The sequence below is a fragment of the Oncorhynchus masou genome, unplaced genomic scaffold, assembly GCF_036934945.1.
Source record: "Oncorhynchus masou masou isolate Uvic2021 unplaced genomic scaffold, UVic_Omas_1.1 unplaced_scaffold_518, whole genome shotgun sequence".
Classification (NCBI taxonomy): domain Eukaryota; kingdom Metazoa; phylum Chordata; class Actinopteri; order Salmoniformes; family Salmonidae; genus Oncorhynchus; species Oncorhynchus masou.
In genome coordinates this window covers 202,543-274,631 of record NW_027011585.1, presented here as the reverse complement: position 1 = coordinate 274,631, position 72,089 = coordinate 202,543, and the positions used below count along the sequence as shown (strand labels likewise).

General features: G+C 42.1%; 1 protein-coding gene and 1 long non-coding RNA gene across 2 annotated transcripts; one reads left to right on the top strand and one right to left on the bottom strand.

The window, feature by feature from the left end:
* Window positions 1-27,940: 27,940 nt before the first annotated feature.
* On the bottom strand, window positions 27,941-30,089 carry LOC135535803 (uncharacterized). Its single transcript, XR_010454889.1, has 3 exons — window positions 29,667-30,089; window positions 28,681-28,776; window positions 27,941-28,268 (listed from the first exon to the last, which is right to left on the bottom strand). It is a non-coding gene; the product is annotated as an uncharacterized LOC135535803 (long non-coding RNA).
* Window positions 30,090-35,632: 5,543 nt separating this feature from the next.
* On the top strand, window positions 35,633-42,246 carry LOC135535813 (CD209 antigen-like protein E). The gene is made up of 6 exons (XM_064962242.1): window positions 35,633-35,774; window positions 38,999-39,100; window positions 39,205-39,375; window positions 39,488-39,630; window positions 39,819-39,922; window positions 42,010-42,246. The coding sequence occupies exons 1-6, from the start codon at window positions 35,633-35,635 to the stop codon at window positions 42,164-42,166; spliced, it is 819 nt and encodes a 272-aa protein (XP_064818314.1). The 3' UTR covers window positions 42,167-42,246.
* The last annotated feature ends 29,843 nt before the right edge of the window (window positions 42,247-72,089 follow it).

Sequence of the window (72,089 nt, the reverse complement as noted above, 5' to 3'; positions counted from 1 at the left end):
CAGATGGGCCTGGACATGCGCAGGCTTGAGCAGAGGGACCTTGCGTGCGCTGCAGGATTTTAATCCATGACGGCGTAGTGTGTTACTACTGGTTTTCTTTGAGACTGTGGTCCCAGCTCTCTTCAGGTCATTGACCAGGTCCTGCCGTGTAGATCTGGGCTGAACCTCACTTTCCTCATGATCATTGATGCCCCACAAGGTGAGATCTTGCATGGAGCCCCAGACCGAGGGTGATTGCCCGTCATCTTGAACTTCTTCCATTTTCTAATAATTGTGCCAAAAGTTGTTGCCTTCTCACCAAGCTGCTTGCCTATTGTCCTGTAGCCCATCCCAGCCTTGTGCAGGTCTACAATTTTATCCCTGAGGTCCTTACACAGCTCTCTCGTCTTGGCCATTGTGGAGAGGTCAGAGTCTGTTTGATTAAGTGTGTGGACAGGTGTCTTTTATACAGGTAACGAGTTCAAACAGGTGCAGTTAATAAAGGTAATGAGTGGAGAACAGGGGGGCTTCTTAAAGAAAAACTAACAGGTCTGTGAGAGCCGGAATTCTTACTGGTTGGTAGGTGATCAAATACTTATGTCATGCAATAAAATGCAAATTAATTACATACAATGTGATTTTCTGGATTTTTGTTTTAGATTCCGTCTCTCACAGTTGAAGTGTACCTATGATATAAATTACAGATCTCTACATGTGTATCAAATACTTGTTCTCCCCACTGTATGTGCACAAAGTCATGCAGACCTTCATGTCTTAACATCAGTGGTGGCTGGTGGGAGGAGAAATAGGAGGATGGGCTCATTGTAATGGTTGGAATGGAATTCATGGAACGGAGTCAAACATGTGGTTTCCATATGTTTGTGTTTGATACCAATACCGTAGCTATTAAGTGAAAAGTGTAAGAATACCATGCTATTGTCTGAGGACAATGCACAATCTGCAATTGTTTTTATGTAAGTATAGTTTTCTTCCACTTTGTCCCTTGATCAGTTCAATTTAGAAAAGGTCAATGGCAAAAATATATCCTAAAATTATTGCACAATTTTATGTTTGTCAACCTGCCTCAAAGACAAACCACATAGGCCGTGTCTGACATTTGTCTTGCTACTACTTACTAAAACTATGGTGTTCTAATCATACTACTTACTAATGTTTTATTTGGTCTATAACACCATGGGCCAAATAGGTGACTAATTGGCATTGTTGTATTATGCAAGACACCACTCCACTCCACAAAATAAAATGAATTATTTTAACCTGACAGCGAATCAGACAATGTAGGCTACCCCTCTGCCTATTGACTTATTTACATATTCAAACCTGTCTTAAAATTCACCATCGTCCCTTTAATTAAGACGTAAGCTTTTTTACCTGACTGGTTTTTCAAAGACAGTTTGAAATGTAGCTTACACGTTGTGTGCTCTTGTAGGAAGCAGTAACTCCCATATCTGACATACACTAATGTATAACTGTAATGGACACGAGGGGAGACAGAGAGCTGGTTTCAAGCGCAGGGTGTAGCAGGTGTTTATTGCAAAGGACCACAGGAGGAGGCAGGTAGCTGGGTCCAGGGGCAGGCCGGAGGTCATACACAGGGGGTTCAAAACAGCAACAGTACAGGCAGGGAAAAGGCTAGTAATGTAGTTTTGGGAGATCAGGCAATAGGTAGATAACAGGAAATCCGATAGGCTAAAGTATGGGCAGGGAATAGGCAAAAACGATCATACACGGGAGGAGCAACTCATGGGAAAACCAGCACACCGAAATAAGTGTCACAAAATAAACAACACCTCACAGTGATGGGGAGCAAAGAACTGAACTAAATAGTGTGTGAATATGACATACAGGTGTATGAACAGGTGATCAGAATTCAGGGGATTGGGATCTGGAGAGTGAACTGTGTTCAGGGGATCTAAGTGTTTGACAGTGTGAGCTGGAAAGGGGGCTGGAAAGTGAGCTGCACTCAGGGGATCTATGTGTTTGAAGGTGTGAGTTGGAAGGAGACCTTACAATAACTGGGCTAATAACTCATCAACTAACAAAGAATATCAAGAAATGTGCACACTAGCAACTCTGCGCTCTGTTCTAATGTGAAATGCATTTGCTCTGATCTGAACTGATGTGAAATGTGCATTCACTTCCGGTGATCGTGGTACTGTATAACCAGCCAGGATATGTTACTGTATAACCAGCCAGGACATGTTACTGTATAACCAGCCAGGACATGTTACTGTATAACCAGCCAGGATATGTTACTGTATAACCACACAGGACATGTTACTGTACAACCAGACAGGACATGGTACTGTATAACCAGCCAGGATATGTTACTGTATAACCAGCCAGGATATGTTACTGTATAACCAGCCAGGATATGTTACTGTATAACCAGCCAGGACATGTTACTGTATAACTAGCCAGGACATGTTACTGTATAACTAGCCAGGATATGTTACTGTATAACCAGCCAGGACATGTTACTGTATAACTAGCCAGGACATGTTACTGTATAACCAGCCAGGATATGTTACTGTATAACCAGCCAGGATATGTTACTGTACAACCAGACAGGACATGGTCCTGTATAACCAGCCAGGATATGTTACTGTATAACCAGACAGGACATGTTACTGTACAACCAGCCAGGATATGTTACTGTATAACCACACGAGACATGTTACTGTACAACCAGACAGGACATGGTACTGTATAACCAGCCAGGATATGTTACTGTATAACCACACAGGACATGTTACTGTACAACCAGACAGGACATGGTACTGTATAACCAGCCAGGACATGTTACTGTATACCTAGCCAGGATATGTTACTGTATAACCACACAGGACATGTTACTGTACAACCAGACAGGACATGGTACTGTATAACCAGCCAGGATATGTTACTGTATAACCAGCCAGGATATGTTACTGTATAACCAGCCAGGATATGTTACTGTACAACCAGACAGGATATGTTACTGTATAACCAGCCAGGATATGTTACTGTATAACCAGCCAGGATATGTTACTGTATAACCAGCCAGGATATGTTACTGTATAACCAGCCAGGATATGTTACTGTATAACCAGCCAGGACATGTTACTGTATAACCAGACAGGACATGATACTGTATAACCAGCCAGGACATGTTACTGTATAACCAGACAGGACATGGTACTGTATAACCAGCCAGGATATGTTACTGTACAACCAGACAGGATATGTTACTGTATAACCAGCCAGGACATGTTACTGTATAACCAGCCAGGACATGTTACTGTATAACCAGCCAGGACATGTTACTGTATAACCAGCCAGGACATGTTACTGTATAACCAGCCATGTTACATAACCAGCCAGGATATGTTACTGTATAACCAGCCAGGATATGTTACTGTATAACCAGCCAGGATATGTTACTGTATAACCAGCCAGGATATGTTACTGTACAACCAGACAGGACATGTTACTGTATAACCAGCCAGGATATGTTACTGTATAACCAGCCAGGATATGTTACTGTATAACCAGCCAGGATATGTTACTGTATAACCAGCCAGGATATGTTACTGTATAACCAGCCAGGATATGTTACTGTATACTGTTACTGTATAACCAGCCAGGATATGTTACTGTATAACCAGCCAGGATATGTTACTGTATAACCAGCCAGGATATGTTACTGTATAACCAGCCAGGATATGTTACTGTATAACCAGCCAGGATATGTTACTGTATAACCAGCCAGGATATGTTACTGTATAACCAGCCAGGACATGTTACTGTATAACCAGACAGGACATGTTACTGTATACATGTATAACCAGCCAGGATATGTTACTGTATAACCAGACAGGACATGATACTGTATAACCAGCCAGGATATGTTACTGTATAACCAGCCAGGATATGTTACTGTATAACCAGCCAGGACATGTTACTGTATAACCAGACAGGACATGATACTGTATAACCAGCCAGGATATGTTACTGTATAACCAGACAGGACATGATACTGTATAACCAGCCAGGATATGTTACTGTATAACCAGCCAGGATATGTTACTGTATAACCAGCCAGGACATGTTACTGTATAACCAGACAGGACATGGTACTGTATAACCAGCCAGGATATGTTACTGTACAACCAGACAGGATATGTTACTGTATAACCAGCCAGGACATGTTACTGTATAACCAGCCAGGACATGTTACTGTATAACCAGCCAGGACATGTTACTGTATAACCAGCCAGGATATGTTACTGTATAACCAGCCAGGATATGTTACTGTATAACCAGCCAGGATATGTTACTGTATAACCAGCCAGGATATGTTACTGTACAACCAGACAGGACATGGTACTGTATAACCAGCCAGGATATGTTACTGTATAACCAGCCAGGATATGTTACTGTATAACCAGCCAGGATATGTTACTGTATAACCAGCCAGGATATGTTACTGTATAACCAGCCAGGATATGTTACTGTACAACCAGACAGGACATGGTACTGTATAACCAGCCAGGATATGTTACTGTATAACCAGACAGGACATGTTACTGTACAATCAGCCAGGATATGTTACTGTATAACCACACAAGACATGTTACAGTACAACCAGACAGGACATGGTACTGTATAACCAGCCAGGATATGTTACTGTATAACCACACAGGACATGTTACTGTACAACCAGACAGGACATGGTACTGTATAACCAGCCAGGACATGTTACTGTATACCTAGCCAGGATATGTTACTGTATAACCACACAGGACATGTTACTGTACAACCAGACAGGACATGGTACTGTATAACCAGCCAGGACATGTTACTGTATAACCAGCCAGGATATGTTACTCTATAACCAGCCAGGATATGTTACTGTACAACCAGACAGGATATGTTACTGTATAACCAGCCAGGACATGTTACTGTATAACCAGACAGGACATGATACTGTATAACCAGCCAGGACATGTTACTGTATAACCAGACAGGACATGGTACTGTATAACCAGCCAGGATATGTTACTGTACAACCAGACAGGATATGTTACTGTATAACCAGCCAGGACATGTTACTGTATAACCAGCCAGGACATGGTACTGTATAACCAGCCAGGACATGTTACTGTATAACCAGCCAGGACATGTTACTGTATAACCAGACAGGACATGATACTGTATAACCAGCCAGGACATGTTACTGTATAAACAGCCAGGACATGTTACTGTACAACCAGACAGGACATGGTACTGTATAACCAGCCAGGACATGGTACTGTATAACCAGCCAGGACATGTTACTGTACAACCAGACAGGACATGGTACTGTATAACCAGCCAGGACATGTTACTGTATAACCAGCCAGGACATGTTACTGTACAACCAGACAGGACATGGTACTGTATAACCAGCCAGGACATGTTACTGTACAACCAGACAGGACATGGTACTGTATAACCAGCCAGGACATGTTACTGTATAACCAGCAGGACATGTTACTGTATAACCAGACAGGACATGATACTGTATAACCAGCCAGGACATGTTACTGTATAACCAGCCAGGACATGTTACTGTATAACCAGCCAGGACATGTTACTTTATAACCAGCCAGGAAATTTTACTGTATAACCAGCCAGGACATGTTACTGTATAACCAGCCAGGAAATGTTACTGTATAGCCAGCCAGGACATGTTACTGTATAACCAGCCAGGACATGTTAATGTATAACCAGCTTTGGACTCTCGGTACTGGGGGCCTCCTCTGGGTGAACGTTTGTTTTTTTACCCCAGAACTACACAGCTGATTCTAATCATCAAAGCTTGATGATGAGTTGGTTATTTGATTCAGCTGTGTAGTTCTAGGGCAACAACCAAAACGTTCGCCAAGGGGGGCACCAGGACCGAGTTTGAGAAACTCTGCTTTAAGGCACTGTAGCTAGAATAAGAAAAAAATTGTTTAAAATGTGTGAGTCCATCTATACCAATCCAGATATGACCAATAAGGTTTGACAGAAGTGAGATGGAGGAGAGGATTGTGGATATCTACAACAGTGCAGACACACTGGGGGGAACAGTGAGATCAGCACCATGACACATCTGCAGAAAGGCCAGCTACAAGCCAGTTAAAAACACCTTTACAGAGGAAAGAGACCAACTACAGACAAGCTAGAACAACCTGACTGAAGTGAGAGATTAGCCATAGACCAGTTACATCAACCTGCCTGAGGGGAGAGACCAGCTACAGACCAGTTACAACAACTTAACTGAAGAGTGATACAAGCTACAGATAAGTTATAACACCATGACTAATGAAAGAGACCACCTACAGACAAGCTACAACAAGTTGACTAAAGAGAGGCCAGCTACAGAGGAAGAGAGATGGTTTTGAAAGTTTTCTTACTGCAGTTTAACGGAGGCTCGGCCCAGAAAGACAATTTTCCAAACACGGCCACATTGAGAATCCAAATGAGAAAATTCCAAATAAGACACTGAAGTCATCACATTTGTGCACAAAACATCCATTGAATTATTGAAATATTTGTTGTTGAGGCTGATTTTTAAAAAACATGTTATATTCATCCAATGTCTGGCATGTTTTTGGATGACTTAATGACAATGTTGCTGCTAACACTATTCCCTGTGCACTTAGTGTTACTGCACATGTGATGTTGGCTGTGTAAACCGGATGCACCTGGGATATAGACGTCCATGAATCTGATTATGCGAACATGATTACCTTGATAACTACGGGCGGACATCTTGGATGCAGTCTCCAGCTGTTATTGTACCTCAGTGGTCTCCTCCGACATACCATTAGCATGGAGCTCCTCAAACTTGCAGCTCTCTGCCAACCTAACCGAAGATGTCAAAGCGACGCGCATCGTTTTAGTCACCCTATGCCAGGGCAACGGGGCCCTCAACACTTCTACAGAGGTGGGCCCCAGGGCCAAGAATGTGACCCGGGTGGTCTACAGTGCCACCTGCGGTTCAAAGAAGGCAGAGCCGGTGGTAGTGGACAGTGCAGACAACGTGGGAGTGGTTGTGAGCTCTACATCCCAGGGCCGGTTTCCCAAAAGCATCTTAAGTCGAAGTCCATCATTATTACCACAGGATCCTATTGTAGTTAGGACTACATCCATCCAGGTCTCTGTCACCAACACTACAGCTGTACCTGTAGTTAGTACTACATCCACCCAGGTCTCTGTCACCAACACTACAGCTGTACCTGTAGTTAGTACTACATCACCCAGGTCTCTGTCACCAACACTACAGCTGTACCTGTAGTTAGTACTACATCCACCCAGGTCTCTGTCACCAACACTACAGCTGTACCTGTAGTTAGTACTACATCCCCCCAGGTCTCTGTCACCAACACTACATCTGTACCTGTAGTTAGTACTACATCCACCCAGGTCTCTGTCACCAACACGACAGCTGTACCTGTAGTTAGTACTACATCACCCAGGTCTCTGTCACCAACACTACAGCTGTACCTGTAGTTAGTACTACATCCACCCAGGTCTCTGTCACCAACACTACAGCTGTACCTGTAGTTAGTACTACATCCACCCAGGTCTCTGTCACCAACACTACAGCTGTACCTGTAGTTAGTACTACATCCACCCAGGTCTCTGTCACCAACACTACAGCTGTACCTGTAGTTATTACTACATCCACCCAGGTCTCTGTCACCAACACTTCAGCTGTACCTGTTGTTAGTACTACATCCACCCAGGTCTCTGTCACCAACACTACAGCTGTACCTGTAGTTAGTACTACATCCACCCAGGTCTCTGTCACCAACACTACAGTTGTACCTGTAGTTAGTAGTTGTACCTGTAGTTAGTAGACATCCACCCAGGTCTCTGTCACCAACACTACAGCTGTACCTGTAGTTAATACTACATCCACCCAGGTCTCTGTCACCAACACTACAGCTGTACCTGTAGTTAGTACGACATCCACCCAGGTCTCTGTCACCAACACTACAGCTGTACCTGTAGTTAATACTACATCCACCCAGGTTTCTGTCACCAACACTACAGCTGTACCTGTAGTTAGTACGACATCCACCCAGGTCTCTGTCACCAACACTACAGCTGTACCTGTTGTTAGTACTACATCCACCCAGGTCTCTGTCACCAACACTACAGCTGTACCTGTAGTTAGTACTTCATCCACCCAGGTCTCTGTCACCAACACTTCAGCTGTACCTGTAGTTAGTACTACATACACCAGAGGGCCACCTTTGACTGTCCCTGTATCTAATGGTCTGTGTGATGTTCTCTCCTCCTGTGGAATAGAGCAGAGCTGTAGAGTTGTATAATAGTTCATGTTGGTAGATGTCATGTGGAACAGTGGAATCAGTGCAGAGAGAGTTGTGCCATTAGATGTAACCAGTATGTATATGTTATGTTGTACTGAAAGACAGGGTGGAGATATGAACTTCTTGTCATAAAACATGTGAAGTGTTTTCATTCTTCTTTCTATTCTATTAAGTCTGTCAAACTGAATCTATGGAGATATTGTCAGAACTTCTATTTTTCATTCTGATTAAATCTTCACAGTCAACATAGATAGGACAAAGACCCTGATATGATCATTGTTGCCATTCACACTCCTTGGCAGATCTAGGATCAGGATCACACAGATCTAGGATCAGCTTTCCTTCCCCCAAACCTAACCTTAACCATTTGTGGTGGAAATGCAAAACCGACCTAAGATCAGCGTCTAGGGACAACTTCCCCCTACACCACCGTTCACAGTGTGAAAGCCATAGTCTCCATGGTCTCCATTTGAAGGCTGGTTGTGCTGTAAACTCAGGATATTTGTAGTTTATATGCCAATTAACAGGATCCCCATTTATTTGAGCAGATCCAATATTGGGTCCCTGTCAATTCACACATAATGTGTGTTTTTCACTGATTAGAAACTAAAGCTGGAACAAGTCACATGGTGGCCAATGTTGTGTGGATTTCCCCTTCACTGTGGTTGACAGTTAAAAAAATAGTGACACTACCATTAGTTACACATACGCAGGACAGTGCAGGGACAAGACACAGAGTTGAGGTTAGAAGTAGAAGTTACTGTGTTTCACCACAAGTGTTTAATTATGTCAGAGGGGGTCTATAAATCCCAGATGGATTTAATGACGATGAGCCTGATGCAATGAAGAACACAGACATTGATGGAAAATTATATGCCAACGTAAGAGCCTTCAAGTCCAGTACAAGAGATGGAGTTGTTGCTTCAGGTAAGATTCCATATGCAAACGCACACGCACACACTTACTTTAATAATTTGTGATTCAGCACATGTTCAGTGGTGGAAAAGACCCTCTGGAGTTGCTGCAGTGTGTCTGGGGCTGCTGTGTGTTCTCCTACTGGCTGGGATCATAGGCCTGTCTGTCTACTGTAAGTTTACTGTGTTTTTACTTAGCCTACTAAATTATACTTACTCATTAATGGTGTTTTACATGTTTGATGAACTTTTCCCTTTTACAGATGGAGTCACTGATCATCACAACTCAGCACAGATAGACCAGCTTCAGACCAGTTACAACACCCTGACTAAAGAGAGAGACCAGCTTCAGACCAGTTACAACAGCCTGACTAAAGAGAGAGACCAGCTACAGACCAGTTACAACACCCTGACTAAAGAGAGAGACCAGCTACAGACCAGTTACAACACCCTGACTAAAGAGAGAGACCAGCTTCAGACCAGTTACAACACCCTGACTAAAGAGAGAAACCAGCTTCAGACCAGTTACAACACCCTGACTAAAGAGAGAGACCAGCTTCAGACCAGTTACAACACCCTGACTAAAGAGAGAGACCAGCTACATTCTGACAGAGTTTTTCTTAGCGGGAGGCTTACCAATCTCAGTGAGTAAACCTACAGTAATAAATTATTATTATTATCATGTGTCTGTATTTTTTCATTAAGTGTACATCGTGATAAGTTGAAGGAAATTCATGTTTTCATCTTGAAAAACAAACCTGTCCTGAAGGCTGGCAGAAGTTTGAATCCAGTTGGTACTTCCTGTCTACTGAGACTAAAACCTGGAATGAGAGCAGAAAGGACTGTCTGGAGAGAGGAGCAGACCTGGTGATCATAAACAGTGACAAGGAACAGGTGTGTGTGAGAGAGAGAGAGAGAGAGAGAGAGAGAGAGAGAGAGAGAGAGAGAGAGAGAGAGAGGATATGGGTGGTCAGTGGGTAGATATGATCAAATATATGTATCTTTCTCAACAACAGGAGTTTCTCTTCAACCTCAACAAGGGAGTCTGGATTGGTCTGACTGACTCTGTTACTGAGGGGACCTGGAGATGGGTGGACAGCTCCCCACTGACCACCCCAAGGTAATACACTACTGCTGTAATAACACTGACCACCCCAAGGTAATATACTACTGCTATAATAACACTGACCAACCCACGGTAATATACTACTGCTCTAATAACACTGACCAACCCAAGGTAATATACAACTACTATAATAACACTGACCAACCCAAGGTAATATATTACTGCTATAATAACACTGACCAACCCAAGGTAATACACTACTGCTATAATAACACTGACCAACCCAAGGTAATACACTACTGCTCTAATAACACTGACCAACCCAAGGTAATATACTACTGTTATAATAACACTGACCAACCCAAGGTAATATGCTACTGCTCTAATAACACTGACCAACCCAAGGTAATATACTACTGTTATAATAACACTGACCAACCCAAGGTAATATACTACTGTTATAATAACACTGACCAACCCAAGGTAATATACTACTGCTCTAATAACACTGACCAACCCAAGGTAATATACTACTGCTATAATAACACTGACCACCCCAAGGTAATATATTACTACTATAATAACACTGACCAACCCAAGGTAATACACTACTGCTATAATAACACTGACCAACCCAAGGTAATACACTACTGCTATAATAACACTGACCAACCCAAGGTAATATACTACTGTTATAATAACACTGACCAACCCAAGGTAATATATTACTACTATAATAATACTGACCAACCCAAGGTAATATATTACTGCTATAATAACACTGACCAACCCAAGATAATATATTACTGCTCTAATAACACTGACCAACCCAAGGTAATATACTACTGCTATAATAACACTGACCAACCCAAGGTAATATATTACTACTATAATAATACTGACCAACCCAAGGTAATATATTACTGCTATAATAACACTGACCAACCCAAGATAATATATTACTGCTCTAATAACACTGACCAACCCAAGGTAATACACTACTGCTCTAATAACGGCAGGGTAGCCTAGTGGTTAGAGCGTTGGACTAGTAACCGAAAGGTTGCAAGTTCGAATCCCTGAGCTGACAAGGTACAAATCTGTCGTTCTGCCCCCGAACAGGCAGTTAACTCACTGTTCCTAGGCTGTCATTGAAAATAAGAATTTGTTCTGAACTGACTTGCCTAGTAAAATGAAGGTAAAATTAAAAAAATTAACACTGACCACAGTGATATCTGACTGTTGTTAACCCTGTAGGTACTGGTATTAACCATGATATCTGACTGTTGTTAACCCTGTAGGTACTGGTATTAACCATGATATCTGACTGTTATTAACCCTGTAGGTACTGGTATTAACCATGATATCTGACTGTTGTTAACCCTGTAGGTACTGGTATTAACCATGATATCTGACTGTTGTTAACCCTGTAGGTACTGGCATAAACCACAGCCTGATAATGGTGCTGGCAGACGAGACTATGGTGAGGAGGACTGTGTTGAGATACGTAAAGATCAGCGTCCTCTGGAGGCATGGAATGACTTGTCATGTGACAGAAAAATCTACTGGGTTTGTGAGAAAGTTGTTTAACATCACCATGACAACATACAGCAGCACAAAGTGCACAAAACTTCCTCCTTCATTCTCTTGCTCTCTCTGTGTGTCTCTCTCTCTCTGTCTCTCTCTCACAGACATTCTCTCTCTGTCTCAAACCCACACACTGCGTGCACACATGCATGCAAACTTATCTATTGTTGTGTTTATTTGCAGTATTATATTAATACAAGGCCTACTTATTTCCTGTTTGTAACTTCCTGTGTTTTATACCTCATCAGGTTCAACATGAAGTCAGTACATTTGACTTTTCCATACACATAATTTCTAATTAAAATATATTCTACAGATATTTACATGCTCCAATTTAGGCCTGGTGATAAAGTTCTCAACACCATTACATACACTGTATAGGAGTTGACTGTATCACCAATCAATGAGTGTAGTAGAGATATCAAAGAATGTTACTTAATAATATTTAACAGTCAGTCTTTGTTGTCAATTTACATATAAGCGCAATATCAAATGCTCATATTTGACTATTGTTCTCCTATATGGGTCCCAAAAGATGGAAGTGTAGTGGATATTTTCAGTGGTTCAACTAGCTGTCACTCAAAAACTCCTCAACCAATCAGGTTCATTAAGACAAAGGGCGGAAGGTAGCCTAGCGGTTAAGATCGTTGGGCCAGGAACCAAAAGGTGGTTGGTTCAAATTCCTGAGACGACTATTTGAGAAATCTGTTGATGTGCCCTTGAGCAAGGCACTTAACTCTAATTGCTCCTGTAAGTCACTCTGGATAAGAGTGTCTGCTAAATTACTAAACTGTAAATGCAGAGGAGAGACATGGGGGTTACTGTTGCCATCTCATCCTCACTGGTTAAAACTACCCACACTCAATATCCACTAGGAGCAGTTTGTAGTGTCCCATCTATTGTCTGGACATTATAATGACCCATGTTTGTAGTCCTGGACCTCCTGAACATGTTGATGTATATTTGGGAGTAAACAGAGGGTCCAAATCAGCAGAAAGGTGAAAGGAAAGAGGAGTTCTGGAAACTCCCTGAATTATCTTGGGGCTGTTACATATGATATTTAATATATGTTAACAGCTAGTCTTTGTTCTCCACTTCCACTCTATGATCTACATCTTCCTGGTATGATAGTGTCCTGTCCATCATCACAAATAGCAAGTCAGGTTCCCTGGGCAGGAGGACTGTGTTGAGATATACTCTGTACAAGCTGACCATGTAGAGACATGGAATGATTTATATTGTGCTGCAGAAAATGGTTTAACAATAACCACTGTAACAATCTCACACACACACACAAACACTGTTTACTCCCAAATATACATCAACATGTTCAGGAGGTCCAGGACTACAAACATGATAATGATAATGATAACTACAATCATTATAATGTCCAGACAATAGATGTGACACTACAGTATGCATACAAGTAAGTAAACTTGTTCTATGTTTTGTATTAGCATAGCCACAACTACCATTTCATCATTTTGATACTTCGCTAGAGTTAACACCTTCAACAGTCACACAGACAGAGACACACAGATGACTCAGAGACAGACATGTCACCAGAAGCAGAGACTTAACGTATAGAGGTCTTGCAGTTGACGTACGACGCCTCCTGGTGGCCATGTTGGAAGTCCACCACATTAATTCTAGAAGCAGAGACTTAATGTATAATAGACCTACATAGAAAGAAAGACCCAGATATTGTTAAAGATGTGTCATAACTGTCCTGTTCGGGTCAGGTACCGTGGACCACACTCCTACAGAGACATCTCTCACACCCGCCAGAGGGGGAGAGATGGAGAGGTATGGAGGTGGGGGATTTTATGAAACCTCACGCCCTTTGTAAATCTTAAGGCAGCAGAGAAAATCCCTTTGTCCTCTTACTGCGGAGGAATGGAATGTATGTTGGGCCTATGGAGAACCTACCTCAGAACAGTAACATGCAATAAAGGGACTTTGGGACAATATGTTTTGTCAGACAAAATGGTGGTAATGACGATAGATGGAATATGAAAATCAATATCGTTTTTGTTATGTTATTAAAAGTGAAATGATGACGTTATAACGAAAACATTGCAACTTGAAGAGTTTCCACAATATGTACCTGAAGTTTGCACACTGTACGTTGTGTGGAAAATGTCCAGATCAAATAGAATGTTTCTGAAAAGATTAAATGTGACATAGTTGTCTAAATAGGATATGTGTAAAATCCAGACTTTGCCTCGTAACTAGTTACGCCCAGAGAACTTGCCAAAAAGACGGAAACACCTCTTTCTGACCTGAGGGTATAAAACATGTGAGTTAAGCATTAACATAACAGACTACGTGACCATGTGCTGCAGCCAATGTTCTATTTGTTGTAACCCCACAACGCAACACGAGGTTGAAGAAGACAAAGGAACCTTTTAACAAATCTATGCTACGGATGAGTAGCTGTGTCTTGAATTCAAGCAAGACCACCCGGTTACCACACTCCAAGGAATCGTGTGTCAACACTGCTTTCATTCCTACGCTACACGGCTGACCATACTCAGAAGACCCCCGTTTAGAACAAGGCGAGGAAACAGGCCACTATGAGAAAGGACCCTGACATCGTGTGGACAATCAGAGAGTTACACCCGGTAACCAAAGAAGTGCTGCCATCAGAGAAGGAGGAACTCGGTCCACAAGGAGATGCCAAATCGGAGACCTTTGACACGTAATTACATCATTATATTCTGACCCATGAGAGCGGCAGTTCGAGGCAAAGTTAGGGCTAAACTCAGCATAGTTTACAAATGTACCCAGGTGTGCTTTTCACTTGTGCTCTCTCACTTTCTCACTCTTTTCTAAATCCCCATTTTGTATAACATGTGTCATATTGTGTTGGCCAGCTAGAGACATGTTTCTTTAAACTACATTCTAATCAATAGACTGTGTGTTTGTGTATGTGTATCTTATATTATCATTTTAGCTTGTTAGTAAATAAATATTCAACTAAATTGGTGTGGCACGGATTATTTTGGGGGACTGGGGTTTGTGCAGATTCCCGGATTATGCAACGTTCAGGATGAGATTGTCGAGGAAATTAATTAATTAGCAACGGTTGTAAAATCAATATTCAGATATTCTTTGAGTTAATCTGGGAAAAAGCAACTCAATAAAACCAAACTTTTCCATGGTGCCCCATGTTGCTGAGGTAATAATTACCTGATTCATTTAATCATTATAAACAGTTAATATTTGAAATTCTTTTTTTATTCTCTTAAATCTGTCAAACTGAAAATATTTTCAGAACTTCTGCCTTTTCATTCTGAGTAACTCTTCACAGACAACACACTCCGGGGGAAGTTTCCCTAGGTACAGATCTAGGATCAGGTCTTTCTCCCCCAATCCTAACCTTAACCATTTGTGGTGGAACTGCAAATCCGACCAAAGAATAATGGTCACGTTGCACAATCCAGGTGTGGAAAGCTCCCAGAGATTTACCAGGAAATACTCACAGCTGTAATCGCTGCCAAATGTGCTCCTACAAAGTATTGACTTAGGGGTGTGAATACTTATGTAAAAACTATATTATATTTCATTTTCAATACAAACATTTCTAAAAATATGGGGTATTTTGTGTAGTTGAGTGAGAGAAAAATATATTATATTTTTATATATATTATATTTACTGCATTTTAAATTCAGTCTGTAATACAACAAAATGTGGAAAAGTCGAGGGGTGTGAATTATTTCTGGAGGCACTGTATGTTAAGATGAATGCTCTAATTGTATGTCTGCTAAATGACTAAAATGGAAATGTAATAGTAATTAATGGTAAATAATGTATTGTGTAACTTTGGAGACATTTTAATTGTAAATAAGAATAGAATACTATGATTAAAGATAATAGCACTAATGGTGAGAGGTTAGCATGTCTTGGGGGTATGATATAAAATGCTAACCCCTATTATTGGTAATGGTGAGAGGTTAGCATGTCTTGGGGGTATGATATAAAATGCTAACCTCCCCTATTATTGGTAATGGTGAGAGGTTAGCATGTCTTGGGGGTATGATATAAAATGCTAACCTTCCCTATTATTGGTAATGGTAATAGGTTAGCATTTTTTTTATTTTACCAGGAAAGTCAGTTAATAAGAACAAATTCTTATTTTCAATCGGTCTAGGAACAGTGAGTTAACTGCCTGTTCAGGGGCAGAACGACAGATTTGTACCTTGTCAGCTTGGGGGTTTGAACTTGCAACCTTTCGGTTACTAGTCCAACGCTCTAACCACTAGGCTTCCCTGCCGCCCCGAGGGCATGTCTGGGGTTATGATATAAAATGCTAAACTCCCCTATTATTGGTAATGGTGAGAGGTTAGCATGTCTTGGGTGTATGATATAAAATGCTAACCTCCCCTACTATTGGTAATGGTGAGAGGTTAGCATGTCTTGGGGGTATGATATAAAATGCTAACCTCCCCTATTATTGGTAATGGTGAGAGGTTAGCATGTCTTGGGGGTATGATATAAAATGCTAACCTCCCCTATTATTGGTAATGGTGAGAGGTTAGCATGTCTTGGGGTATGATATAAAATGCTAACCTTCCCTATTATTGGTAATGGTGAGAGGTTAGCATGTCTTGGGGGTATGATATAAAATGCTAACCTTCCCTATTATTGGTAATGGTGAGAGGTTAGCATGTCTTGGGGGTATGATATAAAATGCTAAACTCGCCTATTATTGGTAATGGTGAGAGGTTAGCATGTCTTGGGGGTATGATATAAAATGCTAAACTCCCCTATTATTGGTAATGGTGAGAGGTTAGTATGTCTTGGGGGTATGATATAAAATGCTAACCTTCCCTATTATTGGTAATGGTGAGAGGTTAGCATGTCTTGGGGGTATGATATAAAATGCTAACCTTCCCTATTATTGGTAATGGTGAGAGGTTAGCATGTCTTGGGGGTATGATATAAAATGCTAACCTCCCCTATTATTGGTAATGGTGAGAGGTTAGCATGACTTGGGGGTATGATATAAAATGCTAAACTCCCCTATTATTGGTAATGGTGAGAGGTTAGCATGACTTGGGGGTATGATATAAAATGCTAAACTCCCCTATTATTGGTAATGGTGAGAGGTTAGTATGTCTTGGGGGTATGATATAAAATGCTAAACTCCCCTATTATTGGTAATGGTGAGAGGTTAGCATGTCTTGGGGGTATGATATAAAATGCTAACCTCCCCTATTATTGGTAATGGTGAGAGGTTAGCATGTCTTGGGGGTATGATATAAAATGCTAACCTTCCCTATTATTGGTAATGGTGAGAGGTTAGCATGTCTTGGGGGTATGATCCTCTGTAACTTTCTCACTCAACATTATTTACCATTCAATAAATTAAAGGTGACATTCTGTACAGTCACCCCATATGAAACATTTGATCTCCAATCCAAAACGGTGGCGTATAGAGCCAAATTAAAAGTTGTAGCTTCACTGTCCAAATAAATACGTAAGGGAGCGTACGTGAGATAAGAAAAGACAGAGTGTCACGTCACACAGCCTTTAACAGTGACAGGTCACAATGGTACAGTAAGGGTGTGGCGTCATTGTAAACATCGTTGATATTAAGCATCTCAATCACATCATGTGAAAGGGAAGGAGTTCCCATAGGTCGTTTGGTGACCCGTTACTCTACTCACAGAACCAAGGTCACATCCGTAGCCCAGCATTTTCATGTCTGTATTTATTCAAATACAACTGGAGAGTAACTTCAAAAGATACTCATAGCACCTCTGAATCTTTATGTGACATTCCTCCTCCAGACCTGATTGGGTGTTAGAAGGCTCCATTACAGCTGCTTCCCTTTGTCACGTTTCCTGTTAGGACCGGCCTGAATCCCAGACCATAAATCTTCCTGAGTTAAAGAGTTACAACGGTCAACAGAATCATCTTAAATGGGATTTTCTTACATTTGCTTGTCTTTATTAATATTGCAGGTCATCCGGTGTGACCATGCTGAATAAGAGGTTAGACACCACAGTGTATTTCACAACAGGAGGATTTCAAACCAAACCAAATAGAAGGGATGTCATACCCTCTAAATAATCACACTCTCTATCCACCACATCTACATGTGTACTACATTTAGTGTGTATACTTTATACATTAGGTGAAGTAGTCAAGACAAGGGCAGGTATTGATGACATAAGCTACTGAAAGAATGTTCATGCTAGTGTTGAAGAGCAGCATGATTGAAGTAGGGCTGAATGCTGCACCTGTTGAGGCAGGTCTGAGGGTGTTGGGGCTGGGTCTTGTTCTGCCCATGTTGAGACTGGGCCTGGTTCTTCCCATGTTGAGGCTGGGCTGGGTGTGTTGATGTTGGGCCCAGTGCTGCCCCTGTTATGGCTGGGCTCGGGGTTGTTGATGTTGGGCCAAATGCTACCCCTTTCGAGGCAGGTGTGTGAGGGTTGAGGCTGGGCTGGGGGTTTTGAGACTGGGCCTGGTACTACCCCTGTTGAGGCTGGGCTGGGGGTTTGAGGCTGGGCCTGGTACTACCCCTGATGAGACAGGTCTGAGTGCTGGTCCAGGTGCTGCCCCTGTTTAGGCTGGGGCTGATGCTGGTGGCCCTGTTAGGCCCTGTGTGCTGGGGCCTCCCGCTCTCTTGCCCTGTAAGGTGAAAAGAACCGTACACATAAATAGCAACACAAGAATATAGATGGTGAGAGTAAGCAGTACCTGAACATATAGAAGAGCATGTAGGCACTCCGGGCTCTGGTCCTCAGCACAGTGGCTTCATTGGACATTGACACCTGGCTGTCGTTACAGCAGAACCAGTTTCCACTGGCATGCAATATGTCACTAATGTAGTGCCCTGTGGAACAAGGAAGACAGACTAGAGGTCAAGGGTCAGGCTATTGTGGGTAATAGAGTGTTTTGTAACAGTTAAACAGTTCATTTGGGAGGTATTTTATCTGTTACATGTGTCAAGTTTTGAAATCAGAGATAAACAAATACATGTCGCATATAATTAGGCATGCCTCTCCATTCTTTTGAATTAAATTGAGCAAAGTCTAAACATATTGCAGTGCTTGTTGGGATGACACTTAACTGAAGCCTGCAGCCTTGCTCGCTTGGCCGAAATGGCTGTTGAAGTGTCTAATTATCCCCTAAAACAGGGTTCCACAAATGGCGGCCCGCGGGACAAATTTGGCCCAAGGATGATTTTATTTGGCCCCCTATGTTTTCTAACCAAATAAAACGTAATTGTTAAAAGACTGTAAAAACACCAGCAAATCAGCTCCAAGTGATTTTCATTTTGGAAATCTGTTTCAAAGTATTCCCACGCACAATAAAGAGATATATATGTGGTTGTACACAAATGTAAGCAAGGTTTGAAATTAGTCAAATATTATATCTGTTTGGCCTTCCTACGGTATATTTGCAGTCTACAAATTTTAGATATTTTGTTCCACACCTCTTCCCATCTGGCTAAGAAAAAAAATGGACCCGAGGCTGATTCTAGTTGATGATCCCTGGCCTTCACCCTCAATACTTTTCACTCCCTCAGCTTTGGGATGCTTGTGTATACGGCAGAGACACACGTGAACATGCAAATTGAGATCCAAGGAGAAGGGAGTGATTTGGAATTCAGCTGATGTCATATATATTGTGCATCTGCATGTGTGTGTTTGATGGTATTTACTTACCGGAGTTTGCGGAGCCTCCCAAATGAGAGACGACGCCAGTCAGCTGGTAGTAACCATTCACTGACTGCACTGGCTTCTGCTTTTGTAAGAAAACACATGTGATCATAGGATTCTCATTTCCTCTACAGTCCACCACACTGTCTACAGTCTACTACAGTACTAGTCTACTACAGGAGGTCTACTACATCGTGTACTCCTCATAACTATCTCAGTGTTCTGTCATAACTTATTTTTCACTGCGTTCACTCTCTCTCTCTATCTCTCTTCTCACCACTGAGGCTGTCAGCAACACTTTCCCTGGTTCCTGCTTATTTGAATCTGAGGGATCAAATATACATATCAAGAGCTGTGAAAACGTGGTCACTTGTCTGAATACATCACTAAAGATATCTGGAAACATTTTAAAAAGATTCTCTGTCAGAACCATTTTGGGAGTGGGTGGTTTGTGTGGTGTTGGAGCAAGAATAGTGTTATGGTGCCATGACCTACCTGAACAGCAGAGGGCGCTGTCTTTGGCCTCTCCAGATGGTCTGGAGACTTGGCTGGCGAGGGTCTGGGGGATGGACCCCTGGATGCTGGGGGCCTGGTTGGTGAGGGCCTGTGGGCTGGCACTGTGCAGGTGTGGCACCATGTCCCCACAGAGGGTGGAGAGCCTCAGCTCCGAAGGAAACAAAAGAGGAGCCTCCAGCTTCTCCAACCCCCCAGGTCCTCCAAACCTCTTCAGATGCAGAACCAGCACACTGCCCAGAAACAGAGAGGAAGAGAGATGAACAGACAGACAATGAAACCAGTCAACAAAATAACAGATGAGTGAAATTTGTTTGGCGGTGCTCACCTCTAAGTCCTACAACCTGCTCAGGAAGGTAACTACTCCTAAAGGCTCAGGACATTAAACACTGCTAGTACTATGAGAGGTTATAAAGGGACAACTCACAGAGGCAGTGTGTGGAACTGCTCCACCTTTGAGGCGTGGAGGCCTTTACAGCCCTCACATGTGAATTCAACCTTTTCACTCTAGTTAGAAACAAAAGCATTACATATTGAATGATACCACTACAATAATAAGATAGCGTATTCTGAGGCAGTGGGCAGCTTGCCCTGGGTGTTAGTCTCTACATGCAGGGCTGAGCCCTAAGTGCTGACTTTGAAAGTGAGTGCCAGGCTGCTCAGCAAGGTGCGCTCAGGGCTGAAGTCCAATGAGAGGTGGTTGTAGTCCTCTCTGGTAGACGACTCGCGCCCACAGCTTCAGAAGCAGGACAAAGAGAAGAAAAATGCACCAAGTCTGTTTCAGGTCTCTACAATGTTTCTGTTATGCCATGTGTTTTGTAATATATATATATATACATTACAACCAATGGGAGCTCTTACCTGGTACATGTGCGCACCGACACAAGTTGGAACTCCAGCTGGGAAACAGGGCAGGTATAGTTCATCCCGAGTGTCTTCAGAATCATGCCCTCCTCCTTCAGCTGGCACAGCATATCGACAAGTAACTCGTGTGCGTCCTATGATGAGGAAGAGAAAGAAACACACCAAGATAAAAGCAAATTAAAAAGAGAAAATGAACCCTTGCAAGAAGAGCACTCGTACACAAGAGAGTAGTGCCTCAGTTACCTGTTGCGTGTCCCCCAGATACTTCAAATCGTATCCTGACAAGGAGTACTTGACCTTCCACATGAGGTCTGCTTTTGAGGCCTGGTTTGCCACACTGTCAGGTCGACCAGAACGGTGCACATCAGACAGACACCTGTAGGGGAGACAGAGAGTAAGTTAGCAGCTGACTGGATGGAGTCAACCTGCTGGATTACGCCTGAAGAGGCAGATGAGTAAATACAAATATGTTTTATCTAGTGGCACCCCATCATTAGAAATGTTTCATTCGATTTGATGCAATTTCACCTTTGAGGACGGACAATGGAGCCAAACAACAAAAAAGTATTGTTTATTCTCCTAAGATATTTGGTTTGGATACTGCTCTCAATTCCAGAGCATTTTAAAAAACTACCAAATTTCCCTCGTAAGGTGGAATGTTCAGTCAATGAGCATTATAGGTCATGTAGTCATTCTACACTTTCCAAATTGGCCTACAAAATGCCTACATCATAATCAGTGTGTGATTGTTGTTCCTCTGGGTTATGAAGATTCCAAAAACAAAAAGAAACTGGAAAATAAACCATAAATACAAGAAACAGCAAAATATGAAGTGGTTAAGGTTAGGAAAAGGGTTAGAATTAGTGAAAGTGCTATCTTAACCTGCTACGACAATCCCTTTCTGTAGAAGTGGCGTGAAAAGAGTGTCCCTTCTTTAATTTATGACCACAATTAATGGGTGTGTGGGGTGAGTGTCTGCTTTTGAGCCTTCCCTTACCTGAGCAGGTTGGAGAAGGGGGAGGAACTCCAGAGTTGTTCCTGGTGCAGGATTTCCTTTGAGAATGATGGCAGGACCAGGAGGCACTGTAGGGTGGCGTTAAGGAAGCAAGTGTTGCCAATGTTAGGCAACCTGTGAAGAAGAAGCAGTCATCAGTACACACATAGAGATGAATCATAACCTTCATATCTCTATAAAGTGATGATAATGGCAAGGGATACGGGATACATTATATTTAACACAAAGAAGTGGATGTCCTTTAGACCAAGATTGACATAATTCATGGGTTTATAAATATCTATTAAAACGGACATGCTCGATAGTAAGCCCTATCCCCATAGTATATCAGACACTGATCTCTAAACAATAAAGAACTTATATTCAATGCATTTGCAGTGTGTTGTGGTTTACCCAAGAAGTTCCATGTTGACCAGTGCCACCCGTTCTCCTCTGGCCCCCTGGGTCTCTTCTGGCCCTCTGGTGGCTGAGCTGGCCCTGGGAAGAGTCATGCTTCTGGTGGCTGAGCTGGCCCTGGGAAGAGTCATGCTTCTGGTGGCTGAGCTGGCCCTGGGAAGAGTCATGCTTCTGGTGGCTGAGCTGGCCCTGGGAAGAGTCATGCTTCTGGTGGCTGAGCTGGCCCTGGGAAGAGTCATGCTTCTGGTGGCTGAGCTGGCCCTGTCATGCTTCTGGTGGCTGAGCTGGCCCTGGGAAGAGTCATGCTTCTGGTGGAGCTGGCCCTGGGAAGAGTCATGCTTCTGGTGGCTGAGCTGGCCCTGGGAAGAGTCATGCTTCTGGTGGCTGAGCTGGCCCTGGGAAGAGTCATGCTTCTGGTGGCTGAGCTGGCACTGGGAAGAGTCATGCTTCTGGTGGCTGAGCTGGCCCTGGGAAGAGTCATGCTTCTGGTGGCTGAGACTGGTCTCTGGGGCATTGGACTAGAGTGTTCCTGAAGAGACAGAGGTCTGGAGGAAGGAGAGAAACAGGTCTAACACCTCCAACACAGATATTATCACTCTACACAGTCTCTCTATTAAATACTGTACCCTACTATAAACACAGCTGAGTAGTTATGCATGTACTGCTGTCCATATAAATGCAGTGTACCAAGTAGACCAGGCCAATAGGTTAGTACTCTCTTTATCCACTAGATGTAGACAGAAGAGGCTCAAACTACAGTTTCAGGAAAATAACTTTCTGGGACTGTGTTTATCAAGTGTCTCCGAATAGGAGTCTGATCTAGGACCAGTTTTGCATTTTAGATCATAGATCAATGAATCAGATTATTATGGACAGAGAGGACCTGATCCTAGATTAGCACTCATACTGTTGATTAACACTGGCCCTGGTCTGGTAGCACTAAACCCAACTCTCCAATGAGACTCTAGGATGGCACTGTACTTTATGTTTGGATTACCTGACTGTTGTGCCCTCCTGGCTGGTGTCTCCATGACGGTCCAGAGGGTTGGTAGGAGAGGGAGAACAAGGGTGGGACACCACTGGACAGGATTTCACTGGGGAAGGGTTTTTGGCAGGTAACCGGGGTACAGAGGGTTGTTTAGCAGGAGAGCAAGGCTGAGAGGCACATTTAACAGGAGAGGGAGATGGATGGAGGGAGGAGAGTTGGTCAGAGGGTGAGGGGTCAGAGGTAGCGGAGCCATTCCGTTCAGAACGGTCAGATGGAATTGGAGAGGGGGATGAAGTGCCCCTCTCCTTCTTCTTTCTTGTCTTCTGCTCCACATCAACTGAATTTGCTTTCTGACGTTTTTTCTGTTGACAAGAAAATGTGATAGTGCTAAATACTTCCCCCCAGATCCCCAGCCAATGGAAAGGGGGGGGTCATAAGAGTAGGAAGAGGATGGCCTAAATGGAGAATCATAGGTATCTATCCTAAACCTAAAATAACACAGTATAGACAGGTTACATTGAGTGACATTTGCAATAGCCGAACTTCATGTACATTTCATGTACACTTTTGACGTATTCGTCAATCAGAATGTCATTTTACTTTTACTCTTCCCACTAGGTTTAAGAGAAAAATACTACTCCAGAATGATAGTAGTTGTTAATTGATTAAATGACCTGATTTCATACCTTTTTGCACCAGCAGAAACAAGCCATGTCGATAACCAATGAAGACTGATACATTTCCTCATTAACCCATTGTTCAAATTGTCTTTAAGACCATTGTGATGTCATCGGTCATGTATGACACCACCATTTGGCAACCCAATCTATAACATTTTAAAATATATTGTTCAATGAACAAATGTGTTTTATTGAAGAGCAAAGTTATGCAGTATACATACAATATTGTAGATAATATGTTCCGTTGTATTCTTGTTTCTTTTTTTGTATGTTGTTTCATTAAACGTACGACCACAATAAAGGCATTTTAAGTGCCTTGATCTTCATCTTACAAGTTTTTTGATAGCTTCCATGTTGTTTGTGGTTTGGTTATCGGTTTATTTAAACGCTAAATGCGTTTTCTCTTATTCACCAGCAGATGGACAAAGTGTTGGTTAAAAGAATGTGAACAGGTGGTAGAGATTTAGCCTAAACCTCAAACAACAATCCAGATTGGTTAAGGACAGTTTTCCGTATTCAATCTTGCCCTGAGGGCAGCTCTGTCTCAAGGAGGTTGTCAGGGGATACTAGGAGTGTTGGGTTGGAATCAGGCGCAGAGAGCAGGGTTCAGTATATCGTGAATTTATTCTCCGGCAAACAAACGGTCACGCCAAACACAGGGCAAAACAGTCCGGAGAATACACACATGAAACCCACACTCCAACAGAGTAACAAAAACAATCCCGCACAAAACAATGGCGGGACAACCTACTATATATAGGGAAGCTAATTAAACTAAAATACACACAGGTGAAACTAATAAGACAAAACCAACAGACAAACGAAAAAGGGATCGGTAGCGACAAGTTGGACGGTGACGACGACCGCCGAGCACCGCCCGAACAGGCAGGGGAGCCAACTTCGGCGGAAGTCGTGACACACATAATGAATGTGATTGGTTCAATTAAAGCTCAATGGTCAGAGCTTACAGTGCGTGTTAAATACACTTGCTTGGTGATAAATTGGTGTTGAATGGAAGACATAACACAAGGTTGCTGGCATGAATTTTGTTTTCTAACCTCCAACCCCTAAACAATTCTTCTTACCTAAACTTAACCCAACCCTAGCTAGAGTCCCAGGTCTGTTTAGTGCTGTCTTGCCAAGTCCTACCAGCTAGAGTCCCAGGTCTGTTTAGTGCTGTCTTGTCAACTCCTACCAGCTAGAGTCCCAGGTCTGTTTAGTGCTGTCTTGTCAACTCCTACTAGCTAGAGTCCCAGGTCTGTTTAGTGCTGTCTTGTCAACTCCTACTAGCTAGAGTCCCAGGTTTGTTTAGTGCTGTCTTGTCAACTCCTACCAGCTCGAGTCCCAGGTCTGTTTAGTGCTGTCTTGCCAACTCCTCCAGTGATTCTTCCTTAAAAAGTTGCATCATATTGCAGCACAACTTGCGGGCTGCCGCAGAATTCTATGGCACATTATTTATGTGTCAGACATTGTTGCCATTAACGCTCGTTAGAGCTAGTTTGACCACCAGAGAGCATCTTTGAGAAGCATTTGACCGTTTTTAATATGAAACTAATCGTTGGATAACAGATCTGCTCTCGGAACTCATTTACACACGTTACTGTGTGTGTTTCGTTTCTCTCTCGCACAAACACACACATACACGCTCACCCTCTATAACCACTCTTATATTTACAGTGGTGATTGGAGAGCTGGAGGCATTTTGTTGTGAATTCTAAAAACAAGCCAAACTAACTCAGAAATAAATTTCACTGGTTGCCATGGTGAATAATCAGATAATAATTGGTTGGACACATGAAAGGAAACAAAGAGTTTACCGGAAACTGAAAATGAAAATACGTGCAGATCAATTCAGATCAACAATTTTCAATAGTAGATCTAATTACATTTAGAGGATTCTAAATTAATATCTAATTGGCTTTTATACAATGATAATGCAGGGATAATAATAAATTAATATATTTGTAGGGGTTGGGCAAATCTGGTTTTAGACTACTTAAGCATTGAATACATTGAAGTTTGCCCATTTTGGCCTTTAGGCTACACTTTACAATAGGACTCATCTCTGACTGCCTGCAAAATCTACAGTGGTACAATATAAATATATTTTTGAATTACTTTTTAAAAATGTATATGTTTATTAAGTTGTCTTGCTTTTCTCAGAGCAGCACAAAAAGGTGCTGAAATAGTTGACCATACGCGGGTAGGCTTTTGCTTCAAATCCTATTGTAACAATTGGATGACATTGGGAGTTTCAGTAAGCAACAATTTGTTGCCTTCACTAGCCTACTTTATTCTTAAAATAACTCCAGCACATAAAAGAGAAAGTAGCCTTAATTAATTAAACAATAAAGTGATTTAATTCACAAATGCATTTGACTGTACTTAATATTGGCCATCAACCAGAAAAACACCATGGTTGAAACATGTTATAGATTTTTGTTTTTTTTGTTTACTATTTGAGAATGTACACATTTATTTAAGCTACCTTGCAGTCTGACAAGTAAACATAGCCCACAGTAGATAGTAAACATGGCAAAGATGCTTAATTCCTGACATAAGGGAGAGCAGGCCATGTCAAGACGTTCTCAGTGACCTCAAGTACTCATTAACTCTGTCTTGAATGTTTTTTTCGGGTTGCATCAGTCTTGGTCACAGTATTAATGATGAACACATTTACATTACATTTAAGTCATTTAGCAGACGCTCTTATCCAGAGCGACTTACAAATTGGTGAATTCACCTTCTGACATCAGTGGAACAGCCACTTTACAATAGTGCATCTAAATCATTTAAGGGGGGGGTTGAGAAGGATTGCTTTATCCTATCCTAGGTATTCCTTGAAGAGGTGGGGTTTCAGGTGTCTCCGGAAGGTGGTGATTGACTCCGCTGTCCTGGCGTTGTGAGGGAGTTTGTTCCACCATTGGGGGGCCAGAGCAGCGAACAGTTTTGACTGGGCTGAGCGGGAACTGTACTTCCTCAGTGGTAGGGAGGCGAGCAGGCCAGAGGTGGATGAACGCAGTGCCCTTGTTTGGGTGTAGGGCCTGATCAGAGCCTGGAGGTACTGCGGTGCCGTTCCCCTCACAGCTCCGTAGGCAAGCACCATGGTCTTGTAGCGGATGCGAGCTTCAACTGGAAGCCAGTGGAGAGAGCGGAGGAGCGGGGTGACGTGAGAGAACTTGGGAAGGTTGAACACCAGACGGGCTGCGGCGTTCTGGATGAGTTGTAGGGGTTGAATGGCACAGGCAGGGAGCCCAGCCAACAGCGAGTTGCAGTAATCCAGATGGGAGATGACAAGTGCCTGGATTAGGACCTGCGCCGCTTCCTGTGTGAGGCAGGGGCGTACTCTGCGGATGTTGTAGAGCATGAACCTACAGGAACGGGCCACCGCCTTGATGTTAGTTGAGAACGACAGGGTGTTGTCCAGGATCACGCCAAGGTTCTTAGCGCTCTGGGAGGAGGAAACAATGGAGTTGTCAACCGTGATGGCGAGATCATGGAACGGGCAGTCCTTCCCCGGGAGGAAGAGCAGCTCCATCTTGCCGAGGTTCAGCTTGAGGTGGTGATCCGTCATCCACACTGATATGTCTGCCAGACATGCAGAGATGCGATTCGCCACCTGGTCATCAGAAGGGGGAAAGGAGAAGATTAATTGTGTGTCGTCTGCATAGCAATGATAGGAGAGACCATGTGAGGTTATGACAGAGCCAAGTGACTTGGTGTATAGCGAGAATAGGAGAGGGCCTAGAACAGAGCCCTGGGGGACACCAGTGGTGAGAGCGCGTGGCGAGGAGACAGATTCTCGCCACGCCACCTGGTAGGAGCGACCTGTCAGGTAGGACGCAATCCAAGCGTGGGCCGCACCGGAGATGCCCAACTCGGAACACCTGGAGGTTCACTGGTCAGCCACATTTGCCTCGGGATCCATCCCAGTTGGGGCGGCATGTCGTCTAGTGGTTAGAGCATTGGGCCAGTAACCGGAAGGTTGTTGAATCAAATCCCTGAGCTGACAAGGTAAACATCTGTTGTTCTGCCCCTGAACAAGGCAGTTAACCCACTGTTCCTAGGACATCATTGTAAATAAGAATTTGTTCTTAAATGACTTGCCTAGTTAAATAAAAAATACCAGTATCTGTTTCTGCAAATAATGAGTGATACTGATTCATGTGCACCTTCATCAGATGAGCAGAATGGTACTGCTCTGCGTCCCCATCGATTGTGGTGTCCTTTGATAGAAATGGTAGATCAATTAAGAATTAAAAGTGACTCCAACACACAAATTCTGCATAATGAATCATGTTTTAAGAATGTAGCAAAACCAACCGCTTTCATGGGAACCATGTGTTTTTACGGAGTGGCCCGTTGTCCAGCCCTTTGGATGGTGATGTTCTAACTGTGATGTCTTATAGTTTTTAACCCTGTAGGTACTGGTATTAACCATGATATCTGACTGTTTTTAACCCTGTAGGTACTGGTATTAACCATGATTGCTGACTGTTATTAACCCTGTAGGTACTGATATTAACCATGATTTCTGACTGTTGTTAACCCTGTAGGTACTGGTATTAACCACGATATCTGACTGTTATTAACCCTGTAATGCTTCCACCTTGTGGTTAAAGTGAGAGATGAACTCACCATAGAGGTGAGTTCAGACTCAGACTCTGTAGTACAGACTCTGTCTCAAGACATTGGATAATACAATCCCAGGGGAGGGACCTTGGACCATCACATCTAATAGGGTTGAAAGGAGGAGAGGAGATAGAGACAGAGGAGGAAGAAGAAAATTAAGAGAATGAGGAAGACAAATAATTGTTGTGTTTAGATTTAGAGGAGAGTATGTAGTCACACTGTACTCTGTAAAATGTTTCTTCATTATTTTGATTAGAAACATGTCATGTGATTTGCAGTAGGCTTATGCTCAGTAAAAAGAAAGTGGGTCCAATTATCAACCTGTGATCATCACTTTAATAATAAGAATAACAAAGTCACAGGTCAAAAAATAAAGGAACAATGTTCTTTAACAAGGTCTACCAGCTTCCTGATTGAATGTGATTGGATACTTAAAACAGTGTGACCTCGACACACAGAGGGCAGAACAGTGCTGAGATGGCACGCACGCACGCACACACACACACACACACACACACACACACAACAATGCTAATGAAAGGTGAGAATGACTCACAACCTTCATTGTACAAGGGACAGCATGTAGGTTACCAATGACAACACCAAGCACCAGTGGAGCTGAGAACAGGTGAAACAGATCAGAACTTGACAGGAAATAGCTTTTGACTTCTATGATATAGCCTGCAGTAGCCTATATGTGGTGCTCAATGCAGGCATACATTGCAGGACACTTTTAAAACGTTTTACATTCTGAAGATATTGACAATAATTCATAATTTTTTATTTGGTCTGTAACATCATGGGCCAAATAGGTGACTGTAAATGGTATTGTATTGTATTATGCCAGACACCACTCTACAAAATAAAATGTGTTATTACCATACAGAGAATTAGACAATGTAGGCTAGACCTCTGCCTATAAACGTATTTACATATTCAAACCTGTCTCAAAATACAACATCGCCCCTTTAATTAAGACATCAGCTTTTTACCTGTCTGGCTTTTCAAAGACAGCTTGAAGTGTTGGCTCCTCGTTTTGTGCTCCTATACCCATATTAATGTAGAACTGGGCTAATTACTCGTCAACTAGCAAAGAATATCAACAAATGTGCCCACGAGCCGCTCTGATCTGAACTGATGTGAAAAGCGCGTTCACTCCTGGGTGATTGAAAGACCAGTCTTGCGCAACCCCTGCCAATTAAATTCTACTCCGTTGTGCTGTGGCTCTGCCAACAACAAAATCACAGACTCAATCTTGGAAAATTTGATTTGTTATGTTTTGTTGCATTGAAAATAGGCTGATATAATATTGATACGATCCCTGATAAAACATTGATCTTTATAGTGCAAACTAATGGGGTTGAACTCAGTGAAGTTCAATCTCTTCCACCTCTGTGTTGCATGGCGTTTCTTCTGTGCAGCAGTCCTGGAGGAAGTGCGCGGCCGCTTAGTTCAGAGTGAACATGGCTGTCCGCAACACAGTCTTGTTTTTTATGGTTCAAGGTCACGGTAATAGAAGGAGAAACTGAGCTTGTAGAAAATGGCCAGTAGGGGGAGACAAACACTTATAAAAGTAGGTATTACACCCAACAAGAGGGACTTTTCTGACCAGCATCCAACTACAACCAGATGATAGACCAAACCCAAAACTGACCATTACCTTAACCCTAACCCAACCTTATATCAATGGATGAAAAGTGGCCTGTGTTTTCAGGTCAGATGCAGTACATAAGACCTACATAGAATGTGAATAATGACATAAATCTCAATTGTCACCATATTCCCTGTATAGTGCACTACCTTTGACCAGGGTCCATCACTATGTCGGAAAAAGGGTTCAATTTGCGACACATAGAGTTTAGGGATGTTTTTGCTGGATCACCTATTGTATTGTAATTTCAGTTGATTTCAGCATGTGTTGCTGTGCCAACTCATATTTAGCCATACCACTGACTTCCTTTAATAACAGCTTCCTGTCTGTCTGTCTGTCTGTCTGTCTGTCTGTCTGTCTGTCTGTCTGTCTGTCTGTCTGTCTGTCTGTCTGTCTGTCTGTCTGTCTGTCTGTCTGTCTGTCTGTCTGTCTGTCTCCGTCTGTCTCCGTCTGTCTCCGTCTGTCTGTCTCCGTCTGTCTGTCTCCGTCTGTCTGTCTCCGTCTGTCTGTGTCCGTCTGTCTGTGTCCGTCTGTCTGTGTCCGTCTGTCTGTGTCCGTCCGTCTGTCTGTCTGTCTGTCTGTCTGTGTCCGTCCGTCTGTCTGTCTGTCTGTGTCCGTCTGTCTGTCTGTCTGTGTCCGTCCGTCCGTCTGTCTGTCTGTGTCCGTCCGTCCGTCTGTCTGTCTGTGTCCGTCCGTCCGTCTGTCTGTCTGTGTCCGTCCGTCCGTCTGTCTGTGTCCGTCCGTCTGTCTGTCTGTCTGTGTCCGTCTGTCTGTCCGTGGTTGGTGGTTATTAGCAGACCTGGGCCACATATTCATTAGGGCACACCATCGTAAAATGGTTTACAACGGCAAAACAAAACACTTTATTCTTATTGGACAGGTACAGTTAGTCCCTCCCTGTTTCAGTTTTCTATCTTACATTTGGTTCCTAATGAATATGACCCAAATACTTGAGCTGTGCTTGGTTGAGATTGCCTGGCTTAATAGAAGCAACAGAATAGCCCCAAACGCTCGACGTATTTGACAGATTTCTAGTTATTTAAATCATCCAGAGACATTATTAAGATACATCCAATATGTTAATCAGTGATACAGAGTAGTAAGAGATCATATAACAGGGTGTGTGTCTGGTGTATGTATTTGAATTTGCATTTATTATGGGTCCTCATTAGTTCCTGAGAGAATGTAGGAGAGGATTGTGGTATGTTATCGTGTGTGTGTGTGTGCGTGTGTCTGTGCATATGTTTGTGTTGCTTCACAGTATGCGGGTGGAACTTACTCCAGAAGACCAGGAAATTACTCAGGAATCAGGAAAAAAAGGTGGAAAGAAGGTGTCCCAACACTAACCAGCCAGGACATGTTACTGCATAACCAGCCAGGACATGTTACTGTATAACCAGCCAGGACATGTTACTGTATAACCAGCTATGACATGTTACTGTACAACCAGCTATGACATGTTTCTGTTCCACAAATCCCCACCTACAACAGGGTCAAAAGCAGTCAGCTTTTGACTGTCACGTCCTGATTTGTTTCACCTGTCCATGAGCTTGTCTCCACCCCTCTCCAGGTGTCGTTCATCTTTCCCATTATCCCCTGGGTACTTATACCTGTGCTCTCTGTTTATCTGTTGCCAGTTTGTCAAGTCAATCAGCATTTTGTCTCAGCTCCTCAGTCTCTATTTTTCTCGCCCTCCTGGTTTTGACCCTTGCCTGCCCTGACACTGAGCCCGTCTGCCTGACCACTCTGCCAGCCCTGACCCTGAGTCTGCCTGCCGTCCTGTGCCTTTGCCCCTACTCTGGGTTACCTCCCTCTGCCTGACCTGACCCTGAGCCTGCCTGCCGTCCTGTACCCTTGCCCCACTACTCTGGATTATCGACCTCTGCCTGACCTGAGCCTGCCTGCCGTCCTGTACCCTTGCCCCACTACTCTGGTTTACCTCCCTCTGCCTGACCTGACCCTGAGCCTGCCTGCCGTCCTGTACCCTTGCCCCACTACTCTGGATTATCGACCTCTGCCTGTTTTGAACTGCTTTAAGACACTGTAGCTATAGTCAGAAAACATTGTTGAAAATGTCTGAGTCCATCTACACCAAGCCAGATATGACAGAGGTGCAATGGAAGAGAGGATTGTGGATATCTACATCAGTGCAGAGACCCTGAGAAACGGTGAGACCAGCACCTCAACACATCTGCAGAATGGCCAGCAACATAACAGTTACAACACCCATACTGAAGAGAGAGAGAGACCAGCTACAGACTAGCTAAGACCACCTGACCAAAGAGAGACCAGCTACAGACTAGCTAAGACCACCTGACCAAAGAGAGACCAGCTACAGACCAGTTTTAACAACCTGACTGAAGAGCGAGATCAGTCATATCATGTATTATATTATCACACTAAGGGTGGTGGGAGTCATATCATGTATTATATTATCAAACTAAGACTGGTGGGAGTCATATCATGTAGTAGGTCATCAAACTAAGACTGGTGGGAGTCATATCACGTATTATATTATCAAACTAAGGCAGGTGGGAGTCATATCATGTATTATATTATCACACTAATGCTGGTGGGAGTCATATCATGTATTATATTATCAAACTAAGACTGGTGGGAGTCATATAATGTATTACATTATCAAACGAAGACTGGTGGGAGTCATATCATGTAGTAGGTCATCAAACTAAGACTGGTGGGAGTCATATCACGTATTATATTATCAAACTAAGGCAGGTGGGAGTCATATCATGTATTATATTGTCAAACAAAGGCTGGTGGGAGTCATATCATGTAGTTTATTATAAAACTAAGGCTGGTGGTGTAATATATAGTTTATTATCAAACTAAGACTGGTGTGAGTCAAATCACACATTATATTATCAAACTAAGGCTGGTGGGAGTCATATCACGCATTATATTATCAAACTAAGGCTAGTGGGAGTCAAATCATGTAGTTTATTATCAAACTAAGACTGGTGGGAGTCATGTCATGTGGTGTATTATCAAACTAAGGCTGCAGGGAGTCATTTGTAGTTTATTATCAAACTAAGGCTGGTGGGAGTCATATCATGTATTATATTATCAAACTAAGTTTGGTGGGAGTCATATCATATATTATATTATCAAACTAAGGGTGGTGGGAGACATGTCATGTTGTATATTATCAAACTAAGGCTGGTGGGAGTCATATCATGTATTGTATTATCAAACTAAGTTTGGTGGGAGTCATATCATGTCGTATATTATCACACTAAGGCTGGTGGGAGTCATGTCATGTAGTATATTATCAAACTAAGGCTGGTGGGAGTCATATCATGTATTGTATTATCAAACTAAGTTTGGTGGGAGTCATATCATGTCGTATATTATCACACTAAGACTGGTGGGAGTCATATCATGTATTGTATTATCAAACTAAGACTTGTGGGAGACGTCATGTTGTATATTATCACACTAAGGCTGGTGGGAGTCATATCATGTAGTATATTATCAAACTAAGGCTGGTGGGAGTCATATCATGTAGTATATTATCAAACTTAGAATTGTGTGGAGACATGTCATGTTGTATATTATCAAACTAAGGCTGGTGGGAGTCATATCATGTATTGTATTATCAAACTAAGACTTGTGGGAGACGTCATGTTGTATATTATCACACTAAGGCTGGTGGGAGTCATATCATGTAGTATATTATCAAACTAAGGCTGGTGGGAGTCATATCATGTATTGTCTTATCAAACTAAGACTGGTGGGAGTCATGTGTATTATATTATCAAACTTAGAATTGTGGGAGACATGTCATGTTGTATATTATCAAACTAAGGCTGGTGGGAGTCATATCATGTATTGTCTTATCAAACTAAGACTGGTGGGAGTCATATCATGTATTATATTATCAAACTTAGAATTGTGGGAGACATGTCATGTTGTATATTATCAAACTAAGGCTGGTGGGAGTCATATCATGTATTGTATTATCAAACTAAGACTTGTGGGAGACATGTCATGTTGTATATTATCAAACTAAATATGGTGGGAGTCATAGCAAGTGTTATATTATTAAACTAAGGCTGGTGGGAGTCATATCATGTAGTATATTATAATTCTAAGATTGGTGGGAGTCATATCATGTATTTTTTTAATCAAACTAAAAGTGGTGGGAGTCATATCAAGTAGTATATTATCAAACTAAGGCTGGTGGGAGTCATATCATGTTGTATATTATCAAACTATGGCTGGTGGGAGTCATATCATGTGGTATATTATCAAACTAAAGATGGTCGGAGTCATATCACGCATTATATTATTAAACTAAGGCTGGTGGGAGTTATATCATGTATTTTTTTTATCAAACTAAAGATTGTCGGAGTCATATCACGCATTATATTATTAAACTAAGGCTGGTGGGAGTCATATCATGTATTTTTTTAATCAAACTAAAAGTGGTGGGAGTCATATCAAGTAGTATATTATCAAACTAAGGCTGGTGGGAGACATTCCATGTATTGTATTATCAAACTAAGGCTAGTGGGAGTCATATCATGTCGTATATTATCAAACTATGGCTGGTGGGAGTCATATCATGTGGTATATTATCAAACTAAAGATGGTCGGAGTCATATCACGCATTATATTATCAAACCAAGTCTGGTGTGAGTCATATAATGTAGCATATTTTCAAACTAAAACTGGTGGGAGTCATATCATGTCGTTTATTATCAAACTAAGACTGGTGGGAGTCATGTCATGTGGTGTATTTTCACACTAAGACTGGTTCGAGTCATGTCATGTAAAATATTATCAAACTAAGGCTGTTGGGAGTCAATACATGTATTATATCATCAAACTAAGGCTGGTGGGAGTCATATCATGTATTATATTATCAAACTAAGGCTGGTGGGAGTCATATCATGTATTATATTATCGAACTAATACTGGTGGGAGTCATATCATGTATTATATTATCGAACTAATACTGGTGGGAGTCATATCATGTATTATATTATCGAACTAATACTGGTGGGAGTCATATCATGTATTATATTATCGAACTAAGGCTGTTGGGAGTCATATCATGTATTATATTATCAAACTAAGGCTGTTGGGAGTCATATCATGTATTATATTATCGAACTAATACTGGTGGGAGTCACGTGGTGTCTGACTGTGGTTGACTGATAAAGAGTTTCCCTTCTATAATTCACACAGAGACAGGACATTGCATGGAGAAGACACAGCTACAGATGCATATTAGAGCTGATGTAAGAAGTAGAAGTTACTGTACTTGATCACAAGTGTGTTATAATGTCAGAGGGAGTCTATCAAAACTCAGATGGTTTTGAAGACGATGAGCCTGATGTAATGAAGAACACAGACATTGATGGCCAATTATATGCCAACGTAAGAGCCTTCAAGTCCAGTACAAGAGATGGAGTTGTTGCTTCAGGTAAGATTGCAAGAACACACACACACACACACACATACTTTACATAAATCAAATCAAAGTTTATTTGTCACGTGCGCCGAATACAACAGGTGTAGACCTTACAGTGAAATGCTTACTTACAGGATCTAACCAATCGTGCAAAAAAGGTGTTAGGTGAACAATAGGTAGGTAAAGAAATAAAACAACAGTAAAAAGACTGGCTATATACAGTAGCAATGCTATAAAAGTAGAGAGGCTACATACAGACACCGGATAGTCAGGCTGGTTGAGGTAGTATGTACATGTAGATATGGTTAAAGTGACTATGCATATATGATGAACAGAGAGTAGCAGTAGCGTAAAAGAGGGGTTAGCATGTGGTGGGTGGAGGGACACAACGCAGATAGCCCGGTTAGCCAATGTGCTGGAGCACTGGTTGGTCGGCCCAATTGAGGTAGTATATACATGAACGTTCAAGTGACTATGTATATACGATAAACAGAGAGTAGCAGCAGCATAAAAATAAGGTTTGGGGGGTTGGTTGGGGCATACAAAGCAAATAGTCCGGGTAGCCATATGATTACCTGTTCAGGAGTCTTATGGTTTGGGGCTAAATACTGTTGAGAAGTCTTTTTGTCCTAGACTTGCAAGCAGTACTCCGGTACTGCTTGCATGCGGTAATAGGCCTTCCTCTGACACCGCCTGGTGTAGAGGTTCTGGATGGCAGGTAGAGGTCCTGGATGGCAGGTAGCTAGCTCCAGTGATGTACTGGGCTGTACGCAGTCAGAGGCAGAGTTTGCGGTCAGAGTTCGAGTAATTGCCGTACCAGGCAGTGATGCAACCAGTCAGGATGCTCTCGATGTTGCAGCTGCAGAACCTTTTGAGGATCTGAGGACCCATGCCAAATATTTTAAGTTTCCTGAGGGGGAATAGGCTTTGTCGTGCCCTCTTCACGACTGTTATGGTGTGTTTGTACCATTCTAGTTTGTTGTTACACTACAGCCACGTTGATGAGAATGGGGGTGTGCTCGGTGCTCCTTTTCCTGTAGTCCACAATCATCTTCTTAGTCTTGGCAACATTGAGGGATAGGTTGTTATTCTGGCACCACACGGCCAGGTCTCTGACCTCCTCCCTATAGGCTGTCTCGTCGTTGTCTGTGATCAGGTCTACCACTGTTGTGTCGTCTGCAAACTTAATGATGGTGTTTGAGTCGTGCTTTGCAATGCAGTTGTGGGTGAACAGGGAATACAGGAGGTGACTGAGCACCCACCACTGTGGCGCTCCAGTGTTGAGGATCAGCGTGGCAGATGTGTTGCTACCTACCCTCACCACCTGGGGGCGGCCCGTCAGGAAGTCCAGGATCCAGTTGAAGAGGGAGGTGTTTAGTCCCAGGATCCTTAGCTTAGTGATGAGCTTTTAGTGTACTATGGTGTAGAACGCTGAGCTGTAGTCAATGAATAGCATTCTCACATAAGTATATCTTTTGTCCAGGTGGGAAAGGGCAGTGTGGAGTGCAATAGAGATTGTATCATCTGTGGATCTGTTTGGGCGGTATGCAAATTGGAAATTGGAGTGGGTCTAGGGTTTCTGAGATAATGGTGTTGATGTGAGCCACTACCAACCTTTCAAAGCACTTCATGGCTACGGACGTGAGTGCTACGGCACATGCCCGGAGCACACGTCCTGGTAATTCATCTTGCCCCACAGCCTTGTGTATGTTGACCTGTTTAAAGGTCTTACTTACGTCAGCTACAGAGAGTGTGATCACACAGTCGTCCGGAACAGCTGATGCTCTCATGCATGCCTCAGTGTTGCTTGCCTCGACGCGATCATAGAACTGATTTAGCTCATCTGGTAGGCTTGTGTCACTGGGCAGCTCGCAGCTGTGCTTCCCTTTGTAGTCTGTAATAGTTTGCAAGCCCTGCCACATAAGACGAGCGTCGGAGCTGGTGTAGTATGATTCAATCTTAGCCCTGCATTTGCGCTTTACCTGTTTGATGGTTCTTTGCAGGGCATAGCAGGATTTCTTGTAAGCTTCCCAGTTAGAGTCCCACACCTTGAAAGCAGAAGCACAACCCTTTAGTTCAGCGCGAATGTTGCCTGTAATCCATGGCTTCTGGTTGGGGTATGTACGTACATTCACTGTGGGGAGCACGTCCTCGAAGCACTTATTGATAAAGCCAGTGACTGATGTGGTGTACTTCTCAATGCTATCGGAAGAATCCCGGAACATGTTCCATTTACCAAATGGAGGGCGAGGGAGAGCTTTGTATGCGTCTCTGTGTGGGGAGTACAGGTGATCTAGAATGTTTTCCCTCTGGTTGCACATTTAACATGTTGATAGAAATTTGGTAGAACTGATTTAAGTTTCCCTGCATTAAAGTCTCCAGCCACTAGGAGCGCCGCCTCTTGGTGAGTGGTTTGATGTTTGCTTATTTCCTTAATACAGCTGACTAAGTGCTGTCTTAATGTCAGCATCTGTCTGTGGTGGTAAATAAACAGCCATGAAAAGTATAGCTGAAAACACTCTAGGCAAGTAGTGTGGCCTGCAATTTATCACAATATACTCTACTTCAGGCGAGCAAAATCTAGAGACTTCCTTAGATTTCGTACACCAGCTGTTGTTTACAAACATGCACAGACCGTCCCCCATCCCCCCCTCGTCATACCGGAGTGTGCTGTTCTATCCTGCCGGTGCAGCGTGTATCCCGTTAGCTGAATATCCATGTCGTCATTCAGCCACGATTCCGTGAAACATAGGATATTACAGTTTCTGATGTCCCGTTGGTAGGATATTTGTGATAATACCTCGTATAATTTATTGTCCAATGATTGCACGTTGGCGAGTAGTATTGACGGTAGCGGCAGCTTTCCCAGTCGCCTTCGCCGTGTCCTGACCAGGCATCCGGCTCTTTGCCCTCCGTACCTGCGTTGCTTCCTCTTGCAAATAACGGGGATGACGGTCTTGGGGTGTTTGGAGAATGTCTTGTGTCATCTTTGTTGTAGAAAAAATCATTGTCTAAGCCGAGGTGAGTGATCGCTGTCCTGATATCGAGAAGTTCTTCTTTGCCGTAAGATATGGTTGCAGAAACATTATGTACAAAAAAGTTACAAATAAGGAAAACACATAAAAACACACATTAAACAGGTGAGATTTCCCTGTAGTGCAATAGCTTTATTTGTCTCAATCCTGGATGATACAGTAAAACACATAACCAAAGATCTTTAATAATTTGTGATTCAGTACATGTTCAGTGGTGGAAGAGACCCTCTGGAGTTGCTGCAGTGTGTCTGGGGCTGCTGTGTGTTCTCCTACTGGCTGGGATCATAGGCCTGTCTGTCTACTGTAAGTTTAGTATGTTTTTACTGAGACTTAAGTAGCCTACTAAATTATACTTACTCATTAATGGTGTTTTAGTTACATGTTTGATGAACTTTTCCCTTTTACAGATGGAGTCATTGATCATCACGACTCAACAGAGATAGACCAGCTACAGGACAGCAACAGCCTTCTGACTAAAGAGAGAGACCAGCTACAGACCCGTTACAACAACCTGACTAAAGAGAGAGACCAGCTACAGACTGAGAAAGTTTTTCTTAGCGAGAGGCTTTCCAATCTCAGTGAGTAAACCTACAGTATTACATTTTCATTAATCGCACACACTTTATCGTGTGTCTGTATTATTTTATCCAGTGTGAAAAGATGAAGGAAATTCATGATTTCATCTTGTAGGACAAACCTGTCCTGAATGCTGGCAGAAGTTTGAATCCAGTTGGTACTTCCTGTCTACTGAGACTAAAACCTGGAAGGGGAGCAGAGAGGACTGTCTGGAGAGAGGAGCAGACCTGGTGATCATAAACAGTGATAAGGAACAGGTGAGTGAGTGAGTGAGTGAGTGAGTGAGTGAGTGAGTGAGTGAGTGAGTGAGTGAGTGAGTGAGTGAGTGAGTGAGTGAGTGAGTGAGTGAGTCAGTGAGTGAGTGAGTGGGGGAGAAGCTCTGGGTGTGCAGGTGGTAAATATGATCAAACATATACGCATAAATATTTATCCTTCTCAACAACAGGAGTTTCTCTTCAACCTCAACAAGGGAGTCTGGATTGGTCTGACTGACTCTGTTACTGAGGGGACCTGGAAATGGGTGGACAGCACCCCACTGACCAACCCAAGGTAATATACTATTGCTGTAATAAGACTGACCACCTCAAGGTAATATACTACTGCTCTAATAACACTGACCACCCCAAGGTAATATACTACTGCTATAATAACACTGACCAACCCAAGGTAATATACTACTGCTATAATAACACTGACCAAACCAAGGTAATATACTACTGCTCTAATAACACTGACCAACCCAAGGTAATATACTACTGCTATAATAACACTGACCAACCCAAGGTAATATACTACTGCTATAATAACACTGACCAAACCAAGGTAATATACTACTGCTCTAATAACACTGACCAACCCAAGGTAATATACTACTGCTATAATAACACTGACCAACCCAAGGTAATATACTACTGCTATAATAACACTGACCAACCCAAGGTAATATACTACTGCTATAATAACACTGACCAACCCAAGGTAATATACTACTGCTATAATAACACTGACCAACCCAAGGTAATATACTACTGTTATAATAACACTGACCAACCCAAGGTAATATACTACTACTATAATAACACTGACCACCCCAAGGTAATATACTACCGTTATAATAACACTGACCACCCCAAGGTAATACACTACTGCTATAATAACACTGACCAACCCAAGGTAATATACTACTTCTCTAATAACACTGACCAACCCAAGGTAATATACGACTGCTATAATAACACTGACCACCCCAAGGTAATACACTACTGCTATAATAACACTGACCACCCCAAGGTATTATACTACTGCTGTAATAACACTGACCAACCCAAGGTAATATACTACTGCTATAATAACACTGATCAACCCAAGGTAATATACTACTACTCTAATAACACTGACCAACCCAAGGTAATATACTACTGCTATAATAACACTGACCAACCCAAGGTAATATACTACTGCTCTAATAACACTGACCAACCCAAGGTAATATACTACTGCTCTAATAACACTGACCAACCCAAGGTAATATACGACTGCTCTAATAACACTGACCACCGCAAGGTAATATACTACTACTCTAATAACACTGACCAACCCAAGGTAATATACTACTACTCTAATAACACTGACCACCAAGGTAATATACTACTGCTATAATAACACTGACCAACCCAAGGTAATATACTACTGCTCTAATAACACTGACCAACCCAAGGTAATTTACTACTGTTATAATAACACTGACCAACCCAAGGTAATATACTACTGCTATAATAACACTGACCACCCCAAGGTAATATACTACTGCTATAATAACACTGACCAACCCAAGGTAATATACTACTGCTATAATAACACTGACCACCCCAAGGTAATACACTACTGCTATAATAACACTGACCACCCCAAGGTAATACACTACTGCTGTAATAACACTGATCAACCCAAGGTAATACACTACTATTATAATAACACTGACCACAGTGTAAGGAGTAGGACTCTGTGTTGTTCATACTCTAGGTTCTCCATACTCAACTGATAGACAAACACTGACCACAGAGTGAGAGATGATAACTACTCTGACAATAAAGGGCCAATTTTCAGTTCATTCAACCTTTATCTATACAGGTTATTGTCATTAATGGCAGCAGTCAACAAAGTTGAATTTAAACTGAAACATTTCTGTGCATTATTTAGGATTGTGATGTTCTAACCATGATATCTGTCTGTTTACCCTGTAGGTACTGGTATTAACCATAATATCTGACTGTTGTTAACCCTGTAGGTACTGGTATTAACCGTAATATCTGACTGTTGTTAACCCTGTAGGTACTGGTATTAACCATAATATCTGAATGTTGTTAACCCTGTAGGTACTGGTATTAACCATGATATCTGACTGTTGTTCACCCTGTAGGTACTGGTATTAACCATGATATCTGACTGTGTTTAACCCTGTAGGTACTGGTATTAACCATGATATCTGTCTGTTTACCCTGTAGGTACTGGTATTAACCATGATATCTGACTGTGTTTAACCCTGTAGGTACTGGTATTAACCATGATATCTGACTGTTTTTAACCCTGTAGGTACTGGTATTAACCATGATATCTGACTGTTGTTCACCCTGTAGGTACTGGTCTTCACATCAGCCTGATAATGGTGGTGGCAAAACAGAATATGGTGAGGAGGACTGTGTTCAGATACATAAAGAACAGAGTTCTCGAAAGTCATGGAATGACATATCATGTCGCAGCAGACTCACCTGGGTTTGTGAGAAAATGCTTTAACATCACCATGACAACCTACTGTAACACATACAGTAGCCTACAGTACACTCAACTTTCTCCTTCATTCTCTCTCTCACACACACACCGTCACACACCCTCATTCACACACACGCACACACACCTGCACGCACGCACACACACACACACACACACACACACAAACACCTATTGTTGTATTTGTTTGTAGTATCATATTAATAAATGTCCTACTTATTTCCTGTTTGTAACTTCCTGTGTACCAGTAGTTATGTTTCACATATCATCAGGTTCAACATGAGTTCAGTACATTTGACTTTGTGCATTCACATAACTTCCAATTCAAATATATTCTGCAGATATTTACATGCTCCAATTTAGGCCTGGTGATGACATTCTCAACAGTACCAAACCACCATTACATACACTGTATAGGAGGTGACTGTATCACCAATCAATGAGTGTAGTAGAGATATCAAAGGATGTTACCTAAAAATCTTTGACAGTCAGTCTGTTGTCAAGCACAATATCAAATGCTCATATTTGATTGTTGTTCCCCGAAATGGGTCCCAAAAGAGCGAAGGGAAGTGGATATTTTCAGTGGTTCAACCAGCTATCACTCAAAAACTCTTCAACCAATCAGGTTGATCCTCACTGGTTAAGCATACCCACCCTCAATATCCACTTGGAGCATTTTGTAGTGTCACATCTATTGTCTGGACATTATAATGACCCATGTTTGTAGTCCTGGTCCTCCTGAACATGTTGATGTATATTTGGGAGTAAACAGAGGGTCCAAATCAGCAGAAAGGTGAAAGGAAGGAGGAGTTCTGGAAACTCCCTGAATTATCTTGGGGCTGTTACATATGATATTTAATATATGTTAACAGCTAGTCTTTGTTCTCCACTTCCCCTCTATGATCTATATCTTCCTGGTATGACAGTGTCCTGTCCATCATCACAAATAGCAAGTACCATTCCCTGGGCAGGAGGACTGTGTTGAGATATACTCTGGACAAGATGACCATGTAGAGACATGGAATGATTTATATTGTTCTGCAGAAAATGGTTTAACAATAACCACTGTAACAATCTCTCTCACACACACACACACACACATACACATACATATGCACAGACACATACACACGCACGGACACAAGTATACACACAAGTACGCACACTAGTATGCAAACTTGTTCTATTTTTGTATTAGCATAGCCACAACTACCCGTGTCATTTTGTTGATAATTCCCTAGAGTTAACACCGACAGCAGTCACACAGACAGAGACACACAGATGACTCAGAGACAGAGATATCACAAGAAGCAGAGACTTAACGTATAGAGGGCTTGCAGTTGACGTACGACGCCTCCTGGTGGCCATGTTGGAAGACCACCACATTAATTCTAGAAGCAGAGACTTAATGTATAGTAGACCTACATAGAAAGAAAGACCCAGGCATTGTTAAAGATGTCAAACGTCATCTATGCTGAACCAGATGGGAACAAGAAGGTCAAGTTTGACAGAGGTGAGATGGAGGAGAGGATTGTGGATATCACGTCAGTGCAGACACCCTGAGAGACGGTGAGACCAGCACCAAGAGTCAGACACTGCTCCTAATAATGGACCAGGAGACAAGCACTCAGGTAACACACACACACACACACAAACACAAACACAAACAACGTAAACGTCTCAGGGAAGAGACCCTTTCTAGTTGCTGCAGTATTTCTGGGGCTGCTGCGTCTTCTACTGGCTGGGATCATAGGCCTGTCTGTCTACTGTGAGTTTGTGTCCAAGTTCATTGATTATCACCTAGTTGTAAGAAGTGCTGGTTACTAAGCCTATTTACCAGGTGTTTTACCTAATAACTATGTGTTTATGCTTTGTAGATAACAGAGACATCACAGATTCTGAGGATAAAAGGAACAACCAGAGTTTTTCCCTTTATAATACTAACACAACTGCAGAAAGAGACCAGCTACAGACCAGATACAACAACCTGACTGAAGAGAGAGACCAGTTACAGACCAAATACAACAACCTGACTGAAGAGAGAGACCAGTTACAGACCAAATACAACAACCTGACTGAAGAGAGAGACCAGCTACAGACCAGATACAACAACATGACTAAAGAAAGAGACCAGTTAAAGAACAGATACAACAACCTGACTAGAGAGAGACCAGTTACAGACCAGCTACAACATCCTGACTCAAGAGAAAGGCCATATTCAGGCAAAGATTTTTGTGAGATATAATCTGTGATAAATTATAAGTAAAATAAACAGTAAATATATATCAATGGGTTATATTATATATCAATGAGTATGAAGATACTGGCTATGTTTCTCGATGTGTACACCTTTGCTCTACAACTGAGCAGCATTTTCAAAAGGGATGGGGAAACCTTGACTACAGTTTGTATTTCCTCTCTACTAAGAAGAAAACCTGTCTGAAGAGAGCAGCAATCCTGGTGATCATAAACAGCAGAGAGGAAGAGGTGATAGGGAGGAAGGCAGGGAGGTGATAGAGAAGAGAGAGAGAGTTGAGAGAGAGAGGGAGGTGAGAGGTGAGAAAGGAGAGAGAGAGAGAGAGAGGGAGGTGAGAGGTGAGAAAGGAGAGAGAGAGAGAGAGAGAGAGAGAAGAGAGAGGGATGAGAGAGAGAAAGAGAGAGGGAGAGAGAGAGAAAGAGTGAGAGAGAGAGAGAGAGAGAGAGAGAGTCTCTCTCCCCTTTCTCTATTATTTCCCATAGTTATTATGTTAATGGTTGTGTTGGTTACACTTTTTTGGGCTCCGTTATTTACATAACAGATAAGGAATACTTAAAATGTGCATATATAAAATAGAGATATTTTAATTAGAATACAGCCGTAGACAGAAGTCAAAGATCAAACATCAGACATGCAACTGATGTCTCTCCTGAGTTCTGCCCCGAACAAAAGAAAGACGGCATCTTTTATACCCGAGATCAGACCTTATGGTGCGATCTCCTATGTCAAAACCTGCATGTGCAGCTAAAGTTATTCTTAACACACGGTTTCTCAGAACCTGTCTCAGCAGTATGCAAATCTGCCCTTGTTTTAGAGAAAAACAGACACTGTCTCTCTCTGTCTCGCTATCACCCACAGTCCCTTTTCTCACCTTTCCTCACAGATGCTGGGCGGCGGGTTTTGGCAGAGAGCTCGACACAGACAGAGGCCTCAATACTCAGCTATACAGTGAGCAAAAGTACAATGGCACGAAAGCAAATTAGTAACAACATAATCAATGGTGGGGGTTTTTAGAAGACCCACAAAATCAACTTTAACCCCATTTCATTTCAATAAAATTACGCTGAACCAATGTGCAATTAACATTGTATTGACGTTTCTGCCCAGTGGGACTTTACTCTGTAAAATACTTGTATTAATAGTTTTCATTAGGAACATGGTCAGTGCGTGAGTTGGGCGTGAGTTGGGGTGGGCAGTCTATGTTCATTTTTCTATGATTTGGGTATTTCTATGTTTCGGCCTAGTATGGTTCTCAATCAGAGGCAGGTGTCATTAGTTGTCTCTGATTGAGAATCATACTTAAGTCGCCTGGGTTTCACTGTGTGTTGGTGGGTGATTATTCTTGTCTCTGTGTTTGCATCAGATAGGACTGTTTTGGGTTTTCACGTTTCTTGTTTTTGTTAGTTTGTTCATGTGAAGTGATTTATTAAAACATGATTCAAAATAACCACGCTGCGCTTTGGTCCGCCTCTCCGTCAATGGAAGTAATCCCTTACAGAAACAATGCCCCAGCAGGAGTACCAGCTTCCTGATTGGATGTGATTGGATTAATAAAATAGAGTGACCTGAAAACAACAGAGGTTAGATCTGAGGCACTTACACGAGCACACAAGCATCCACACACATCCACACACACAAGACACAACACATACACACAGAATAACTCTTCAAACTAGAGAACAGAGAGTGTATCATGTATTATATTATCAAACTAACACATATCATGTATTATATTATCAAACTAAGGCTTCAAATTATATTATCAAACTAAGACTGGTGGAAGTCATATCATGTATTATATTATCAAACTAAGGCTGGTGGGAGTCATATCATGTATTATATTATCAAACTAAGGCTGGTGGGAGTCATATCATGTATTATATTATCAAACTAAGGCTGGTGGGAGTCATATCATGTATTATATTATCAAACTAAGACTGGTGGGAGTCAATACATGTATTATATTATCAAACTAAGGCTGGTGGGAGTCATGTGTATTATATTATCAAACTAAGGCTGGTGGGAGTCATATCATGTATTATATTATCAAACTAAGGCTGGTGGGAGTCATATCATGTATTATATTATCAAACTAAGGCTGGTGGGAGTCATATCATGTATTATATTATCAAACTAAGACTGGTGGGAGTCAATACATGTATTATATTATCAAACTAAGGCTGGTGGGAGTCATGTGTATTATATTATCAAACTAAGGCTGGTGGGAGTCATGTGTATTATATTATCAAACAAAGGCTGGTGGGAGTCATATCATGTATTATATTATCAAACTAAGGCTGGTGGGAGTCATGTCTATTATATTATCAAACTAAGGCTGGTGGGAGTCATGTGTATTATATTATCAAACTAATGCTGGTGGGAGTCATGTGTATTATATTATCAAACTAAGGCTGGTGGGAGTCATATCATGTATTATATTATCAAACTAAGGCTGGTGGGAGTCATATCATGTATTATATTATCAAACTAAGGCTGGTGGGAGTCATGTGTATTATATTATAAAACTAAGGCTGGTGGGAGTCATATCATGTATTATATTATCAAACTAAGGCTGGTGGGTGTCATGTGTATTATATTATCAAACTAAGGCTGGTGGGAGTCATGTGTATTTTATTATCATACTAATGCTGGTGGGAGTCATGTGTATTATATTATCAAACTAAGGCTGGTGGGAGTCATATCATGTATTATATTATCAAACTAAGGCTGGTGGGAGTCATGTGTATTGTATTATCAAACTAAGGCTGGTGGGAGTCATATCATGTATTATATTATCAAACTAAGGCTGGTGGGAGTCATATCATGTATTATATTATCATACTAATGCTGGTGGGAGTCATGTGTATTATATTATCAAACTAAGGCTGGTTGTAGTCATGTGTATTATATTATCAAACTAAGGCTGGTGGGAGTCATGTGTATTATATTATCAAACGGATGCTGGTGGGAGTCATGTGTATTATATTATCAAACTAAGGTTGGTGGGAGTCATGTGTATTATATTAAGAAACTAAGACTGGTGGGAGTCATATCATGTATTATATTATCAAACTAAGGCTGGTGGGAGTCATGTGTATTATATTATCAAACTAAGACTGGTGGGAGTCATATCATGTATTATATTATCAAACTAAGGCTGGTGGGAGTCATATCATGTATTATATTATCAAACTAATGCTGGTGGGAGTCATGTGTATTATATTATCAAACTAATTTCTTGGTGGGAGTCATGTGTATTATATTATCAAACTAAGGCTGGTGGGAGTCATATCATGTATTATATTATCATACTAATGCTGGTGGGAGTCATATCATGTATTATATTATCATACTAATGCTGGTGGGAGTCATATCATGTATTATATTATCAAACTAAGGCTGGTGGGAGTCATATCATGTATTATATTATCAAACTAATGCTGGTGGGAGTCATGTGTATTATATTATCAAACTAAGACTGCTGGGAGTCATATCATGTATTATATTATCAAACTAAGGCTGGTGGGAGTCATATCATGTATTATATTATCAAACTAAGGCTGGTGGGAATCATATAATGTATTATATTATCAAACTAAGGCTGGTGGGAGTCATATCATGTATTATATTATCAAACTAAGGCTGGTGGGAGTCATATCATGTATTATATTATCAAACTAAGGCTGGTGGGAATCATATAATGTATTATATTATCAAACTAAGGCTGGTGGGAGTCATGTGTATTATATTATCAAACTAATGCTGGTGGGAGTCATGTGTATTATATTATCAAACTAAGGATGGTGGGAATCATATCATGTATTATATTATCAAACTAAGGCTGGTGGGAGTCATGTGTATTATATTATCAAACTAATGCTGGTGGGAGTCATGTGTATTATATTATCAAACTAAGGATGGTGGGAATCATATCATGTATTATATTATCAAACTAATGCTGGTGGGAGTCATGTGTATTATATTATCAAACTAAGACTGGTGGGAGTCATATCATGTATTATATTATCAAACTAAGGCTGGTGGGAGTCATATCATGTATTATATTATCAAACTAAGGCTGGTGGGAGTCATGTGTATTATATTATAAAACTAAGGCTGGTGGGAGTCATATCATGTATTATATTATCAAACTAAGGCTGGTGGGAGTCATGTGTATTATATTATCAAATTAAGGCTGGTGGGAGTCATATCATGTATTATATTATCAAACTAAGGCTGGTGGGAGTCATGTGTATTATATTATAAAACTAAGGCTGGTGGGAGTCATATCATGTATTATATTATCAAACTAAGGCTGGTGGGAGTCATGTGTATTATATTATCAAACTAAGGCTGGTGGGAGTCATATCATGTATTATATTATCAAACTAATGCTGGTGGGAGTCATGTGTATTATATTATCAAACTAATGCTGGTGGGAGTCATATCATGTATTATATTATCAAACTAAGGCTGGTGGGAGTCATATCATGTATTATATTATCAAACTAAGGCTGGTGGGAGTCATATCATGTATTATATTATCAAACTAAGGCTGGTGGGAGTCATATCATGTATTATATTATCAAACTAAGGCTGGTGGGAGTCATATCATGTATTATATTATCAAACTAAGGCTGGTGGGAGTCATGTGTATTATATTATCAAACTAAGGCTGGTGGGAGTCATATCATGTATTATATTATCAAACTAAGGCTGGTGGGAGTCATTGTATTATATTATAAAACTAAGGCTGGTGGGAGTCATATCATGTATTATATTATCAAACTAAGGCTGGTGGGAGTCATGGTATTATATTATCAAACTAAGGCTGGTGGGAGTCATATCATGTATTATATTATCAAACTAAAGAGTCTGTATTATATTATCAAACTAATGCTGGTGGGAGTCATATCATGTATTATATTATCAAACTAAGGCTGGTGGGAGTCATATCATGTATTATATTATCAAACTAATGCTGGTGGGAGTCATGTGTATTATATTATCAAACTAATTTCTTGGTGGGAGTCAGTATTATATTATCAAACTAAGGCTGGTGGGAGTCATATCATGTATTATATTATCATACTAAACATATCATGTATTATATTATCATACTAATGCTGGTGGGAGTCATATCATGTATTATATTATCAAACTAAGGATGGTGGGAGTCATATCATGTATTATATTATCAAACTAATGCTGGTGGGAGTCATGTGTATTATATTATCAAACTAAGACTGCTGGGAGTCATATCATGTATTATATTATCAAACTAAGGCTGGTGGGAGTCATATCATGTATTATATTATCAAACTAAGGCTGGTGGGAATCATATAATGTATTATATTATCAAACTAAGGCTGGTGGGAGTCATATCATGTTTAAATTATCAAACTAAGGCTGGTGGGAGTCATATCATGTATTATATTATCAAACTAAGGCTGGTGGGAATCATATAATGTATTATATTATCAAACTAAGGCTGGTGGGAGTCATGTGTATTATATTATCAAACTAATGCTGGTGGGAGTCATGTGTATTATATTATCAAACTAAGGATGGTATGTATTATATTATCAAACTAAGGCTGGTGGGAGTCATGTGTATTATATTATCAAACTAATGCTGGTGGGAGTCATGTGTATTATATTATCAAACTAAGGATGGTGGGAATCATATCATGTATTATATTATCAAACTAATGCTGGTGGGAGTCATGTGTATTATATTATCAAACTAAGACTGGTGGGAGTCATATCATGTATTATATTATCAAACTAAGGCTGGTGGGAGTCATATCATGTATTATATTATCAAACTAAGGCTGGTGGGAGTCATGTGTATTATATTATCAAACTAATGCTGGTGGGAGTCATGTGTATTATATTATCAAACTAATGCTGGTGGGAGTCATATAATGTATTATATTATCACACGAAGGCTGGTGGGAGTCATATCATGTATTATTTTATCACACTAAGGCTGGTGGGAGTCATATCATGTATTATATTATCAAACTAAGGCTGGTGGGAGTCATATCATGTATTATATTATCAAACTAAGGCTGGTGGGAGTCATATCATGTACTATATTATCACACTAAGGCTGGTGGGAGTCATATCATGTATTATATTATCAAACAAAGGCTGGTGGGAGTCATATCATGTATTATAATATCAAACTAAGGCTGGTGGGAGTCATATCATGTATTATATTATCACACGAAGGCTGGTGGGAGTCATATCATGTATTATATTATCAAACTAAGGCTGGTGGGAATCATATCATGTATTATATTATCAAACTAAGGCTGGTGGGAGTCATATCATGTATTATATTATCAAACTGAGGCTGTTGGGAGTCATATCATGTATTATATTATCACTTCAGTTGAAACACATGTTTAATACTGATGAGCAGGTGCAAGTCACGTGTTGACCAGTGTGGTGTTGATTTGACAGTTTAAAACATGTATCACTACAATTAGTCACACAGATGCAGGACATTCCAGAACGAACACATAGATACAGACGTATATTAGAGTTGCGATAAGTAGGAGTTACTGTATTGGACCACCAGTGTGTTAAGATGTCAGAGGGAGTCTTTGAAAACTCAGATGGATTTGAAGACGATGAGCCTGATGCAATGAAGAACACAGACATTGATGGCCAATTACATGCCAACATAAGAGCCTTCAAGCCCAGTATAAGAGATGGAGATGTTGCATCTGGTAAGATTGCACGAACACACCCACACAGACACACACACACACACAGACACACACACACACAAACACACACACACACGCACACACACACACACACATGAGCACACACAAAATTACAGGTGTGACAACCCTGTAGAACTCTACCTTTATTTGTCTCAATCCTGGATGAAACATGACCAAAGATCTTTAATCATTTGTGATTCAGTACATGTTCAGTGGTGGAAGAGACCCTCTGGAGTTGCTGCAGTGTGTCTGGGGCTGCTGTGTGTTCTCCTACTGGCTGGGATCATAGGCCTGTCTGTCTACTGTAAGTTTAGTATGTTTTTACTGAGACTTAAGTAGCCAACTAAATTATACTTTCTCATTAATGGTGTTTTAGTTACATGTTTGATTAACTTTCCCTTTTACAGATGGAGTCGCTTTTCATCACGACTCAACAGAGAGAGGACAGCTACAGGACTGTTACAACAACCTGACTAAAGAGAGAGACCAGCTACAGATCAGTTACAACAACCTGACTAAAGAGAGAGACCAGCTACAGTCCAGTTACAACAACCTGACTAAAGAGAGAGACCAGCTACAGTCCAGTTACAATACCCTGACTAAAGAGAGAGACCAGCTACAGTCCAGTTACAATACCCTGACTAAAGAGAGAGTCCAGCTACAGACCAGTTACAACAACCTGACTAAAGAGAGAGTCCAGCTACAGTCCAGTTACAACACCCTGACTAAAGAGAGAGTCCAGCTACAGTCCAGTTACAACACCCTGACTAAAGAGAGAGTCCAGCTACAGTCCAGTTACAACACCCTGACTAAAGAGTCCAGCTACAGTCCAGTTACAATACCCTGACTAAAGAGAGAGTCCAGCTACAGTCCAGTTACAACACCCTGACTAAAAGAGAGTCCAGCTACAGTCCAGTTACAACACCCTGACTAAAGAGAGAGTCCAGCTACAGTCCAGTTACAACACCCTGACTAAAGAGAGAGACCAGCTACAGTCCAGTTACAATACCCTGACTAAAGAGAGAGTCCAGCTACAGTCCAGTTACAATACCCTGACTAAAGAGAGAGTCCAGCTACAGTCCAGTTACAATACCCTGACTAAAGAGAGAGTCCAGCTACAGTCCAGTTACAACACCCTGACTAAAGAGAGAGTCCAGCTACAGTCCAGTTACAATACCCTGACTAAAGAGAGAGTCCAGCTACAGTCCAGTTACAACACCCTGACTAAAGAGAGAGTCCAGCTACAGACCAGCTACAACAACCTGACTAAAGAGAGAGTCCAGCTACAGACCAGTTACAACAACCTGACTAAAGAGAGAGACCAGCTACAGTCCAGTAACAACAACCTGACTAAAGAGAGAGACCAGCTACAGACTGAGAGAGTTTTTCTTAATGGGAGGTTTACCAATCTCAGTGAGTAAACATACAGTAGTACATTGTCATTAATCCCACACACTTTATCGTGTGTCTGCATTCTTTCATAAAATATCCAGTGTTTTAAGTTGAAGGAAATTCATGTTTTCATCTTCAAGAACAAAACTGTCCTGCTGGCTGGCAGAAGTTTGAATCCATTTGGTACTTCCTGTCTACTGAGACTAAAACCTGGAAGGAGAGCAGAGAGGACTGTCTGGAGAGAGGAGCAGACCTGGTGATCATAAACAGTGATAAGGAACAGGTGTGTGTGGGGGGTTAGATGAGATCAAACATACAATTATATGTACAGTATATTTATCTTTTTCAATAACAACAATTTGTCTTCAACCTCAAGAGGAGAGTCTGGATTGGTCTGACCGATTCTGTTATTGAGGGGACCTGGAAATGGGTGGATGGAACCCCCACTGACCACAAGGTGAGAGATGATAACTAATCTGTCAATAAGGCTCCATTCAACCTTTTTCTATACTGGTTACTATCACTGATGATACCAGTCAAGACGATTAACTATGACACATTTCTGTATATTATTTAGGATGGTGATGTTCTAACTGTGATATCTGACTGTTTTTAACCCTGTTGGTACTGGTAATAACCATGATATCTGACTGTTGTTAACCCTGAAGGTACTGGTATTAACCATGATATCTGACTGTTTTAACCCTGTAGGTACTGGTATTAACCATGATATATGTTGTTAACCCTGTAGGTACTGGTATTAACCCTGATATCTGGTTAACCCTGGTGGTATTAACCATGATATCTGACTGTTGTTAACCCCTTGGGTACTGGTATTAACCATGATATCTGACTGTCGTTAACCCTGTAGGTACTGGTATTAACCATGATATCTGACCGTTTTTAACCCTGTAGGTACTGGTTATAACCATGATATCTGACTGTTGTTAACCCTGTAGGTACTGGTATTAACCATGATATGACTGTTTTTAACCCTGAAGGTACTGGTATTAACCATGATATCTGACTGTTTTTAACCCTGTAGGTACTGGTATTAACCATGATATCTGACTGTTGTTAACCCTGTAGGTACTGGTATTAACCATGATATCTGACTGTTGTTAACCCTGTAGGTACTGGTATTAACCATGATATCTGACTGTTGTTAACCCCTTGGGTACTGGTATTAACCATGATATCTGACTGTCGTTAACCCTGTAGGTACTGGTATTAACCATGATATCTGACTGTCGTTAACCCTGAAGGTACTGGTATTAACCATGATATCTGACCGTTTTTAACCCTGTAGGTACTGGTGTTAACCATGATATCTGACCGTTTTTAACCCTGTAGGTACTGGTATTAACCATGATATCTGACTGTTGTTAACCCTGTAGGTACTGGTATTAACCATGATAACTGTCTGTTTACCCTGTAGGTACTGGTATTAACCATGATATCTGACTGTTGTTAACCCTGTAGGTACTGGTGTTAACCATGATATCTGACCGTTTTTAACCCTGTGGGTACTGGTATTAACCATGATATCTGACTGTTGTTAACCCTGTAGGTACTGGTATTAACCATGATATCTGACTGTTGTTAACCCCTTGGGTACTGGTATTAACCATGATATCTGACTGTCGTTAACCCTGTAGGTACTGGTATTAACCATGATATCTGACTGTTGTTAACCCTGTAGGTACTGGTATTAACCATGATATCTGACTGTTGTTAACCCCTTGGGTACTGGTATTAACCATGATATCTGACTGTCGTTAACCCTGTAGGTACTGGTATTAACCATGATATCTGACTGTCGTTAACCCTGAAGGTACTGGTATTAACCATGATATCTGACTGTTTTTAACCCTGTAGGTACTGGTGTTAACCATGATATCTGACTGTTGTTAACCCTGTAGATACTGGTATTAACCATGATATCTGACTGTTGTTAACCCTGTAGATACTGGTATTAACCATGATATCTGACTGTTGTTAACCCTGTAGATACTGGTATTAACCATGATATCTGACTGTTGTTAACCCTGTAGGTACTGGTATTAACCATGATATCTGACTGTTGTTAACCCTGTAGGTACTGGTATTAACCATGATATCTGACTGTTGTTAACCCTGTAGGTACTGGTATTAACCATGATATCTGACTGTTGTTCACCCTGTAGGTACTGGTATTAACCATGATATCTGACTGTTTTTAACCCTGTAGGTACTGGTATTAACCATGATATCTGACTGTTGTTAACCCTGTAGGTACTGGTATTAACCATGATATCTGACTGTTGTTAACCCTGTAGGTCCTGGTATTCCAAACAGCCTGATAATATAGGTCCAAATGGGGACGAGGACTGTGCTGAGATACACAAAGACCAGAGTCCTCGAAAGTCATGGAATGACTTGTCATGTGGCAACAAACGGACCTGGATTTGTGAGAAAGTGCTTTAACATCACCATGATAACATGCTGTAACACATTCTGTAAACCACAGTGCACACAGCTTCCTCATTCTCTCTCTGTCTCTGTCGCTCTCTCTTTCTCTCTCTCTATCTCTGTCTCAAACGCATGCACACAAATTTTGTATTAGTTTGTATTAATAAATGTCCTGCTTTTTTCCTGACATTATAGCTTCCGGTAACGATGTTAATTAATAATCTTTGACAGTCAGTCTTTGTGGTCAAGTTACGTATAAGAACAATATCAAATGCTCATATTTGACTGTTGTTCTCCTAAATGAGTCCCAAAAGAGGGAAGTGAAGTTGATATTTTCAGTGGTTCAACCAGCTGTCACTTAAAACGCCTGAACCAATTAGGTTCATAGCGAGAGAGGAGAGCCCTGGTGGTTTATGTTGTCTCCTCATCCTCACTGGTTAAGCATAACCACCCTCAATATCCACTTGGAGCAGTTTGTAGTGTTGAATATATTGTAAGAACATTATAATGACCCATGATTACAGTCCTGGACCTACTGAACATGTTGATGTATATTTGGGAGTAAAGAAAGATGCCCAGGGTCCCTGCTCATCTGTGTGAACGTGCCTCAGGCATGCTGCAAGGAGGCATGAAGACTGCAGATGTGACCAGGACAATAAATTGCAATGTCCATATTGTGAGACACCTAAGATAACGCTACAGGGAGACAGGACATACAGCTGATCATCATCGCAGTGGCAGACCACGTGTAACAACACCTGCACAGGACTGGTACATCCGAACATCACACCTGCGGGACAGGTAAAGGATGGCAACAACAACTGCCCGAGTTACACCAGGAATGCACAATCCCTCCATCAGTGCTCAGACTGTCCGCAATAGGCTGAGAGAGGCTGGACTGAGGGCTTGCAGACCTGTTGTAAGGCAGGTCCTCACCAGACATCACCGGCAACAACGTCACCTATGGGCACAAACCCACCGTTGCTGGACCCGACAGGACTGGCAAAAAGTGCTCTTCACTGACGAGTCGCGGTTTTGTCTCACCAGGGGTGATGGTCGGATTCGCGTTTATCGTCGAAGGAATGAGCGTTACACCGAGGCCTGTACTCTTGTGCGGGATCGATTTGGGGGTGAAGGGTCCGTCATGGCCTGGGGCGGTGTGTCACAGCATCATCGGACTGAGCTTGTTGTCATTGCAGGCAATCTATACGCTGTGTGTTACAGGGAAGACATACTCCTCCCTCATGTGGTAACCTTCCTGCAGGCTCATCCTGTCATGACCCTCCAACATGACAATGCCAGCAGCCATACCGCTCGTTTTGTGCGTGATTTTCTGCAAGACAGGAATGCCAGTGTTCTGCCAGGGCCAGCAAAGAGCCCGTATTCCAATCCTATTGAGCCCGTCTGGGACCTGTTGGATCGGAGGGTGAGGGCTAGGACCATTCCACCCAGAATTGTCCAGGAACTTGCAGGTGTCTTGGTGGAAGAGTGGGATAACATCTCTTAGCAAGAACTGGCAATTATGGTGCAGTCAATGAGGAAGAGTTGCACTGCAGTACTTAATGCAGCTGGTGGCCACACCAGACACTGACTGTTACTTTTGATTTTGACCCCCCTTTGTTCAGGGACACATTATTCCATTTCTGTTAGTCACATGTATGTGGAACTTGTTCAGCTTATGTCTCAGTTGTTGAATCTTGTTATGTTCATACAAATATTTACACATGTTAAGTTTGCTGAAAATAAATGCAGTTGACAGTGAGATGCTTCTTTTTTGCTGAGTTTATGTTAACAGCTAGCCTTTGTTCTCCACTTCCCCTCTATGATCTATATCTTCCTGGTATGATAGTGTCCTGTCCATCATCACAAATAGTAAGTACCATTCCCTGGGCAGGAGGACTGTGTTGAGATATACTCTGGACAAGACGACCATGTTGAGACATGGATTGATTTATAATGTTCTGCAGAAAACGGTTTAACAATAATCACTGTAACAATCTCTCACACGCACAGACACAGCATGCCAACTTGTTCAATTCTTTGTATTAGCATAGCCACAACTACCCGTGTCATTTGTTGATACTTTCCTAGAATTATATATGCATAGTCACAATGATACCTACATGTACATACTACCTCAATAAGCCTTATTATCAGGTCTGTATATAGCCTTGCTACTCTTTTTTCAAATGTATTTTTACTGTTGTTTTATTTCTTTACTTACCTACACAAACACACACACACCTTTTTTTGCACCATTGGTTAGAGCCTGTAAGTAAGGTCTTCACCTGTTGTATTCGGCGCACTTGACAAATAAACGTTGATTTGATTTGATTTGAACACCTACAGCAGTCACACAGACAGAGACACACAGATGACTCAGAGACAGAGATATCACAAGAAGCAGAGTTAACGTATAGAGGGTTTGCAGTTGACGTACGACGCCTCCTGGTGGCCATGTTGGGAGACCACCACATTAATTCTAGAAGCAGAGACTTAATGTATAGTAGACCTACATAGAAAGAAAGACCCAGGCATTGTTAAAGATGTCAAAGGTCGTCGAAGCTGAACCAGATGGGAACAAGAAGGTCAAGTTTGACAGAGGTGAGATGGAGGAGAGGATTGTGTATATCTATGTCAGTGCAGACACCCTGAGAGACGGTGAGACCAGCACCAAGAGAGAACAGTCAGCAGACACTGCTCCTAATAATGGACCAGGAGACAAGCACTCAGGTAACACACACACCCCGACCGAGCAGAGTGAAGACCCATCACTCAGGTAGGAACTAAGAAAACTCTGTCACGGAGACTGAAACACTCTAGTGATAACACACAATCACAGCGACTCAGGCAGATTACACACACACACACACACACACACACACACACACACACACACACACACACACACACACACACACACACACACACACACACACACACACACACACACACACACACACACACACACACACACACACACACACACACACAAACAACGTAAACGTCTCAGGGAAGAGACCCTTTCTAGTTGCTGCAGTGTTTCTGGGGCTGCTGCGTCTCCTACTGGCTGGGATCATAGGCCTGTCTGTCTACTGTGAGTTTGTGTCCAAGTTCATTGATTATCACCTAGTTGTAAGAAGTGCTGGTTACTAAGCCTATTTACCAGGTGTTTTACCTAGTAACTATGTGTTTATGCTTTGTAGATAACAGAGACATCACAGATTCTGAGGATAAAAGGAACAACCAGAGTTTTTCCCTTTATAATACTAACACAACTGCAGAAAGAGACCAGCTACAGACCAGATACAACAACCTGACTGAAGAGAGAGACCAGTTACAGACCAGATACTACAACTTGACTAAAGAGAGAGACCAGTTACAGACCAGATACAACAACCTGACTAGAGAGAGACCAGTTACAGACCAGATAAAACAACCTGACGGAAGAGAGAGACCAGTTACAGACCAGATACAACATCCTGACTAAAGAGAAAGACCAGTTACAGACCAGATAAATAAATTATAAGAAAGACCAGTTACAGACCAGATACAACAACCTGACAAGATAGGAGACCAGTTACAGACCAGCTCTACAACATCCTGACAAAAGAGAAAGGCCATATTCAGGAAAACCTGTTTGAAGAGATATAATCTGTGATAAATTAAACAGTAAAATAAACAGTAAATAGGGATATCAATGGGTTATATGATATATCAAGAGTAGAGAGAGTTGAGAGAGAGAGAGGGAGGTGAAAGGTGAGAAAGTTTGAGAGGGGGACCTGTCTGAGGAGCAGAACTGGTGATCATAAACAGCAGAGAGGAACAGGTGATAGGGAGGGAGGCAGGGAGGTGATAGAGAAGAGAGAGAGAGTTGAGAGAGAGAGAGGGAGGTGAGAGGTGAGAAAGGAGAGAGGGGGAGAGGAGCAGAACTGGTGATCATAAACAGCAGAGAGGAACAGGTGATAGGGAGGGAGGCAGGGAGGTGATAGAGAAGAGAGAGAGAGTTGAGAGAGAGAGAGGGAGGTGAGAGTGAGAGAAAGGAGAGAGAGAGGAGCAGAACTGGTGATCATAAAGAGAGCAGAGAGAGAACAGTTGAGAGGAGAGAAGAGAGAGGGATGAGAGAGAGAGAAGAGAGAGGGAGGTGAGAGGTGAGAAAGGAGAGAGAGAGGAGCAGAGAGTGATCATAAACAGCAGAGAGGAAGAGAAAGAAGAGAGAGAGAGAGGGAGGTGAGAGAAGAGTCAGAAAGAGAGAGAGAGAGAGGGAGGTGAGAGGTGAGAAAGAGAGAGAGAGAGAGAGAGAGACAGAGAGAGGGAGTTGAGAGAGAGAGAGAGAGAGAGAGAGAGAGGTGAGAGAGAGAGAGAGTCTCTCCCCTTTCGCTATTATTTCCCATAGTTATTATGTTAATGGTTGTGTTGGTTACACTCTTCTGGGCTCCGTCATTTACTTAACAGATAAGGAATACTTAAAATGTGCATATATAAAATAGAGATATTTTCATTAGAATACAGCCGTAGACAGAAGTCAAAGATCAAACATCAGACATGCAACTGATGTCTCTCCTGAGTTCTGCCCCGAACAAAAGAAAGACGGCATCTTTATACCCGAGATCAGACCTTATGGTGCGATCTCCTATGTCAAAACCTGCATGTGCAGCTAAAGTTATTCTTAACACAAGGTTTCTCAGAACCTGTCTCAGCAGTATGCAAATCTGCCCTTGTTTTAGAGAAGAACAGACACTGTCTCTCTCTGTCTCGCTATCACCCACAGTACCTTTTCTCACCTTTCCTCACAGACGCTGGGCGGTGGGTTTTGGCAGAGAGCTCGACACAGACAGAGGTTTAATACTCAGCTATACAGTGAGCAAAAGTACAATGGCACGAAAGCAAATAAGTAACAACATAATCAATGGTGGGGGTCTTTAGAAGACCCACAAAATCAACTTTAACCCTTCAGTTGGATAAGGTCCTGAATGGTTAAGTGATGATTCCACCTCGTGGTTAAAATGAGAGATGAACTCACCAAGGAGGTGAAATAATGGTATTACAGACTGTCTCAAAACACACTGGAGAATACAATCCTAGGGGAGGGACCTTGGACCTTCTCTCCCAATAGGGTTGATAGTAGGTGAGGAATTGAAGAAACACAAACTGAGATGAAGAAGAAGATTAAGAAAAAGGCAGAAAGAAAATAAGAATAGTTAGTTTAAGATTTAATAAAAGGAGTGTGAAAACATACCTTACTGGGTACACATTAGTTGAATCAACATTGTATCAATATCATTTCAATAAAATTACGCTGAACCAACGTGGAATTGACATTGACATTGTCTCTGCCCAGTGGACTTTACTCTGTAAAAAGCTTGTATTAATTGTTTTCATTAGGAACATGTCATGTGATTTGCCATATTCTAACACTGTCTTTTCAAGGCTCTGAAAGTCAACTAACAAGGAAACAATGTCCCAGCAGGAGAACTAGCTTCCTGATTGGATGTGATTGGATCAATAAAATAGTGTGACCTGAACACAACAGAGGGTAGATCTAAGAGGCACGTACATGAGCACACAAGCATCCACACACACAAGAAAACATACACAAAGACACAACACATACACACACTTCTGAATAACTCTTCACACTGATGTCAGTATAGATAGAGAACAGACAGTAAAGAAGGCCCCTATAGGGCCATTGGTGGCTGGCCACGGAGCACAAAACATAACGTGACTTCCTTATGAACAATGACACATACAGGCCTTGCAAAGTATAACTTCCAGTCTGATTTTGATTGGATACTTAAAACATTCTAGCAACTGTATAGGACCACAGACAGAGAGCAGAGATCAGAGGTCTACAGTCAATCACGGATTACAAAAAGAAAACCAGCCCTGTCGCGGACCAGGATGTCTTGCTCCCAGACAGACTAAATCACTTTTTTGCCTGCTTTGAGGACAATACAGTGCCAATGACACGGCCCACAACCAAAACCTGCGGACTCTCCTTCACTGCAGCCAACGTGAGTAAAAGATTTAAACGTGTTAACCCTCGCAAGGCCGCAGGCCCAGACAGCATCCCCAGCCGCGTCCTCAGAGCATGCGCAGACCAGCTGGCTTGTGTGTTTACGGACATATTCAATCAATCCTTATCCCAGTCTTCTGTTCCCACATCCTTCAAGAAGGCCACCATTGTTCCTGTTCCCAAGAAAGCTAAGGTAACTGAGCTAAACGACCACCACTTCCGTCTTCATGAAGTGCTTTGAGAGACTAGTCAAGTACCATATCACCTCCACCCTACTTGACACCCTAGACCCACTCCAATTTGCTTACAGCCCAAATAGGTCCACAGACGCCGCAATCGCAACCACACTGCACACTGCCCTAACCCATCTGGACAAGAGGAATACCTACGTGAGAATGCTGTTCATCGACAACAGCTCAGCATTTAACCCCATAGTACCCTCCAAACTCGTCATCAAGCTCGAGACCCTGGGTCTCGACCCCGCCCTGTGCAACTGGGTACTGGACTTCCTGACGGGCCGCCCCCAGGTGGTGAGGGTAGGTAACAACATCTCCACCCCGCTGATCGTCAACACTGGAGCCCCACAAGGGTGTGTTCTGAGCCCTCTCCTGTACTCCCTGTTCACCCACGACTGCGTAGCCATGCACACCTCCAACTCAATCATCAAGTTTGTGGACGACACTACAGTGGTAGGCTTGATTACCAACAACAACGAGACGGCCTACAGGGAGGAGGTGAGGGCCTTCGGAATGTGGTGTCAGGAAAATAACCTCACACTCAACGTCAACAAAACAAAGGACATGATTGTGGACTTCAGGAAACAGCAGAGGGAGCACCCCCCTATCCACATCAACGGGACAGTAGTGGAGATGGTAGTAAGTTTTAAGTTCCTCGGCATACACATCACGGACAAACTGAATTGGTCCACCCACACAGACAGCGTCGTGAAGAAGGCTCAGCAGCGCCTCTTCAACCTCAGGAGGCTGAAGAAATTTGGCTTGTCACCAAAAGCCCTCACAAACTTCTACAGATGCACAATCGAGAGCATCCTGTCGGGCTGTATCACCGCCTGGTACGGCAACTGCTCCGCCCACAACCGTAAGGCTCTCCAGAGGGTAGTGAGGTCTGCACAATGCGTCACCGAGGGCAAACTACCTGCCCTCCAGGACATCAACACCACCCGATGTCACAGGAAGGCCATAAAGATCATCAAGGACAACAACCACCCGAGCCACTGACTGTTCACCCGCTATCATCCAGAAGGTGAGGTCAGTACAGGAGCATCAAAGCAAGGACCGAGAGACTGAAAAACAGCTTCTATTTCAAGGCCATCAGACTGTTAAACAGCCACCACTAACATTGAGTGGCTGCTGCCAACACACTGACTCAACTCCAGTCACTTTAATAACAGAAATTGATGGAAATTGATGTAAAAATATATCACTAGCCACTTTAAACAATGCTACTTAATATAATGTTTACATACCCTACATTACTCATCTCATATGTATATGTATATACTGTACTCTATATCATCTACTGCATCTTTATGCAATACAGGTATCACTAGCCACTTTAAACTATGCCACTTTGTTTACATACCCTATATTACTCATCTCATATGTATATACTGTACTCGATACCATCTACTGCATCTTGCCTATGCTGTTCTGTACCATCATTCACTTATATATCTTTATGTACATATTCTTTATCCCTTTACACTTGTGTGTATAAGGTAGTAGTTTTGGAATTGTTAGGCTAGATTACTCGTTGGTTATTACTGCATTGTCGGAACTAGAAGAACAAGCATTTCGCCATGCTTGCATTAACATCTGCTAACCATGTGTATGTGACAAATAAATGTTGATTTGATTTGACTACAAGTCAGTACAGTTAGAATCATACAATAGATATTACCATTAGGAGACAGTTAGAAAGGTAATCATACAGTAGATATTACCATTAGGAGTCAGTTAGAAAGGTAATCATACAGTAGATATTACCATTAGGAGACAGTTAGAAAGGTAATCATACAGTAGATATTACCATTAGGAGTCAGTTAGAAAGGTAATCATACAGTAGATATTACCATTAGGAGTCAGTTAGAAAGGTAATCATACAGTAGATATTACCATTAGGAGTCAGTTAGAAAGGTAATCATACAGTAGATATTACCATTAGGAGTCAGTCAGAAAGGTAATCATACAGTAGATATTATCATTTGGAGTCAGTTAGAAAGGTAATCCTACAGTAGATATTACCATTAGGAGTCAGTTAGAAAGGTAATCATACAGTAGATATTACCATTAGGAGTCAGTTAGAAAGGTAATCATACAGTAGATATTACCATTAGGAGTCAGTTAGAAAGGTAATCATACAGTAGATATTACCATTAGGAGTCAGTTAGAAAGGTAATCATACAGTAGATATTACCATTAGGAGACAGTTAGAAAGGTAATCATACAGTAGATATTACCATTAGGAGTCAGTTAGAAAGGTAATCATACAGTAGATATTACCATTAGGAGACAGTTAGAAAGGTAATCATACAGTAGATATTACCATTAGGAGTCAGTTAGAAAGGTAATCATACAGTAGATATTACCATTAGGAGTCAGTTAGAAAGGTAATCATACAGTAGATATTACCATTAGGGGTCAGTTAGAAAGGTAATCATACAGTAGATATTACCATTAGGAGACAGTTAGAAAGGTAATCATACAGTAGATATTACCATTAGAGAGTCAGTTAGAAAGGTAATCATACAGTAGATATTACCATTAGGAGACAGTTAGAAAGGTAATCATACAGTAGATATTACCATTAGGAGTCAGTTAGAAAGGTAATCATACAGTAGATATTACCATTAGGAGTCAGTTAGAAAGGTAATCATACAGTAGATATTACCATTAGGAGACAGTTAGAAAGGTAATCATACAGTAGATATTACCATTAGGAGTCAGTTAGAAAGGTAATCATACAGTAGATATTACCATTAGGAGTCAGTTAGAAAGGTAATCATACAGTAGATATTACCATTAGGAGTCAGTTAGAAAGGTAATCATACAGTAGATATTACCATTAGAGAAGTTAGAAAGGTAATCATACAGTAGATATTACCATTAGGAGTCAGTTAGAAAGGTAATCATACAGTAGATATTACCAAAAGTCAGTTAGAAAGGTAATCATACAGTTAGTTAAGATTAGTTAAGATGGATTACTACTCAACTGTATATATATATATTTGCATCTTTCTTCGCATATCTTTTATATTTTCTTTAAAAAAAAATCAACTTCAAAACACTCTCCTGCAACCTGCCTCAGCAATTAAAAATAAACATGTATTTACCTCAAATCTGAAATTCACAATAGAAGCAAGCCAGAAGCTAACCAGAAACTGGCCAGTTTACTGGCTAACGTTAGCATTCAGCATAACCATAGTGGTGGCCATCAGCTATCCTTTAGCTTGAAAAGCTATCGCCAGTTTTGTACAACGCAACTCAGACCAGATCATACCGGACCTATTTTTCTCTCCATATCCCCGGATTTCAACCGAAAACTCTGGACATTTACACCTGGATCTTGCAGCTAGCTAGCTGCTATCTGTGTGACTATTGGCTTTCGTCGATTCCGGAGCAAACATCAATTATTCCGGAGCAAGCCAGCTGAAGAGTTCCATCAGCCACCCCTGGGCTACAATCACCTATCTGGACCCGTTTTACTGCCGATGCGGAGCCCCACCGAGCCTTCACGACTGGACTACCGACGTTATCTGCCCGAGGGAGTTATCCAACTGGCCCCTCCGTCGCAACGGTTCCTGAACGCCCATCTGCGGCCCGCTAATCGTTAGCTGTCTTATCGGCTGCTATCTGAATAGGTCTATTGGACAATTTTTCTTGGGTCACTATAACTATATCTATTTTGCCAATTGGATTGATCCCCTCTACCACACGGAACCCCACTAATCTACCGACGGAATGCATGAGGTGGCTAAAAACAGACCTCCATCCTATGCTAGCTTGCTACCGATGGCCTAGCTAGCTGTCTGAATCGCCTTGACCCCAACCAACCTCACTACTCACTGGACCCTTACAATCAATCGACTAAGCATGCCTCTCCTTAATGTCAATATGCCTTGTCCATTGCTGTTCTGGTTCTGGTGTTTATTAGCTTATTTCACTGTAGAGCCTCTAGTCCTGCTCATTATACCTTCTCCAACCTTTTAGTTCCACCACCCACACATGCGAAGACATCACCGGGTTTCAATTATGTTTCTAGAGATAATATCTCTCTCATCATCACTCAATACCTAGGTTTACCTCCACTCTATTCACATCCTGCCATGCCTTTGTGTAACGGTCTGAGTGTAGTGGGTGAGGAGTCAGGCGCAGGAAGCAGAGGGTTCAGGGGAGTGCTATTTTAATGCACAGAGAAACGGCGAACATAAGCCAACCCCCACAAAAACACAGGGCGTAATGAACAAACAAATGCCCCAAACAGGGGGACTTAAACTGTCCAGAAAAAACCCACAAAATGGGAAAACACAAAACCCATAGACGTGCACACAAGTACACCAAACAGACGGTCACATTAATTAATCCCGCACAAGGAACCAGGCGGGCCGGCTGACTAATAAAGCCTTACTACTAACTACCTAACTCAAAACAGGTGCACTCAATAAACACATAAGGAGGGGGAGGAAATAATCAGTGGCAGCTAGTAGGCCGGCGACGACGACCGCCGAGCGCCACCCGAACGGGAAGGGGAGTGTCCTTCGGTCGGAGTCGTGACACTTTGTCTGTACATTATACCTTGAAGCTATTTTATCGCCCCCAGAAACCTCCTTTTACTCTCTGTTCCAGACGTTCTCGACAACCAATTCTCATAGCTTTTAGCCGTAACCTTATCGTACTCCTCCTCTGTTCCTCTGGTGATGTAGAGGGGAATCCAGGCCCTGCAGTGCCTGGCTCCACTCCTATTCCCCAGGTGCTCTCTTTTGATGACTTCTGTAACCGTAATAGCCTTGGTTTCATGCATGTTAACATTAGAAGCCTCCTCCCTAAGTTTGAGTAAAACACTGCTTTAGCACACTCTGCCAACCCAGATGATCTAGCTATGTCTGAATCCTGGCTTAGGAAGACCAACAAAAATTCTGAGGTAATCACAGAGTAGATATTAACATTAGGAGACAGTTAGAAAGGTAATCAAACAGTAGATATTATCATTAGGAGACAGTCAGAAAGGTAATCATACAGTAGACATTACCATTAGGAGTCAGTTAGAAAGGTAATCATACAGTTAGTTAAGATTAGTTAAGATGGATTACTACTCAACTTTATATACATATATGCATCTTTCTTCGCATATCTTTTATATATTTTCTTTTCCAAAAAATCAACTTCAAAACACTCTCCTGCAACCCGCCTCACCAATTAAAAAAAAAAAAAATGTATTTACCTCAAATCTGAAATTCACAATAGAAGCAAGCCAGAAGCTAACCAGAAACTGGCCAGAAGATAGCCAGAAGCTAACCAGAAGCTTTCGAGAAGCTAACCAGAAGCTAGCCAGAAGCTAACCAGAAGCTAGCCAGTTTACTGGCTAACGTTAGCATTCAGCTAACCACAGTTGGTGGCCATCAGCTCTCCTTTAGCTTGAAAAGCTATCACCAGTTTTGTAGAACGCGACTCAGACCAGATCATACCGGACCTATTTTTCTCTCCATATCACCAGATTTCAACCGGAAACTCTGGACATTTACACCTGGATCTTGCAGCTAGCTAGCTGCTATCTGTGTGACTATTGGCTTACGTCGATTCCGGAGATAACATCAATTATTCCGGAGCTAGCCAGCTGAAGAGTTCCATCAGCCACCCCTGGGCTACAATCACCTATCCGGACCCGTTTTACTGCCGATGCGGAGCCCCACCGAGCCTTCACGACTGGACTACCAACGTTATCTGCCCGAGGGAGTTATCCCACTGGCCCCTCCGCCGTGACTGTTCCTGAACGCCCATCTGCGGCCCGCTAATCGTTAGCTGTCTTGTCGGCTGCTATCTGAATAGGTCTATTGGACAATTTTACTTGGGTCACTATAACTATATCTATTTTGCCATTCGGATTGATCCCCATGCATGTTAACATTAGAAGCCTCCTCCCTAAGTTTGAGTAAAACACTGCTTTAGCACACTCTGCCAACCCGGATGATCTAGCCATGTCTGAATCCTGGCTTAGGAAGACCAAACAAGATAGAATGGCCAAAGGGGGCAGTGTTGCAATCTACTGCAAAGAGAGCCTGCAGAGTGCTGTCCTACTATCCAGGTCTGTACCCAAACAATTTCAACTTCTACTTTTAAAAAGCCACCTCTCTAAAAACAAGTCTCTCACTGTTGCCCCCTGCTATAGACCACCCTCTGCCCCCAGCTGTGCTCTGGACACCATTTGTGAACTGATTGCCCCCCATCTATCTTCAGAGCTCGTGCTGCTAGGCGACCTAAACTGGAACATGCTTAACACCCCGGCCATCCTACAATCTAAGCTTGATGCACTCAATCTCACACAAATTATCAATGAACCTACCAGGTACCACCCCAAAGCCGTAAACACGGGCACCCTCATAGATATCATCCTAACCAACTTGCCCTCTAAATACACCTCTGCTGTTTTCAACCAAGATCTCAGCGATCACTGCCTCATTGCCTGCATCCGTAATGGGTCAGTGGTCAAACGGCCCCCACTCAACACTGTCAAACGCTCCCTGAAACACTTCAGCGAGCATGCCTTTCTAATCGACCTGGCCGGGGTATCCTGGAAGGGTATTGATCTCATCCCGTCAGTAGAGGATGCCTGATTTTTTTTAAATGCCTTCCTCACCATCTTAAATAAGCATGCCTTATTCAAGAAATGTAGAACCAGGAATAGATATAGCCCTAGGTTCTCTCCAGACCTGACTGCCCTTAACCAACACAAAAACATCCTATGGTGTTCTGCATTAGCATCAAACAGCCCCAGTGATATGCAACTTTTCAGGGAAGCTAGAAACCAATACACAGGCAGTTAGAAAAGCCAAGACTAGCTTTTTCAAGCAGAAATTTGCCTCCTGCAACACAAACTCAAAAAAGTTCTGGGACACTGTAAAGTCCATGGAGAATAAGAACACCTCCTCCCAGCTGCCCACTGCACTGAGGATAGGAAACACTGTCACTACAGATAAATCCACTACAATTGAGTATTTCAACATGCATTTTTCTACGGCTGGCCATGCTTTCCACCTGGCTAACCCTACCCCGGTCAATAGCACTGCACCCCCCACAGCAACTCGCCCAAGCATTCCCCATTTCTCCTTCTCCCAAATCCAGTCAGCTGATGTTCTGAAAGAGCTGCAAAATATGGACCTCTACAAATCACGGGACTAGACAATCTGGACCCTTTCTTTCTAAAATGATCTGCCAAAATTGTTGCAACGCATGACGCGTGTCACGCCCTGACGATCGTATGTTTTAAGACTATTCAGTGTTATTGTGAAGGCAATCTGCTGTTCAACCTAAACATAGCGGTCACCCCACCACTGATTTTGTAAAAGTCTGAGGAATGGTGCTGGAGAAATGTAACCACTGTTAAATTCATAGACAGAGCTATGGATGCATCAACGGATCATCCATCAACATTGTAGTTTTATCCGTGTTTTGAGGTTTACACACAGTTTATTTACAATAATGTTGTTTACAAACAATTAAAAACTAAATCTTACATTTTGTGTTCCAATGGGGTACAACTGTTGAATTAAGCTGATGAGGCATTTATAAGTTAGCATCTTTAAGAATGGATTGGTAGACTTGATATCATCAAACAGCTGTGAGAAACTGTGTGTGTGTGTGGTTATGTTTGGTTTTCACCCTCTTATGTGTGTGTGTGTGTGTGTGTGTGTGTGTGTGTGTGTTTGTTTGTGTGTGTGTGTGTGTGTGTGTGTGTGCGCATATCAAATCAAATCAAATCAAATTTTATTTGTCACATACACATGGTTAGCAGGTGTTAATGCGAGTGTAGCGAAATGCTTGTGCTTCTAGTTCCGACAATGCAGTAATAACCAACAAGTAATCTAACTAACAATTCCTAAACTACTGTCTTATACACAGTGTAAGGGGATAAAGAATATGTACATAAGGATATATGAATGAGTGATGGTACAGAGCAGCATAGGCAAGATACAGTAGATGGTATTGAGTACAGTATATACATATGAGATGAGTATGTAAACAAAGTGGCATAGTTAAAGTGGCTAGTGATACATGTATTACATAAGGATGCAGTCGATGATATAGAGTACAGTATATACGTATGCATATGAGATGAATAATGTAGGGTAAGTAACATTATATAAGGTAGCATTGTTTAAAGTGGCTAGTGATATATTTACATCATTTCTCATCAATTCCCATTATTAAAGTGGCTGGAGTTGAGTCAGTGTCAGTGTGTTGGCAGCAGCCACTCAATGTTAGTGGTGGCTGTTTAACAGTCTGATGGCCTTGAGATAGAAGCTGTTTTTCAGTCTCTCGGTCCCAGCTTTGATGCACCTGTACTGACCTCGCCTTCTGGATGATAGCGGGGTGAACAGGCAGTGGCTCGGGTGGTTGATGTCCTTGATGATCTTTATGGCCTTCCTGTAACATCGGGTGGTGTAGGTGTCCTGGAGGGCAGGTAGTTTGCCCCCGGTGATGCGTTGTGCAGACCTCACTACCCTCTAGAGACTTACGGTTGAGGGCGGAGCAGTTGCCGTACCAGGCGGTGATACAGCCCGCCAGGATGCTCTCGATTGTGCATCTGTAGAAGTTTGTGAGTGATTTTGGTGACAAGCCGAATTTCTTCAGCCTCCTGAGGTTGAAGAGGCGCTGCTGCGCCTTCTTCACGATGCTGTCTGTGTGAGTGGACCAATTCAGTTTGTCTGTGATGTGTATGCTGAGGAACTTAAAACTTGCTACTCTCTCCACTACTGTTCCATCGATGTGGATAGGGGGGTGTTCCCTCTGCTGTTTCCTGAAGTCCACAATCATCTCCTTAGTTTTGTTGACGTTGAGTGTGAGGTTATTTTCCTGACACCACACTCCGAGGGCCCTCACCTCCTCCCTGTAGGCCGTCTCGTCGTTGTTTGTAATCAAGCCTACCACTGTTGTGTCGTCCGCAAACTTGATGATTGAGTTGGAGGCGTGCGTGGCCACGCAGTCGTGGGTGAACAGGGAGTACAGGAGAGGGCTCAGAACGCACCCTTGTGGGGCCCCAGTGTTGAGGATCAGCGGGGAGGAGATGTTGTTACCTACCCTCACCACCCGGAGGCGGCCCGTCAGGAAGTCCAGTACCCAGTTGCACAGGGCGGGTTCGAGACCCAGGGTCTCGAGCTTGATGACGAGCTTGGAGGGTACTATGGTGTTGAATGCCGAGCTGTAGTCGATGAACAGCATTCTCACATAGGTATTCCTCTTGTCCAGATGGGTTAGGGCAGTGTGCAGTGTGGTTGAGATTGCATCGTCTGTGGACCTATTTGGGCGGTAAGCAAATTGGAGTGGGTCTAGGGTGTCAGGTAGGGTGGAGGTGATATGGTCCTTGACTAGTCTCTCAAAGTACTTCATGATGACGGAAGTGAGTGCTACGGGCGGTAGTCGTTTAGCTCAGTTACCTTAGCTTTCTTGGGAACAGGAACAATGGTGGCCCTCTTGAAGCATGTGGGAACAGCAGATTGGTATAGGGATTGATTGAATATGTCCGTAAACACACCAGCCAGCTGGTCTGCGCATGCTCTGAGGGCGCGGCTGGGGATGCCGTCTGGGCCTGCAGCCTTGCGAGGGTTAACACGTTTAAATGTTTTACTCACCTTGGCTGCAGTGAAGGAGAGACCGCATGTTTCCTTTGCAGGCCGTGTCAGTGGCACTGTATTGTCCTCAAAGCGTGCAAAAAAATTATTTAGTCTGCCTGGGAGCCTGTGGATAGACAGTAGATGTGCATGTGATTGTGTGTGTGCACACATGTGTGTGTGGGTATGTGTGTGTGTGTTCTCACATCAGTGTGTATCTCCTCAGGATCTGAGGATTCAGGTAGAAGACTACAGGATGGTTTCTGTGAGCTTTGGGATGCTGTGTGTTCTACAAGTCACTCTCAACATCTCCCTAAGACTAGTCTGTGAATGTATTGTTCCCTAATCATTCCACTACATTAGACTTTCACAACAAGGTCCTAAATTCAGATGTTATCTGTGTACAATAGCTAAGTTTCTCCTCTGTTACAGACCAGTTACAATACCCTGACTAAAGAGAGAGACCAGCTAGAGACCAGTTACAACACCCTAACTAAAGAGAGAGACCAGCTACAAACCAGTTACAACACCCTGACTAAAGAAATAGCTACAGAGGGAAAGAGATGATTTTGAAGGCTGGTACTACATCTCAACCAGTTCTAAAAACTGGACAGACAGCAGACAGGACTGTATCAACAGAGTAAGGTCCTTGAGGCCTCATTTATCAATACTACTTAACACATCAGAGTCTAAGCCCTGTTTATTCCAGGGGGAGGCTGACTTCTATTAGCACATACAAACACAATGAATAACAGATTCACTTCATGGAACAACAGACAGTCCAAAGAAATAGCAGAAGGAAGTTTGTTCTGAAATGTCACTATCCACAGGTTAACTGTCAAATCATCTGCTGTCTATTCACAGGTTAACTGTCATAACATCTACTGTCTATCCACAGGTTAACTGTCATAACATCTACTGTCTATCCACAGGTTAACTGTCAAATCATCTACTGTCTATCCACAGGTTAACTGTCATAACATCTACTGTATATCCACAGGTTAGCTGTCATAACATCTACTGTCTATCCACAGGTTATGACAGTTAACCTGTGAATAGACAGTAGATGTTAGGACAGTTAACCTGTGGATAGACAGTAGATGTTATGACAGTTAACCTGTGGATAGACAGTAGATGCTATGACAGTTAACCTGTGGATAGACAGTAGATGCTATGACAGTTAACCTGTGGATAGACAGTAGATGTTATGACAGATAACCTGTGAAT

Excerpts from the sequence above, each read along its gene's own strand:
- LOC135535813 (XM_064962242.1), top strand. The coding sequence starts at position 35,633 with ATGTCAGAGGGAGTCTATCAAAACTCAGATGGTTTTGAAGACGATGAG. Across the intron at positions 35,775-38,998 it reads AGATGGAGTTGTTGCTTCAG|TACATGTTCAGTGGTGGAAG; the intron begins GTAAGATTGCAA and ends TTTGTGATTCAG. Across the intron at positions 39,923-42,009 it reads ACCCCACTGACCAACCCAAG|GTACTGGTCTTCACATCAGC; the intron begins GTAATATACTAT and ends TTCACCCTGTAG.